Below are 72,089 nucleotides of genomic sequence, written 5' to 3' on the forward strand. Positions count from 1 at the left end.
CTGTTTCCCATACCACTGCAATATGTTGGATAACATATGGATAGGACTTGGGCCCCCAAACCCCAATCATAAGGAGCTTGGGTAGGGAGGCCCCTCCGTATTTACCTGGCAATAGTTGTTTCTCCCAGTTATAATGCTTGTCTATCCAATGCACTGCATATTAAACCTGTGTGGCCATGTAGTATAAATCCAGGCTTGGAACATTAATTCGTCCTGCCTCCCATTTTTGTTGAAGAGTATCAAATTGTACTCGCTTCCTCTTGTTTCCCACAATAATTCAACTAGTAAATGTTCTAGTTGTGCGATATACTGGTGTTGGATTCTGTACAATGAATTCTGCAGGGCATATAAACACCTTGGCAGAATCACTATTTTTATTAGTTCCTATTCTTCCCATCAGGGAAAACAAAAGCTCCTTCCAGAATTTAATGGATTTACTGATACCTTACATTGCTGTCACTGTATTATTTTCCAGGTACGTGCTGGGCACATGTATTAATCAGATCCCTAGGTACCTGACGCCCCGCACCCATGTTAGCCCTACATTGGGTAACTTTTTGGGGAGTTTCACGGCTAGTCTCCCCATGGGGAACAAGTTTGACTTTCTAGGGTTGAGACAAAGACTGGATATTACTCCAAAATGTTTAAGTTCTGAAAGAAGATATGGTTCCGCCTCCTCCGGCTGACTTAAATACATGAGTGTATCATCTGTGTACATTGGGACTACAAGGTCGGTGTCCCCCAGTTGGATTCCCCATCGTCCCAGCTTTTCCCTCAGTGTAACAGCCAAGGGCTCCATTGAAATGGCAAATATAAGAGGGGCAGCCCTGCCGGGCGCCTTTCTTTAACACAGATTGTTCTGATACTTGTCTGCTTAGCCTCACTCTTTCAGTTGGGTTGGTGCAGATAATTCTAAACCATTGTATAAACCCCTGTCCCAGTCCCACCTTCTAAGGGTCAACCATATATACCCCCAATTCGATAGAGTTTAACGCCTGTTTAAGGTCTAGCAGTACCAATGCACAGCTCACAGCCTCTAGCCTTGCAGACAGCCACACGTGCTAATCTTCGTGAATTATGTGTAGTATTCCGCAAAGGTATGATCCCAGCTTGGTCAGGGTGGATAAGTTGAAGCATGTATGGCAGTAATCAGGGTGCCATAATTCCACTTATTTTTTTGCCATCCAGGTTTAGGACGGATATCGGTCTATAGGAGTTTGGTAGTGGGGGATTTTTATCTGGTTTAAGGATCTAACCGCCCGATTCATGAACCTAAATTGCGCTCGCAAGGGGCCGGATTCTGAGAATCCGGCCCTTTGCGAGAGCGATTTTTGCATTTGGGATTCAGCATCCCAAATGTAAAAATTGCTAATTGCGATGTCGCAAATGTGCGAGGAATTACATTTAAGGAATCTCTATTAGAGATTCCTTAAATGCAATTCAACATCCAATTTAAATTTGAGAATTCGCAATTTCTTGCCGCAATTTACCGCGAGGACAGACTTCGTGGTAAATTGCGATTCCTACTGATTCCTTATTTGCGATTAGCAAATTGCTAATCGCAAATAAGGAATACTCCCCATTCATTCCTATGGGCCTTTTGGCCCATAGGAATGAATGGCGAGTTATTCCTTATTTGCGATTAGCAATTTGCTAATCGCAAATAAGGAATCAGTAGGAATCGCATTTTATTATGCGATTCCTACATGATTACCGTTTTGCGAGTCCTTAATAGCGAATCGCTATGATTCGCTATTAGGGGCTCGCAAAACGGCCCGTTGATGAATCAGCTGATAGTCACCACCGCCTCCTGCATACTTTTGGTGGGTATCTTTTTGTGAGGGCCTCATTAAATACTTCCAATAAGCAGTCGGCCATCAGTGGCTATACCACTGGTAGAATTCCCCCGGCAGTCCATTGCTTCCAGGGCATTTCTCTGTTTTTAGTTTCTTAATGACTGTTAGTCTTTCTTCTTTAGTGATCAGCGCCCAAGGGCTTCTGCGTCTCTTCACTCTAATGTTGTAATATATGCATAGCCTCTCTGACGATTGTAATTTGTCTTGCAAGAAGTGCACACATCCGATCTCCTTCCATATGCAGTCTCTGTCTACATGCTGTGTATGTATATTTTTCTAGCCTGTGCTATAAATCTGATAATTCCTCTCAGGTTTGTGGCTTTGTGTGTATAGTGTCCTCTAGCTTCTTCAGCATCCTTTCTTGTGTTTTTATGTCCCTTTCCAGTTGTTGTCTCACTCCATTTGTGCATATCCCCCTGATGACCACCTGCATAGGCTCCCACTCCATTGATATGTTAGCCATTGATCCCCAATGTTCCTGAAAATAATGGCTTTTAGCCTGTGATATCACTGACATATAGTCAGCCCAGAGCTGCCATAGCAGGATTGCCAGACGGCCCTCCCCATTTGTCAGAGTAAATATTAGTGGCGAGTGATCAGACAAGTATCGGGCAGATAAGACACTCTCTCTGTTGCAGCTGACAATTCTGGTGTAAGGCTACAGTGATCTATGCGACTAAATGTGTCAGATGCTGTGGTGTGACAAGGGAATATTCTCTTAAGCGGGTTCCAGGCACTCCATTTCTCTTGTAACTGCATTTCCTGAATTATTGTTGTCAGTGATGCTGCCATTCGCGGTTTTGTGTTACTCCTAAGGGGCTCCCTATCTAATGTTGCATCAAAGCCACAGTTAAAATCCCCTGTGTGAATGATCCCTTCACTCATATATGGTGTCACTGCCTTCATAATGAAATTAAATGAAATGAAATGAATGAAACTTATATAGCGCACGACTTACCCTGGGGCATCTCAGCGCTTGCTTAGGGAACCCGTCCTGGTATTCCCCTGTGAGATAACCCTGGCAGGGTATCCACAAGGTGAAAGCCAGGCATCCCACCGCGAGGGGCCGTTGTGGAGATTAAGCAAGCTATTGCCCAGAGTCGCAGAGTGTGAACCCGTGAGTTGAGAAGGCACCGGAGCGAGAATTAACGAGTCCATGGAATTTTGAGCCCAAGACCCGCCGAGGCGGGGAATTGAACCCTGGTCCCGGGCCGAACTCAAGCTCCAGGTCTGCCGCCTCTAACCCCTGAGCCACACTTCTCCATAATGGACAGGAAGACATCGGGACAATCTGAGTTCTGGGCATAGTTCCCATGTAGTATAACATGTTTCTCCGCTGGATCCAGGACATGGTGCAGGTACTGGAAGAGAATCCCAGGTGCCACCCATATGAGCGCCCCCCATACAGCATACAGCTGTTCCTTACATCTCCTGAACACACTAATGATCGTACCCCCCCAATATATTTGTCTCTTGTACGCAGGCTTTTGCCACTTTATATCATTTCAGGAAAGCATGTATTCAGTGTCATTTTTCGAGGCCCGCCATACCCCGGACATTCCAGTTAAGAATCAATAATTGTGCAGCCATTTTTAACAATCTTCAACGTCACTCTACCACTGCCCTCCTAAAGAATGCCTATTTCCTCCTTCCAGATTCTCTGGTTTTGTTGGACACGACAATGTGACATTGCCCCAACTTGATCAACTAATAATAATAATAATATTAAAAAAGCTTATAAAGCGCCTGGTTACACTGGGAAAACATTGTGTCCCTGCACTGTGCAGACAGAGGATCGGGCCTCAGTTTAAACAGATATCGCAAAGGGGCCGCAGAGCATTCTCACTCTATTTCGGGAAGAGATAGGTTTTAAGTTGCTGTCAGAATCTCATCTCCGATAGTTCCATGCGGAGCTCAATCGGTAGGGGATTCAATTGTTTACTGGCCAAGTATTAAAAGGAGCGAACACCCATACGGGCACAATAGATTTGAGGTACCTAGAAGAGCATGCTCCCAAGGGACCTTAGATTGCGCCTGGGCTGGTACTTGGTCAGTAATTTTTGAAGATAGATCGGCCCCTTATCTTGCGAAATCCAGTGGACATCGTTTTAAACACGATAAGCTCTCGAATAGGGAGCCAATGAAGTTTAGTAGAGGATTTCGTGGATAGGTTCAGTGCCAGCCTAGCAGCCGCGTTCTGTACGCACTGCAGTCGGTGGAGACCTTTTTTACTTAGGCCTATGTACAGTGAGTTACCATAGTCTAAGTGAGCCTGTTACAAGGGCTTGGATCAAAGTTTTCCTGCTAGTAGCAGGGAGTAAATCCAAGGCTTTTTAAAATGCCATAGCAGTTACCTGCAACCCCTCTAGTCTGGTGTTCAAAGGACAGATTTACGTCCAATTTAACCCCTAGGTTTTTCACCTGCTCCGGGGGGCGAGGGGTCGGCCCTAGTTCTGGTGGCCACCATGCGGAGGACCAAATTGACGGTGCTTTTCCCACCACAAGAAGCTTGGTTTTCTTAGCATTAAGGCACAAGCAGTTTTTGTTCATCCAGCCAGCTAGTTTACCTAGACAGGCCGAGAAATTAGCTGCAGCTTCTTCTGGGGGCTGGGACAGTGTCACCACCAGTTGGGTATCATCCGTATAGGACACTTTCTCCACCACATAGGTCTCAACTATTTTGGCGAGGGGCTCCATATATAGATTGAATAGGGTTGGGCTCAAAATAGAGCCCTGTGGAACCCCTTGCCTTAATGAACGTACATCCGATTTGTAGGGTGGGCAATGAACTTGAAATGTTCTGTCTGCGAGAAACGAGCACATCCACTCATGGGCCGGTCCCTCAATCCCTGCTTCCCTGAGGTGGGAGAGCAGTAGGGGATGTTAGACGGTGTTGAATGCCGCGCTAAGATCTAATAGCAATAGCGCGGCCATTCTCCCCTCCCTCCCCATTGCCCACGCTGCCATAAGTCTCTAGGCACCGTCTCTTCTCTAACAACCTCATTTCTCAAAAAAGCTAGCAAACCATCTCGTAACACCTCTCCCACCCAACTTAGGATCGGATTACTTAACTGCAGATCTCTTCCCAAGCATGCTAATGATCTATGCTTGCTCATAACGGACTCACATTGGGACGCTTTATGCCTCACAGAGACATGGCTCAATGAAGACAACATGGCATCCATTTCGCTAGCAATCCCGCCAGGCTTTAAAATGAGCTTTTCCAATAGAAAGGAGGGCCGAAGAGGAGGTGGAGTGGCTTTCATCTACAACGAGAAATACACTTTGTTGTCCTCCACTCCTACCACACTCCCAAGCATTGAGGGGCTACGTTTTTGCCTCCAAATTTCCCCCCAACTGTCTCTTACAGGTCTAGTTATGTACAGACCCCCGGACTGTCCGACATCAGCCCTGTGTGAGCTTATGGACTTTATAGTCCTAAACTCTCTAGACCACTCTTACTTTATCGTAGCCGGCGATTTTAATCTCCACGCCGACAATCCTGACTGCCCACAGGCCTCCCATCTTATCTCTACCCTGCAATCGGCCAATCTGACTCAAGCTATTGCAGGCCCCACGCATCGGGCGGGGCATATGCTCGATCTTTTCTTTTCCAACATACTGAACACAACAGCTTCCTCTCCGCTACCACTGCTCTGGACGGACCACTACTTAATTACCATGGCCATCTCAATCCCCCCCCAATCTCAGAGCACAGGAAAACGATCCTATGTGCGGAGAAAATGGGACAATCTAACAGCGGACAGACTGTGTCCAGCATTTCGTGCAAACCCCATACCCCTCACCTCAGATGCAAACTCCGATGCTGCTTTTCTGAACTTGTGGATAAGTAAAACAGTGGACTCTATAGCGCCGGCCAGTATTGCCACGTCACGCAGAGAATCTCCCTCTGCACCGTGGTTCACCCCTGAACTCAAGGCCGAAAAAAGTAAATGTAAAAAACTGGAACGCCTTTGGCGAGCTAACTATTGCGACTCAGCCAAATCCAGCTATAAAAAAGCCCTTCATGCTCTACACCTATCCATCAAAAAAGCCAAGAAAAACTTTTTTGAGGCCTCCATCCTACAGGCGGAACAATCAAGCAAAGAAGTATTCAAGATTGTTCAATCCTTCTTCAAGCCCAGAGCTATCGAGACGGATATCATCCCTTCGGTAAGACTCTGCGAATCCATTTCAGACTTTTTTGATACCAAAATTCTAAAAGTCTATGATACTTTTACGGACCCTGAGCCGACATTAATGGATGAGTTGAGACTCTCTGAGTGCCCCACTATCCCTTTAAATCAATTTCAGCCTATTACCCTCTCTGAGGCAGTAAAAGAAATACAAAAATGTAAATCGGGAGGCCCGGACGATCCCTGTCCACCTAAACTGTGGAAACTAATGTCGGAAGCAATTGCAGCTCCCCTCCTACACATATGGAACACGTCCATTGCTACGGGCACGTTTCCGGACTGTTGGAAACAGGCCACACTTCTCCCACTGAAAAAAAAACCCCAAGGCGCACCGGATGATCTGAACAACCTCCGACCCATCTCTCTCCTTGCAGCCCCCGGCAAGATGCTTGAAAAAATAATCCAGCGGCAGCTTAATAAATTTATTGAAGACAGCGGCGCCCTACATGAAACTCAGTCGGGCTTTCGGGCCGGTTTCAGCACCGAGACGGCCCTCATTGAGGTTGCCGAGTCTATCAGGTGGTCCTTAGATTCAGGGGCATCAGCAATGCTGGTGCTCCTGGATCTATCAGCTGCTTTTGATACTGTAGATCACAGCAGACTGCTGACCCGACTTAAGGACATAGGCATTGGAGACAAAGCTCTCAACTGGCTACTCTCCTACCTCACTAATCGCTCCCAGAAAGTGGCCCTGGGCCCCTTCTCTTCTGGACCAAAAAATCTCTGGTGTGGCGTCCCACAGGGGTCGGCACTGAGCCCCCTGCTGTTCAATGTCTATTTGGCCCCGCTCTTCACTTTGATTGCCAAATGGGGGGTCAAGGCAATATCCTATGCGGACGACACGCAATTAGTCTTCCCATACACAGATTCGTCCAAGGAAGCTTTTAGCAAAATCAGGGGCTGTCTGCAAGACGTGGCCAAATGGATGAACACTAACAAACTCAAGATGAACGCAAGCAAAACAGAGGTGCTATTCTTTGGAAACCCCAAACATCCCCCTCCGGATCTGTGGTGGCCAACGGAAATGGGCCCTGCCCCATCTTCCAGCTCCCATGCAAAAAATCTAGGAGTAAAATGGGATGAGAACTTGTCTTTCTTGCCGCGGGCTGCCTGCATAAACTCAAACATTTGCGGAAATTTCTGCCTCTGCTACCAGTCGAGTGCCGGAAAACGGTTGTTCACGCAACAATCACTTCTCGACTCGATTATTCTAATGGCCTCTATCTTGGTCTACCTAAATATGCGGTGCAACGCTTACAAATCGTGCAGAACGCGGCTGCGAGATTAATAAAACGGGTCCCTTTTAGGCAGCACATCTCTCCGCATCTGCACGAGCTGCATTGGCTACCAGTGGCAAGTAGAATTAAGTTCAAAGTGTTGACCCTGGCTTTCAGAGCGCTAAAAGGCACGTGTCCAAATTATCTGAAACTTCGACTTCCCCGCTACCACCAAAAACGTGAGCTGCGCTCAAACTCCCTACTTAAGCTAACTGTACCGCGCGTGAGGAAAGCTAGACTTGGAGGCAGGTCCTTTTCGGCCGGTACGGCGAAACTTTGGAATACCCTGCCCCCTGCCATCCAATCCGCCACGTCATAAGCAAGCTTTAGGAAACTCCTAAAAACCTGGCTTTTTATGCAATAATCCTGTTCTCCCTCCTGACTACTCACTCTTACTGTGGGACTCGCTAGCGCCGGGACACCTCCCCAGAGGTAGCTGTTCGCGCTCAACAAGTTTCTGTATTATTATTATTATTATTATCTACTCTCCCGCGCAACAGTCTAGTGGAAAAGAGAGGAGCCAATTCTGTTGAGTGGTGCGCCCTAAAACCTGATTGCGAGGGGTGAAGAACTTGGTCCTCTTCTATGTATTTCCTCATCTGTGTATTCATGATTTTCTCCACTACTTTAGCACATTTGAACATTTAGCATATACTGTCCCATTGCCCCCCCTAACAATTATTTGCAGTTAGAGTCCATAATATTGGTTTTCGAGATCTGGTCCCTTCACATCAACTAACTTAGGTTCCTTTGTCTGAGCTCCTGTAGTTGGTTGCTGTGCCAGTGGACTGGATTTGGGTGGGGTGTGAGATAGCTCCTCAAGCTCAACAGGTGAAGTCCAGCTTCTTTTGGGAGAAGTGCTTCCCCTCGGCCACCCAATTTCATTCTAATATTGTTTCTCATATATATGTTTCCCTTACCTCTCCATCCTTTCCCTTATCCCCACCCCAGTGTACACATGCTCATTAACCTCCCTTATGTTTATCTAGTTTGCCCTCTTGGTTCTGCTCATTCATGTCCACTACAGCCTTGAGTATCTCTCGTTAATTCCTGTGATATCCCTTCTAACTCAGGTATTGTCTCTGTATCAGAGACTTGGAGTGTCCCATCCAGGAGAACCTTGATCCGCCCCGGGCTGACGAAGCTTCATAGTTGTTGATGTGTCGATTTCCTGTGTTCCTATGTCTGTTCTCTGGTTGCTGGAATTCTGGTGGATCCATGGATGAAGCCAGATACTGCCCTCTACCTCATCTAGTGTGTAACCATTTGCTCACTTTTTTGGCAGAGAAGAACAGAGTACGACCCTCATTCTCCACTCATAACTTTGCTGGAAAGATGAGGCTGTATTTTAGGTTCAGCTCTCAGAGTCTCCGCTTGATTATTATGAAAGTTGTCCTCTGTTCCTGAACTCTTCGTATGTAATCCAGCTATATGGAGATGGGATGTCCTTCCTAGAGCAACTGGCCTCTAATGCGGGCAGCTTGCAGGATGATATCTGTCATGGTCCTTGTAATTAAAGACTCTGTTGATGATGGCTTGGAGAGGTGCGCCCAGCCTGAGTGGTGGCAGCAGCGCCCTATCTGTTCTTTCCACATTAAAATACTTAGAAAGTCCCTTTGGGGCTACTTCTTTATTGATCCAGTCTTTCAAGAAACTTCAGTTGAGGGGCTCTCTGCCTTTTCTAGGAAATCAATGAATCGAAAGCTGTTCCATCTTGCTCGTCCTTCAGAGTCCTCTGCCGTCTCATCCAGCTGTAGTACTTTCTTTTTTATACTGACCACTGTGGCATTAAGATTACGCATTTCCTTCTGTAGTAAATCCATATTGTTTTCGATTGTGGTTACTCTGTCCGACACTTTCAGCAGGTCACAGTGCAGGAGATTTACTTTTATGGCAACTGCGTCAATTCTGAGAACCATGCTGTCTCTTGTTGATCGCTTGTATTACATCCGCCAGTGTGGGGAGAGCGTCATTGCCCTGGTCGTGTGAGCCATCCTCTTAGTGTCCTCCTTTCTGGTTTCTGGGCCTTGTGGTATTGGTTGTGCACAGTCAATATTTTATTTGTTTGTGGTTTGGGTGCTTTCTCTTTCACCATTATTGCAGTGGATGTCTCTTCCTGCGCCTAACTGTCTGGGGAGGCCTCTTCTCTCTGGCCTTGCTAATGGGATATCTTAGAGTCTGTATGTCTCTATAATATGAGCACCGGTCAAGATGCCCGGCTCTCCTCTGATTTCTTTGATCACCTTAATTTGCCTCCCTGTCTTGGCATATTCACTGCCCCTTGCTGGTAGTGCTGACTTTAAAGCTTCCAGTGCACCTTTCCTGGGCATCTCCCTTTCACATTATTACACATTCAACAATCCCAGTGTCCCTATGATGTTTTAGAGGGGTCATCTCTCAGGACCTTTATAATTGTATTTTCCCCCCATCTGTGTGATCCTTGAGTTTTCTGCTTCTCTGATCGCCACACTCCCTGTCGGGGCTCTCTCCTCCTCTGGGTGTTTCTGGGCCCAGGTCTTCCGCCTGGTGTCTGATTTACTTATGAACCACACTGCAATCCGATTCAGCCTCACGCTGTTGCGCGGCCTCGCAGCCGACCGGAGTAGTAATAGGCCCGAGGGCCAGCAGTTCTCCACTACTGTGGGCAGGCCGGGCTCTGCTCTTACCTACCTTCACGGTCCGATGCGGGTCTTCCCACAGCTTCTCGATGTCACTGGACCTTCCGTCTCTTACTCAGTTTTTCTGATCTCTGACCAGGGTCTCAGCAGGCTCCTGTCTGCTTCGTTTGTTGCGCTTTACCACCGGCTCTTCTCCGGTCTCACCGATCTCAGTGCAGTCGCCTATTCTTCAACTGCAGGAATCGCTATTCCTTATGCATGTAGGTTTCGCAAAATAAAATGCCATTCCTACACGTTACTTAAATGTGACAGCATTCACAAATTGTGATTACCAAATAGGTAATCGCAAATTGCGCATACAATCTCAAGGGTGAATGGGGGCCAAAATGCCACCCTAATGCAACCCCAACAAAGGTAAGTATGCACATGTGGTGCACTTCGCGAGTACTACCTGACTACAATGCTCGCGGAGTTCCTGCACTTCTGCCTTCTGTGTGGAATGATGTGGACCTCCTCTGGATCACTTCTTCTTGAAGAGGATTTCCTTCCCCGCATTGTTGAACATCCTTCTGACCTTATTGTTTCAAAAGGAAAACCAGCAACTCTAAACTGCAAGGCAGAAGGAAGGCCTACTCCCACGATTGAGTGGTATAAAGTTGGGGAACGTGTAGAGACTGACACAGATGATCCCCGATCACATCGAATGTTACTGCCCAATGGATCTTTGTTTTTCTTGCGCATTGTACATGGGCAGAAGAGCAGACCTGATGAAGGAGTTTATGTGTTGCCAGAAATTACCTCTGGGAAGCAGTGAGCCACAAGGCTTCACTAGAAGTTGCATGTAAGTACTGGAGTCTCTAATAATTGAGAACTTATTGCTGTTGTTTTATCTCCGCAATGCTTTAATGTTAACCTATTCAGTTTATGGTTGAAACATTAATTGAAAGAATGCTATCCTTTCCAAACATTTTACTATGCAGCACTTACATTATCATTGTTAAGTGATGAGCATATTGAGCGTATGGCTTCTTGAGGTAATTTGGATGATAAGGCGATGGTTGTTTTGTGCAATTGCATCACAAAATGTTCAAAATAATTGTACTTTATAATTTACAGTGGATGTAATATGTTTTGCTCTTTCCCACCTTCATCTTCTGAATTCTCAAGTGAATTCTACAGTGACATGGATGGCAAGAATCATTATTTGTAACACCTCTCGGATGCTCGCTCCCCATCTGACATTAATGGACACTAATGAGGCTCCCTTATTTTCACCCCGACCTTGTGATTGAATTTGGCACTGGAATTTATGACTATTTGACCCCACCTGGGTTTGGGTCAGCTTAATCGTTTTGGGCTCCCATGAGGTACCTGTTTTCCCCTGCCGGTCTGCCAGGACTGACCTGCTTCCTATCCCCATGTTTCTACTCCCCTCCCCATTTTCATCCTTCCTTCATTGGGGACTTCTCCCTATATGTTTGTCTATGCAACTGTAACTAAATGTAACTATGCAAAACTGTGATTCTTGTTATCCCCGACCTCGGAGACCTGAGCAACATGGCTGATGCCCAGTGGTGCTGCTAGACAGCTATAGAGGAGATTGGCCCGGGTTTTCCCCCTCGGTCATCACCTACCCATCCCGTCATTGGGCACAGTTCTCCTTGTCTCCCCGCTCTGTGTCCTTCCTCCGACAAACTACTTTAAAATTGTTTTTTAGCCTGCGATTTTATTATGCTCTTGTAACAGTTGTAATTTGTATCTTGTAACTCAATTTTCCTCATATAAAGCGCTCTGATACCTCCGGGTCTAGCCAGCCCTATACAAACCTCTTCAAACAAACAATCAAAAAAACACATGCACGCCTTAAGGGCATGTGTGTGCATCACATTGCACTTTGAAAATTGCATTTTTGTACATTCTTCATAGAAAGCACAACTTACCATCAACTTTAAGATGATGGTAATTTGCAATTCCAATTTACGAAAATGCAATTTGCTAATGCATAATTCATCACAATTAGGCACTCCCTAACTGCATTTGCAAAATAGGTAATCGCTAAAAATTTCGATTACCTATTTTGCGAATGCCTTTTGGCTTGTACATTCCAAATAACATGAACCGGTTGCGAATGGGCCAATTATGCGAATTTGCCCATTTGCAAACAGTAATATGCTTGATGCATGTGCCCCTAGATCTTTATTGATAAAGTATGTTTTTTTGTGATTTTGTGTCAATACGTTTAGTCATTTTTGAAAATGTAAGGTTTAAAGTTTTAAGATATATTTGCAGAAACTCTGAAACTCCAAAATACAAGTTGTATGATTAAATGAGGTTCCAGCACACTGATTGACCGCCTGTAACATAACACAAAATAATGCATCAGCCATTACAGGACTCAGGGACTTAATACCTTGTCCTGAGAATGTTTTTCAAAAAGGATATCAGGGGATGGCCCCTACAACTTGCAGCGGCATTCCAAGAGGGAGTCCACCTGGCCACATTTTCCTTTTTATTGTTTAGCTGTCCCTTGTAAGTGTACCACATGAGAAGGCGGACCACATTTTTTGTTAACTTGCTCGTGAAGTAGTCCAGGGTCTGGGAGGTAGTGCAATGTTTTTTTTTTTGCAGAGATGGACAAGGGCTAACTCATTGTAACTTTGGCCACAGGGATCACACCCTCAGGGACGGATGCTGAAATGTTTTGGGGATCCCATCCCCTGGGACAGAGTGATAATTTCAGGCACAGCAATCTGCCCACAGGGGAAGCTGTGTTTTGCTTAGGGGAGGGTTGTAAACTATGCTCCTCTGGAGTATATTCTCATTTGTGGCTTGCCAACATTAAGTTGGTGGGTGTGAGTTAGAGCAAGAAAATTGAGTGCTTGACTACTCCTGGGGAAGTTTATCAATGCAGGTGTTTGCGGCAGGTAGTCGCTATCGCTCGTGTTGAGAAAACTGTGACATGCATTTAGAAAGCTGCCTCTCAAATAGAAAATCTGCTTCTGTGGCACAAAGAAGCAGCACCCTCTGGAATGCCACATGGTCACATTTGTGCTGATTTTACAGCGTGGGTCAAGCTCCTGGCAGTAAAACCATCACGAAGAGGACACAACAGAATACCATGGAGTGATACTCCATGAGTTTCACAACCCCAAGTTTTACTTCCGCCTGGTGGGAGACAAGATGAAAGGGTGCTCCCACTGATGGGATCAGAAAGAAATATAGACAGCTCCTGTGTGGCCGCAGAAGATAGAGGTTGCATGTGGAGAGCCATGGGGCTGCAGGAGCCTTAGAGCCAGGGGAGCAACCTAGTGGACCACTAACAATGTGGTAAGCTGTGAGTGTCCTGCGGGGGACTGGGGATCCCACACAAAATATTTGAGAAAGTGCCATGGGGCCTTGAAAGGGGCAGGAGACATTCATTTATTAATCTTTGCTCATTGCTAGGCTTGAACCATCATTCTAATTGTGGGCTTATAAAGACACTTTGTTCGACTTTGTGGTGCTCCAATCTTGGCAAGGGAACTAGCAACATGTTTCAGAGTGTTGTGGGGTCCTGAATGGAGTTGAGCAGCACCCGAGAAATGATTGAATAAATTAACTGTACATTTTCTGGGGCCTATAAAATGTGTCCCCTGGAAAAATGTAAGATGTTTTAAAGCAATAACAGAGCTGGTGCATTTGCTGTTTAGCAGATTATTCCAGCAATCTTTGTGGATGGTTTTACAGCTGAATTATATGGCATGAGGAGTGCAAAAGAAAGACTCTCACACACGTGTATTTATGTTTTGAACAAAACTGCTGCATTTAAATGGTTATTGACATACATTGCTGTGCATGTTATTAACAAAGAGTGAATGAATTAATGAAATGAAAATTGCACTTGTATAGCGCTATCTACCCGGAGGCCTCGTAGCGCTTATGACTGAAAGCTTACTTAACGCAGGCTCGGGCAGATCAGCAGAGTTTAGCATACAAGTGGGTTTTCAGGGCTTTCCTGAAGGCAAAATGATTAGTGGTTTCTCGCAGGGGTAAAGGAAGGGTGTTCCAAAGCTTAGCCGCAGTGTTTGAGAAAGAGCGGCCTCGTCAGCGGGCTTTCCTAATTCTGATCGAGGTAGCCAATTGAAGAGTACGGGATCGGAGGGTGCGGGATGGGGCATAGGGAGTGACCAAGGGCTGTAATATTGCAGGGCCCAGGCGATAGAAAGCTTTGTGTAGAATACACATGGCCTTGAATTGAACTCTAGCTGCTATGGGGAGCCAGTGAAGCTCCCTTAGGGCATTCCTTGCTGACTGCCCGCGAGGAAGATTGTAGAGCAGCCGGGCCGCACTGTTTTGGGTGACTTGGAGCTTCTGAGTGACAAAGGATGGGGCTCCCATATAGAGAGCGTTCCCATAGTCCAGGCGAGATAGTATGAGGGCCTGGACCAGGATCCTCCTTGCCTGAAATGGAAGCAGAGGGAGCACCTTCCGCAGCATCCTCATCAATCCAAAACAGGTAGCAGCTGTTTTTGTGGCTTGGGCCAAGAAGTTCAAGGCTGTATCAAACTAGATACCCAAGCTTTTTATTTGGGGCTTGGGGACGGGAGGTGGGCCCAGACATGGTGGCCAGATGGATGCAAAGACAGAGGGAGAAGGATTACCCAATAGAATGACATCTGTCTTCTCCCCATTAAGTTTTAAACAGGAAGATTGCATCCATCTGGCAACAGCCTCCAGACAGGGGCCTAAGGTGTTTGACGATCCCTCCGAGTGGTCTAACGAGACCACCAGTTGGGTATCGTCTGCGTAGGTGACAATACGCACACCGAAGGGATGGACTATCCTGTCTAGGGGTTTCATGTAGGTGTTAAACAGGGTGGGGCTCAGGGATGAACCCTGAGGAACCCCACACCTGAGTGGATGTTTAGGTGACACCACCTCACCCTCAAAGACCTGGAAAAAGTGGTCAGCCAGGAAGGAAGTCAGCCATTCCAGGGCCGCGCCAGACACGCCCATGTCCGCCAGACGTTGTAATAGCGTGACATGGTTTACCGTGTCGAACGCGGCGCTGATGTCTAATAAGATGATGGCGACTTTTCCTCCCCGGTCTAACACTGCTCTTGCCTCCTCTGTTACCGCTAGGAGGGCGGTTTCAGTCCCATGTAAAGGGCGAAACCCTGTCTGAGAGGCACGCAGAAGGCTATTTGATTCCAAATAGTTCATCAAGGTGTTATATACGTGCCTCTCCAGCAGTTTGCTTAGCCAGGGGAGCAAGGAGAAAGGACGGTAATTCGCCAGGTTGGACTGGTCAAGATTGGGCTTCTTCAACAAGGCCCTCACCATCGCACATTTCCATGATGGAGGTACGACTTTAGAGGAGATGGAAGTGTTGAGCACGTCCAATATGACCGGGCGAATCACGTCCATAGCCTTGCTGAGGGTCTGAGGGGGTGCAGGGTCATTGGGGGAGCCAGAGGTAGTTTTAGAAATAAGTTTGTCTAGGACTGGAGTATCCAAGAGTGGGATTGTATCAAGCCTACAGGGAACAGAAGCCTCAGAGGCTGTGGAAACAAGGGGTTCCGGATCGTTATTGACAATCCCAAAAGAGGAGTATATAGTCTGGATTTTACCAGAAAAGAAAGCAGCTAGATCATTGCAGCGGTTTTGGGCACCGTCCGCAGAGGGGCATTCTGCAGGGGGGGAAATGATTGACTTAACAATTTTAAAAATGTCCCTAGGGGCATTGGCGGCTGTGTTAATTTTGCTACCGTAAAAAGAAGCTTGTGCCGCCTTTAACTCCTGTTTATAGAGTCTAATGGCCGCTCTGTATTTGTCCTTCCTAAGTTTGGAGTAGTCCTGTCTCCAGGCTCTTTCGTATTTACGACAGGCTAATTTCATGGTCTTGAAAGTGGGCGTGAACCATGGGGATGCTTTAGGTCTTTTCGTGGGGTTACAGCCCTGTACAGGGAGTACCCTGTCAAGTGTGGAGGTAATCCAATCATCAAAGTTGTTAGCTGCTGTGTAGGCATTCAGTGTCTTCCTAGGTTTATCTCTAACCAGGGCATCTTCCCAATCAAGGAGGGGAAGAGAGGACCATTTCCTACCTCGATGTTTAACGAGGCCGTGGGTGAGGGGAGGGGGATTTGTACGCCAGGTAAAAGGAATCAAGAAATGATCCGTCCAAGGTAATGGAATAGGGGGCTCAACTATGAGGATATCAATATTGCTATAAATATGGTCAAGCAAGTGGCCTCTGTTGTGGGTTGCATGGAACCCCTTTTGATGTAAATCCAGCGCTTGAAGGTTAGTGCAAAGGGTGTTAGCTGCAGTATCGTGGGGATCATCTAGATGCAAGTTGAGATCCCCCAGCAGGGTGAAATTGGATGAGGATAACACGATACTTGCAGTAAGATCCGTAATTTTTGTGATGAAATTATTAAGAACGCCAGGAGGACGGTAGGCCAGGATGCCCGAGAAGGTGGTAGTAGGGGAGAGTTCTAGCGAGAAGGGTAGACTTTCGCAGGTTGCTGAAGTGGTGGGGGTGGTTCGGCATTTGTAGCTGTCACGATAAACAATAGCCACTCCCCCCCTCTCCCAGTCTGGCGGTCCAATCTTTTTAACGTAAATCCCTGTGGAATCGCCCAGACAATAGCTGGATCATTGTCTATGTGAAGCCAGGTTTCCATTAGGAAGAGAGCGTGGGGGTTGAGCTCTTCAATCAATGCGCGTAGTTCGGTTACAGACAGACCTACAATTTAGTAGAAACATTTTCCATTCATGAATAGGAGGTAAAGGGCGGGACTGAAGGGGAGGTGGGCTCCAGTTGCAGGATTTACAGACATAGTCAGTGTTGAGTGGTAAGAACGTGTGATCACATGTCTGAGAAATGGAGGGACGAAGATCAAGAAGAGAAGAAAAATCATAAGACAGCGGAGGGCCTACCATGGTAAAAAGAAACAGAACCTAGACACCAGTCAGCAGGAAACGTCTGGAAGCGGACTGGCGCAGACTGGCTTCTCTTTGGCCCCTCTTCGGTGCGTCTACGGCGCTACCGCTGCGCGTCACCGCTGCGCGGGCAAGTGTGGGGCTAAATAGGTTAGGCGGGGTGGGAGACTAGCGCGTCAGCCCACCGAAGATGGCCGCCTCCGATGGAGCAACCAGGTAGTGGTGCCGCTTGCCTCCCTCCACAACAAACAGCACTGGTTGCTGCGGTGGACCGGGGAGTGAGCGAGCCCAATACAAGTTTTAAAACAATATGTGCAGTTTTTAAAATATTCTAAAACGAGAGCTAAGCAGGAATACAAGAAAACGCTTGTAGCAGTCCTACTTGCTACCAAGCGCCAGCGCTACGAAATTCTCACAGTCAATCTCGAGCGCTCTTCTAGCCGGCCCTTAAGTAATCAGGGCGGGGTGGGAGCCTAGCGCGTCAACCCACCGAAGATGGCCGCCTCCGATGGAGCAACCAGGAAGTGGTGCCGCTTGCCTCCCTCCACAACAAACAGCACTGGTTGCTGCGGTGGACCGGGGAGTGAGCGAGCCCAATACAAGTTTTAAAACAATATGTGCAGTTTTTAAAATATTCTAAAACGAGAGCTAAGCAGGAATACAAGAAAACGCTTGTAGCAGTCCTACTTGCTACCAAGCGCCAGCGCTATGAAATTCTCACAGTCAATCTCGAGCGCTCTTCTAGCCGGCCCTTAAGTAATCAGGGCGGGGTGGGACACTAGCGCGTCAACCCACCGAAGATGGCCGCCTCCGATGGAGCAACCAGGAAGTGGTGCTGCTTGCCTCCCTCCACAACAAACAGCACAGGTTGCTGCGGTGGACCGGGGAGTGAGCGACCCCAATACAAGTTTTAAAACAATATGTGCCGTTTTTAAAATATTCTAAAACGAGAGCTAAGCAGGAATACAAGAAAACGCTTGTAGCAGTCCTACTTGCTACCAAGCGCCAGCGCTACGAAATTCTCACAGTCATTTGAATAAAGTTTTGGATTCTATCTGTTTCAATATTAAGTCTTAACATGTGATTATTATTTTATTAAGGTAGGGATCAGCTTGTTATATATTGATATGGTGACTCTTTGACAAAGCCAGTAGGCCTGCCTTATTTAAAATGGCACCTATATTTATTATGTTGTTGTGTCTTGCATGGGTGGGGGAGGTTGTTATTTTGTGGATCTTGCTGTTTTTTTACATTGTTACTGAAAGTATTTACAGGTAACGAATGTACACAGATGTAGCTTAATGCATAGCATTTAGTAGTAGGGCCTAGGAGATGGAGACTGCAATGGGATTCACTCAGTTTCCTGAGTGTTAGAAAGCTGGAGGACCACTTGGTGTGGACCTGGTTTCAACATCGTTCTCCACAGGCCAGCAACTGCCACTTCCCAGCATGACTCAATCCAGAAAGAAGAGTTTCTGGGGCCACTGGTCTTGTAATGCAGGATCACTGAATTTATCAAGAAGTTAACAAGAAAGGTGTAGGGAGAAAAAGGTTGAATGTAGATGTGTGTGATAGTATGTGCCAATGTGAGTGAGCATATGCCTACTAGTGGGTGAGAGGATGTCTGTGTCTTAAAAAAAGAGTTGGGCTCACCCTTGCATAATGTGACTGATCCCTGAAATAGTGCAGCTATTCCTAGCAACATCTTGTATATTCGTGCAAAAAAATAGAAGGGTTAATAATGGTAACAGGATTGCTATTGGTGCAGAATACTGACCCATCCCTGCACTTTGTGTGGTCTTTGCTAGCATTATGCTAGTAAACCCTTGTATAATGTATGTCCATCAGTGACATTTGTGAGCATTCTTTACGACATTTTCTTTGTTCCTGGCTGAGTGATGGCTCCCCTGACCCATGCTGTGGCTATTCCTAGTGTAAACCTGAGTATGGTGCATATGATCAGCCCATCAGTGACACCGTGTGCAATCTTGGTAGTATGCTGACTAGACCTGAATAATAGTGCCCAATCCATGTTACGTTTGTTGGCACTCATTGATCCATAATGAATATTCCTGCATATTAGTGGTGCACCCTTGACATTGGGAGGGAAAGAATATATGTCTATCCTTGAAAGTAGTGGGTCAGGTGTAACATAAGTGTGTACATTCAAACCCGTAAATTTATTTTTTCTAATGTATTTATGGTGCATCAGTGACATATTTTGAGCATTGCATGCTGCCTAGCAAGGCATAATATTGGAGCACAGTTAGCATATTTATGGACCCCCTTAGGGATCTGCTGCCTTTCATAGACACATTTGTAACCCCTCAGTGACATATTGTGAGCCCTCTTGGTAACATGCTGACTATGGCTGCATAATAGTGGCCCACTACTTGCACAATCACCAGCCACAGCTGGATGTATAGGAATGGCAAATTAAACGTAGCAGGATTTCCAATACATGTGCCTCTATTAATATAGTAAATGGTTGCCTCATAAATTTTTATGAAGATATTTTTATGTCAAGTGAAAATGTACATTCGTGCTTCAGGCTTCACCAAAAGGAAGTAAATAATTTAAGAAAAAAATATGTGCCTCATATTTTAAATCCAAATAGTGAATGTGAAGAACTATGTCGATTTTAAGTGGAAGGAGGCATAAGTATGTGGTCCACAGTATACTATGGGCTCTTAACAAATGACATTCAGTTAAGGTGGACATGCATTAGAAGGCCATCCTGATGTATGCGAGCTGTGACCGGAGGCGATGCTGCTCCTATCAGCATCAAGGACTAACACAGGTTTTGAAGGAAAAGGCAGAAAAATAACCAAAATGTGGTAAAAATGTTTGTATTTATACTTTAATAAGGAAATGCAAATGTACTAGGCACTGCGTTTTGCTATATACAAACATAAGAGAACAGTGCTGAACAAATACAACATACATCAATCCTACATAGCAGAGATTGGGCACCTGAGAGTGTCCATGTGGTATGCACCCCATATTGTGACCAGGACAGCAGGGAGTGTCCATGTGGTGTGTACTCCATATTGTAATCTGGGCAGCGAGGATTGTCCTTGTAGTTTGTACCATGTTGTAATCAATATCATCACTAAAACAAAACTTAAATTTGAAAGTTGCAGATCAATTACTTTCCTTTCTTATTTAAGAAGCACAGATCAGTTTGATTTTTGCTTCTTATTGGCAGCCCTTCAATATCTAACCATCAAGTGTCAATCAGGCAATGTTGGATTTAAAAAAAAAGGAGATAACATTAGAGACCAGTGTATTAGCATGCCAATCCAAATCATGATTTTGTGTTCATTAATATAACCCTTGATCACAACTTTGATCATAACAATCTAACATAGTTTCGTGTACATTACATGAGAAAGATGACTACATGGTGTTATGTTTGCTTTTCTTTAGCCTTTTCCAAGTGCCAATGAAGGAGCAATATTTTTGACTGAGCTTGGTTCTCTGGTACAGACAGACTCAAAATCACACCAGAAGACAAAATAAAATAATCAATCAACTCATTATTTTTATTTTTAAAATCAAAGACCTAGAGTACATTATCAAGGAGATTGTAACCATAACTCAGGCACTACAGAACCTTCTGAAGGTGGACAATTTTTTACAGGCACGTTTTTGTAATATTGATTCATTTCACTGCTATGATTAACACCATTAGCCAGATCACAAAACATTTTTGAGCGAGGCAATTTCATGTCTTTTTTGCAAGTTAAGATACTTGCTTGTTCCAAACACCTTTTACCATTGTATCTTGAAACTAGGATTCTATAGCCGGTGATGTGTAAGAAGAATGTTTGTGAGTTTTTGACACGTGGAGATGTGTTCTGTTGTTTTTAGTAATCTTTTGTTTTTGTGATGCATTGTTGCAAGGTTATTTTGTTCTGTAGTTGTTGGGTTTAGTTTTGATTATTTGATCATGATGTGCTCAGATATGTTTTAGCCTCTAGTTGGACAGCTTTGTTTATATTATTGCATTATGTAGAATTTTTTACATTAGACATTTTTACAGATTTAGCTTGGTTTCCAAAAGCTGTACATAACTTGCTAGTTCCTCTGACAGTAAATCTGAAAGTAGTTTGAGAAGGAAAAATAGCTTTTTTCCAGTACCTCAACTACTTAAGACACAAGTCTTACTACAATTAAAACAAAATGGTGGATGAAGACAACAGTCCAAGTTTCAGACTTAGTATCAACACTTCAATGACAGGCCATGTCTTCAAATAATAAAATGGGTTTCCCCTCTTCCAGTCAAAGGCCAGTCCCATATGGTTTGGAGGTTCATCGATCTTGAGACTTTTTTCCTCAGGCTCAATAAAAGTACAGTTTATTTGATATTAAATGTTAATTGTCAGAGTCAGGGATTCTTCTGTTATTTTGAAGGCAGGTGGGAATTCTCTGAAAGGCAGTCTTCTTGATGCCTCCTGTGTTCCAAGCAGCTCTCTGAATTAAGAGTGATTGTACCCCCAATTAACGCTGAACCATAAGATAATCAGGGATTGTGTCACCCTGGACCAAGCCAACAAAATTCCATGACAAGAATATTTTAACTAAGCTTTGACATCCAGACATATTTTGTTCTGCGGATAAAGTAACTAAAGATAGTTTGGTATGGGTATAAATAAACTTATTGGAGCGAATGAAGGTAGCGAGGGAGGAGATTGAACTAATAAAACCTACGGTTAAAATCCATTTCCTGTTAAACACTATCCCTGCGATTGAACCCAATTTGAGGATTGTTACTAAACCATTTCGACGCCTGCTTCTAATGAGATTCCGTTTATGTGGGAAATTCACAAGGCTGGGGCAGGACGTGTTATTAAGGTCCATATACCTGTGATAGTTTTTCGATACAGGACACAATGCACTTTATTATGTTTTGTGATCATTATTGCGCTATCCGCAGTCGGTTTTTAGTCCCAATCTAAAAGGAAGAGACTTTATTCAGGTTAAACCCACTCTATTGTACTTACAAAAGTTTAATGATCCATGTGAGATTTTTAATATTGCGAGCTTTCTTGTTGCAGCAGTGAGGCTTAAAAAAATCCGGCACCCCATGCTGGTATAAGAATACTGTAAAGCCCATGTTACTACTTTTTTAATACTTGCAATTTTATCACTAATTTTTTTTATTGTAATGGTGTATTGCCCTTATTGTTTTAACCATAGTAAAGATTTTATGTATTCATGAATTTTATTTTATTCCCGCCCTAATTTGTTTAAATCACCCTATTATTGAAGAATCGGTTATGACATTCTATTGTGTAATGTATGTGTTTTTACTGTTTACTGTTTTCACTCTTCTGGGGTGTATACATACCTCCCTACAATAGTTTCTACTATTGAAGAACTTCTCTCTCTGCCACTCATACCTACATTCAGTAGAGTGTCCCTCCCACCACTAGGAATATGACTCTTTATGCCAGTTCCCCAATCCGCCTCAGGGACCCTGCACATTATTTACAGAAATGTTGGTTAAACAGATGCAGTTCATTCTGTGCTATCCACAAACAATTTCTGATTTGCATGAGCCTGATTCTCCTTTCTAAAACTCTCTACATCTGTCAAAAAACAATATACATTATTATCAATAGTTGCTGCAGCCTTTTACTTAACTAGTTTCCAGAAGTCAACTGCTCCTTGTCCTACAGAAGTTAATTTGCAGATTAGAGTAAAACTGTTCATCTCTCTACAAGGCCCGATTCACATTTAAGTATGTTTATACTTTGTAGTAAGTTTACTGCTTTCAGCATTCTACTCACAAATGTTGATACAATTACTACAGAAATTGCAAGTTATATGTCTCTACCCCAAGAGTAATGCAAGTGACTTACTCTTGGGTGACTTCCCTCCCTAAACCCTTCACTGGCCCTCCCTAACCCTTTCTTACTCCTCTCTAAGAGCATCCCCTTTCATAGTAAGTCTTCTTCTTTTCACACCCACTCCCTGTGTCCATCCTACATTTGTGATTAAAATCTATACTTACATGAGTAGACACTGCGCAGTTGGGTTATTGTACATTAGGTAGAATTACAAAATGCCCTACAAAAATGCATTTTTGTGAATCAGGTCTATTGTGCTCAGGATGGTAATTTAGAAGGTGCACATGCAGTGCCATGTTTAGTGATTTTAAGAACAGAAAAAAATGCCAGTCTATGCACATTTTCTCATTTATTCACCTAAAACCTACTGTCCCAATGGTACACTTTAAACTATGGAAGCCCTGTCCATGGCAAAGTCCACTCAAATGTTCCTTACTAATTTAGCAAGTACACCTTTGAGCATCAAATCTAACCCAAGGAAAAGATAGACGTCTCTTTTAATATGAGCCATATTTCAGATGCAGACTGCCTCCCATTATGCAATGCCTGACGTTATGTCTGTACCCATGCCTGCATTTTACCTGTTAGGCTAGATCAAACCTTTGTAACCCATAATTCCTAGTATGGATCAATGTATTTTGAGTGTAAAACAAAAATCAAAATCAATAAATATGCAATAAATATATTGCACATTATAATTGTATCTGAGGCTCATTCCTTATTCTATGATCTTAGACCTGTTTTTTTTCTTCAAAGCATCTTTGAACTCTTTGTTTTTAAGAGTGTAGATTATGGGGTTGCACAAAGGCACTACTCCATTGTAAACCAAGAAGAACATTTTGCTCTCGCTCGCTGAGTACATAGAGACTGGCCTTAAATAGACAAACATGATGGCTCCATAAAATAAAATAACCACTGTGAGGTGAGAAGCACAGGTGGAGAAGGCCTTTTGCCTCTGGGTAGTGGTCTGCATTTTCAGAATGGCTGAGATGATTTTGATGTATGAAGTGATAATTAAAATCCATGAGAATATTACCAATATGGCAGCAAGGATGAAAGTCATTGTTTCAATGGTACGAGTGCTGTTGCAGGAAAGTGTCAGCAGGGCGTCGGTGTCACAGTAGAAGTGGTTAATTTCATGAGTCTTACAGAAGGAGAATGTGGATAAAATAACAGTGTGAAATATTGGCTCCAGGAAGCCTAAAATCCATGCTCCGGTGACCATATGTAGACAAACAGATCTATTCATCATCATTGTGTACTGTAAGGGATTGCAAATGGCTACATAGCGATCAAAAGACATGATGGTGAGCAGAAGGAATTCTATTGCAATCATGGCTATGAAAAAGTACATCTGCAGCAGACATTCCTTGAGAGTAATTCGTGTTTTTGAAGGAAAGAAGCTGGCCAGCATTCTTGGGATTGTGACAGAAGTGTAAGAGATATCTATAAAAGACAGGTTTGTAAGAAAGAAGTACATGGGTGTGTGTAGTTGTGGCTTTGAGTAAATGACTGATATGACAGTAAGGTTACCAGAAACTGCTATTAGATACAAAAGCAGGCATCCAACAAATATGGGAACTCGCAAGTTGGAAAGATCAGCGAACCCCACAAAAACAAATTCTGCCAGGTAAGTTTGATTGATATCTCCCATCTGAAAATAAATAAAACATTATTGTTTAGAAAGTCTAAAACAAAAGATGGGTAACATTTTGAAGTAGATTGACTTTGGGTACTTTGCATGTGAGTGCTCAAGTAAATGATTACATTTTAAATTTAAAGTTACATTAAGTCCAAATTCTTACATTATTATTATTTTGAAGGTAGACAGAATTATGAAGTTAAGAGAGACAATTCTCCTGCTCATTAGTCATCAAACCAACCCCAAATATGGAGCATTTTTAGTTACTCTGAACTCTTAATGAAGCTTCATGTTGACTTTATTAGAATATGGACAAATAAGTGGATCAGCAGGATAAAAGACTTAAACTCACAAAAGGGGATTATGATTGTAAAATGACTAAGCTATTTTGGCACACTAGGTGACAGTTGCACCAAATCAGCTAATGCAAAGTTAGCATCATGTGAATGATCAGTCTACGGCAGTCTTATTCTCTTGCTGCACAGTCGTAGCATTTGTGTTTGCTCCTCCACTCTAACAGGTGAAGCGCTGCTGTAATTGTTCCTCACTCCATTGAAGTTCTCAAATGCTCACTTTCCCAAAAGAAGAGATTACATGCAACTTTCTCGGGTCTACCTAGCATTGTTTACTGTGCTACACAATGCACATGCCTTTGCTTCCACATCACATCCATGTGTCTGTGTTGCACTGGAAAGGATGGGCTCATCAATCAGTGTACCAGTAGGAGGGGAAAGATTATCATCGATTCGGAATGTATGTCTTATGGTGCTCAAGGCCTGCCATGTGCTTGCCTGAAATTGGTGTATATAGTGTACCACTGCCTCCCTTCTCAGTTTCAGAGCTGGGCAGTTACAAAAGAGAAACCTAGGAAATACACTGGGTGTACTCTTGTGTTTTATCCTGATCTGTACCATACATGTATATTCTGCTTGTGAATTCTTCTTCCTCCTATCTATATCTTTCCTTGTTATCTTGACAACTTACGTTGCTCTGTAGGTCTGACATAATGATTCACATTTGTAGCACCCTTAAGCACACATGCCACCAGAGAGAAAGAGCTTTGAAAGATGCAATGTAATAAATAACAAGCTCTGATGTTCAGATGAAAGTAAGCCTTTTAAGTAGATGAGAAAAGTATGCATGTAGTTTGCGTACATGTTTGTACAGCATGTACTACCTATTTACATATTTCAAAGGTTGCACTTGTATGTGCAGCAAATTGAACTGCAGTATGGTGGATGACATCATCAGTGATGTCATCAATTAATTCATTGAACATGTCATGAATAATGTAATGTGTAGGATTATAAGCAGTGCATGGTGAGGTGCAAATTAGAGTTAGCTTAGATAACTGTAACTGAGGAATTTCAAAGGGTGTGTTTTAAGTGGCCATCCCAGCAAACTATAACATCATTTTAACCTTCATTTTTTCTCAGTGAATAGCTAGTAGGTAGTTATAGGTAGGATCAAAGTTTCCATAAGAAAATAATGTTTTGTTTTGCCAAGCACTTAGACACCGCTTGATGAAAATTCATGAAATTGTTCCAAAACGTTTCCTTTTGAGTTTAGCTGGTGTTTTGAAAGTTTAGGGGTGATCCGTCAAGCAGAGGCCAAAAAACTAGGGGTTCCCAATACACGTTTTCTCCTTATAATGTCTATAGGGATTTTTGAACACGACTACAGCCTGAAACGCTGAACCAAATTACCCCAAATTTAGCAGAAAGAGAGATGTTGGTCCTGAAAGTGTGTCTTTGTAATTTGGTGTATATCCATGTTGGTATTATTTAATATTTATAACTTTAAAAAATATAAATTTCTGGGGACATGAGTACTTAAAGTTGACTTGTGGATCCTACTTAAATTTCATTGGCTGCCAACACTTTAACCAGGAGGTGTAGGCACCCATCTTGGAACTTGGATTGAAGCTGAGTCCTGCAAAAACAGTGAAAAATAAAGAAAAGGGGCCAGGGTTTAGAAGGATTTTTTTCTATTTTACTGCAAATGTGTGGATGATTTAAAAAAAAAAAAGATGCATAGGTACCAGCGCATCTTTTAAAAGCAGCCTTTGGGTGGGACAAAATTCCAGCAGCATGTTTTTTAGTTATGTGGGGATGCCCATGTGGCACTCCATGCCGGAGACTGCCACCTCCCCAGGGCAGGGAACAGTAAACTGACGTGGCGGACCCGCATGTCCTCCCTATAGCCCCCGGGACTGTCACCTCACCTGGGCCCCATGGAGCTCCACCTCACCTGGGCAGGCTCTTAGTCAAGGTAGGAAGGGAGCTGCACAGTCCTCCCTCCTAAAACACTACCTGGCCTTGGGCAGCGCAAACCTCCCCCTGGCTCCCCCCGGGCTGCCTGACTCGGTGACATTGCAGTTTGCGTATGGCTTGGCAGGTGCATTCTCTCTCCTGCAAACCGTAGCAAACGCTGCTCCTCTTTCAGCAAGTGAGAACGTTATAAATGCTCTTGCTTGCTGAAAGCAGAGCAAAACTCCTTTTGGACAGACAGAGCTACATGTTTAACAGCTCCATCTGTTCAAAAGCAATGCTAGCTTTCTCCTATTGCCTGCAGTAAGTCCCACACAGTGGGATTGCAGAGAGGTCTTTAGAGGTCACGCCCCCTTTCCACACCACTGGTTGGGGTAGAAAGTCCCCTTGGCTGCAGATGGTCTTTGTGGGCCAATAAACTCTCCTGTTACCTCCAGTAATTCCCACAAAGCATGTTTGTTGAGAGGTCTTCGGTGGCCATGCCCTCTTTCTCCACCACTCTAGAAACGCGTCTCGTGGTGCCCTGCTGGTTGGGTGATGAAGCCCCGTCAGCTCTAGAGCATCCTTTCGGGGCCAACAAGCCCTCCTTTTACCTCCAGTGAGTCACACACAGCATGTTTGCTGACAGAACCTCAGAGGCCACACACCATTTCTCCAGCACTCTTCAAACATACCTCCTGGCGCACTACTGCTTGGAAGATGAAGGACCCTTGGCTGCTGAAGGCCCTTTGGGGGCCAAGAAACTTTCCTCTAATAGGTCTCTTACAATAGGATTCCTGAGAGCTGGTCGAGGTACCAACCCTGTTCTCCAACACTCTGCAAAGTGACAACCTAGTTGAAAAAACATAAAACTTCACTTAAAAAAACAAAGGTTACAGGAACATTATAGTTAGTTTACAGAGATGTTATAGTTAGGAAATTGAATTATTTTAAAAACCCTAGCAATTCACTGAAAAAAGCAAAGGTTACAGGGACCTTATTTTTAGACTGAGATTTAACTCATACAAAATCAGTGAAATTCAGCAGTAGTATTTACCTGAGTTAACTATAACGTATGCCCAGCAATGCACTGCTCCCCGGGCGAGCTCTCCTTGGTATCGAGGTACCGACGGACAGAGCAGGGCCTACTTCCAGAGCAGCCAGCCAGGTAGAGGTGAGGCAGGACTATCCTAAAGTTGAGGATACCTGGGTATGACCTGACAGAGAAAATGAAAAGCAGGAATACCGGTTTTGTATAAAACTTTACTTTATTTATAATTATTTTCTCACATAATTGCAGCAGCATTAGCACGTAGTAAATCTGGTCCTGTAGAAAGCCGCTGATACTCTGGTATAGATCAATAGGCTGAAACATGTTGACCATCAAGTGACAGTGGTTCTTTATCCATACCACTGTGCTGTCTCATTTTAACCCTGTCAAGTTGAACACATTAATAAAGTTATGTAGTGATTCTACTTAGACAGTTTTAATCTCACCTACCCACTCCTTCACACAGCGCTGCATACCTTACTACACCCATCATCTCACATATGGGATTATCATCCTGTCCCTTACCTGACAAAACATCTCTGAGCTCCTTCTTTAAACACCGAAGTAGTAGCTCTCAGTGGTGACTAGGTTTTCCACACTGGTAAGGAGGACCCATATGATGAAGCATGTCACCCTTGGGTGAGTGAGGGTTCTTATCCTAAGGGATGTCTCCCCCAGCCACTTCACACTTGTAGTATTATGTTTGAGAGAGACACTACACATTTGCTTACATACACATGTCTGAGACTATAGGTGCTCTATTTCGGTATTTAGTTTGCATGAGGGAACGTACACCTATAGGTCTATAATCTATCCCTCCAGACCCCTAATCTACGGTAGTGTTACATAACGAGTCTGAATCAAACACAAATATTGTTCTGAGGAGCCTGCATCAAACACACATGTTATTCTGAAGGGCCTGCATCAAACACGTAATTCTGAAACTCGAGATAAAGTTGTATACTTCTATAGGCAGCGTCAGAAGGAGAGTTAATGAAACAATGCCTGCCCTCTGGACTGGGAACACATCCTCAACCTGGACAGTCTTTAAACACCCATACCTCCTCCAAGGCAAAAATGTACACATTATTAAACTCCTTGCCATAGAGCAATAAGTTTTGCAGTAGTTTTGAATGAAAAAGAATGAAATATTCCAATACCCCAATAGTTAAATGCCAGTTTCCAGTATCCAGTACGTAAAGCACTATTGCCAGGACAATTTTCACAGTGTCACAATAGTTAGAGACCATAAATGGCCAGCTTTTAAATTGTCTGTTTACCAAGTCCAGTTGACACAAAGTCCCCACATGCAAGATACCTCAGCCAGGCCAGTATCTCAAGGGACCTGCCATTTCACAAGTTGGACGGCCTAATGATATGACTGATCACCTGGTCTGTTTGATGGTTATCCACCATGAGATGTTCTGGATCTTGTCGACCAGTTTTTGAATAAGCTCCACATTCTGTGTTCTGGGTCTATTGCACATGTGTTTCTCCTTTTTCTTTTTCCTTGGAAACTGTTTAACGGAGTCTGTAGCACTCACTGACACAGTGTAATTAACGTCAGTTAGGCCAGAATAATTGGCTTTTAGACCTTCTGGGTTCTTTGTGTTGTTCAATTGATTCAGAGTGTAAAAGTGTTTCATGGGTGAAAGAATCAGCACTGAATGAAGTTGAATGGAAGAATTGTTTTATGAGTGACAAAGCAAGAGCATCAGTCATGGATTTCACCGTTAATGGTTGGCTCTTTTGAAAGGTGTTCCTGATGTTGCAAAAGCTTGTTGAAATGTCACGGAAGAGTTAAAAATAGTGAAGGGCAAACTTTTTCGTGGAGATAGGTTGATACCCCCATTGATGATGCGTGAAAAGATAATAAACCTTGCACATGAAGGACACCTTGGGCAAAGTCTCACAAAGGCCAGGGTCAGAGATCTTATTGGTGGCCCGAGGTGGACCACCAAGTTCAAGAAACTGTCAGACATTGTACTATTTGTGCCGGGAATGATAAATCAAACAAGGTAAGGACCACTCCCCTTTCTCCTGTAGCTATACCAGAACGTCCCTGGTCAAAACTGGCAGTGTATATAGTTGTCACTTTTGATAATTTGGCTCCTTCTGAGAGATTTGTTGTTGTTCTAGTAGATTATACATCTAAATTGGTATCTGCCTCTTGCATAAGTTCTGTCATAACAAAAAATATAATTGAATTTCATAAGAATGCTTTTACTTTTGAGGGAATTCCTGATATCCTTGTGTCTGATAATGGGGTGTAATTCACCCCACAAGAGATGACTGATTTTTTTAAAGACTTATCCATCACTCATCAGAAAACTGCTCATTATGCCCCTCAGGCAAACGGTTTAGTAGAGAGCATGAAGAGGTTGATTAGGGCTTCTGCTCAAACTGCTTTAAAATTAAGAGATCTACTTAAGCCTATTCTCAGAGAAAAGTTATGGGCACATAGGAACACGCCCAATAGTGTGTCTGGTTGTTCTCCATTTAAAAAATTGAAGGGCAGAACAGCTGGTTCAAAGTTGAATCCTTTATGGTTAAGTGTAAAAGATAGAGGTTGTATTGTCAATAATTGGAGAGTGTGGAATTGTCAAAATAATTACAAGCGAAGGTTTGACACTAAAATGGGAGCAAAGAAAGTATTATGGAAAGTAGGTGATTCTGTTTTTGTTAAGAAGGCAGTGTGGTCACCCAAAGGTGAATCCAGATGGGGTCCCTGCAGACATGTTTAAATCCAACCCCTCAATATGGTCAATCGCCCTTACAAATGTTTTTAACAAAGCCAGCATTGATAAAAGTAGACTGCCTACGACCTGGTCACGGTCTATAATAGTCCCCATTTTCAAGAAGGGTCAGAGGGGGGATGCAAGATGTTATAGGCCGATATCATTGTTGGATTCGTCTTTTAAAATATTAGGGAAGGTGATTCTAAATAAGATTGTATCATGGGAAACAAATAATGACATCTTGTGCGATGCACAGTATGGTTTCAGATCTGGCAGGGGCACTGAGGACCAGTGCCTAAATTTACAACTAATAGCCAGTAAATACACTGTGGCTGCAGAGGGGTCAATCTATCTAGCGTTCATGGACTTGTCCACAGCTTTTGACCTAGTGAATAGGTCAAAGCTGTGGACTATGCTCCTGGATATGGGCCTAGACCAGGCATTGGTGTACTTCATGGCCGATCTGCATAGGGACCTGAAAGCGGTTATACGCATGTCACAAGATGGGAAGTGCACGGCTGACTTTAAATCCGGGAGGGGAGTACGACAGGGGTGTATTTTGGCCCCAATATTATTTTCTTTATACATTAATGCATTAAGTGTAAATTTGGCGGCGGCATCTGCAGACGTCCCATGTATGGGGGGTACTAAATTACCAGTATTACTATATGCTGATGATACAGTTCTGCTGTCAAGGACTCCCGTAGGTTTGCAACGCCTCTTAAACTCCTTTGGGAATTTTATGCAAAACCTGGAACTCGTAATTAATGTGGAGAAATCGCATGTGATGTTTGTGGGGAAAGGGAAGAATAATACCAAGACGCTCTTGTGCAATGGTTCAGTAATATCAAAAGTAAAAATTTTCACATATCTGGGTGTAGTGTTTGATGACCTGGGCAGCTGGGCCCCCCAAGTGGCAAATAAAAGAGTAGCAGTAAAAAAGTCATCGGCTGCAATACTTGGCTTCGCAAAAAGATTGGGTGGGAAACCTCCTGAGGCCATTTTGGCGATTTACAGAGCTAAAACTATGGCCATAGCCAGGTATGGGGCAGCAATTTGGGGTTATAAAGACCTAACTTTGATCCAGAGAGAGGAAAACAAATTCTTGCGAGCCCTCCTAGGCCTTCCCCAATCCACTTCCTCATTTGCGGTCCATGTAGAGCTGGGTATGGGCTATATTGCGGACATGTTAAACATGGCACCGCTTTTATTATGGATCAGAACTTGGCTTAACCCCAAACTAACACTGAACCATAAAATTATTAAGGACTGTTTGGGGCGGGACAGAGTGGCTGATATCAAGTGGCTGGCATACATTAAAACATCTACCGCACTCCTGGGTCGCCCGGAATTATACTTACATCCGGAAAATCTGAATGAAGATGACATAAACTGGGTAAAACAGAATTTCATTAGGTGCCGTGAAATGGAGCGAGAGTCGATTGAAATTTCTAAATCGACAGTAAGATCACATTTTTTGTTGCTCAGTTCAATGTCAATGCAACCATATTTGACTATTGTCACACGTCCCTATCACCGTTGGTTGCTAACCAAATTTAGATTCAACCAGGCACATTTTCTGTTGGGTAAATATGAAAATTGGTGCACGCCAATGGAAAATGCTCCATGTGAATGCGATAATTTTTCCGACCAGGATTTGTTACATTTTATCTTTTTTTGCCCCTTCTTCTCGGAAGGTAGGGTAAAGTACATCAAGCCTCTTCTGAGGGAAATGGGGTTCTTACAGGTGAAACCTGCATTGCTGTTCCTACAATTAATGGAAAATCATCGAGTGATGTTCTGTGTAGCCAATTTTTTGATTGCTTCTATTCGTGCTAGACGGAAGAGATCTCATATGAGCCTAGATGGAGTTAATGTAAATGTATGTCCATACCTGGTAGTATGAATTAACTTCCAAGCTCTGCTCCATCTTTCATATACTCTTAAAAACGGGTTCATGAATTATTTAAATATAACGATGAAATTCCTGTGCACTGGGTCATTTTATATGCACTGTTAATGAATTTTAAAATGTACAGTATTTTTAAAGTTTTGTATGATGTTTTATGTACTTGTATAGCATACTTTTTATGATTTTTATTTAATCGAATAAAGTGATCTTTGACTTGACTTGACTTGAATCTAAATATTTTGGGCCCAGGCATAATATTAAAGTCATGAATAATGTAGTCATGCTTGCTGGTCGAGAGGTTTGGAGTATGTCTCGTTTGTCAAAATGTACGGGGGAGGATGAAAGTGTAAAGTCGAAATGTTCCAATGATGTTGTTAAGTCGAAATGTTTCGGCAAATTGTCGCAAGGTTTTCCTTCTCACAGTTCCAGAGTTAAAAGACCTCCATTGTATTTGCAGGATTATTATCTTAACCCTTTCAATGCTCATGACGAGCTCAGCTCGTCATGATGCACAGTTGAGCTGGGCTGATGACGAGCTGAGCTCGTCATGAAATTATGGAAATGATGAAAATTCAGCATAGGAGGGGAAAACACCTAGCAGCCAAGGTGTTAAGGAATATTTTCCATTTCTATGATTACAGAATTATTTTAATTTTATTGATATCTTTTTTATTTTTTCTGATCCATTTTATTTATGTATTATGAAAAAGGAGATGTGTTGTATCTTCGCCTTTAAATCTAACATTCCCTGTTAGGAATGTTATATGGTCATCACTGAGAATGTTATGTGGCAAGCTATGACCAGTTGAAGTTGCCATTTTATTGTTTCCACATGCCTCTCTGATGGGTGTGAAGAAAGCTATTATCATTCACAATAGCTGGATCTTCGTTTCATTAAGTTTGTTTTCTCACACTTTGTTTCACTACTGTCTTTTTCTCGGTCTTTCCCATGATTTAATAAACTTTACTCTTCTAGCTCTCTCTCGTCTCTTCTGATCCCTGTTCTTCGGTCACTCTTTCTGTGTTCTGTCTCCTATCACATCTTTTATTGCCCATTCTCTTGTCACTCAGTTTCTGTATCATTATTTTCTTCCTACATCTTGTCACATTTCTTGCTTTCACTTATCATTAAGCATTCTCTGTCCTCTTAGCATCTGTTTTTTCCTCCTCTCTTCTCCCTGTACTTTCACACACCTCCTTCTCCTACTATCACACTTCTTCTACTCTTACTTTCACACCTCTCCTTCTCCTATTGTCTCACCTTTTCTCCAGTCTTTACACACACTCTTCTCCAATGTGCAGTATGTCACTTGTCACCTGTGGTATTGTGTCGTGTCCTTTCTCTGTCCGTTGTGCCTGCTTTGCTCACTCACTACAGATGTGGGAGAGGCCCTGAGCTGGAGCTCCTGAGGTCTGGGAGAGAAACACTGACCATGTGCAGGTATTTAATGTGTATAATACATGTGTTTTGGGTACAGGCTGGAGGAGGAACACTTCTGTACAGTTCTTTACAGGGCTTGGAGGGCAGTCCTTCCAACCCTGAAAGCAGCCACCACAGCCTCCACTCAACAGGAAAGTCCCCCAGTATGGCAGTGGCACTGGGCCCTACAGCTGCTGAACCTGCTAACTCCTTTGGCTCATCATCGTGTCCTTATGACTAGAATGCTGGTGGCATGTGGGTAACAGTACAACCGCTGCAGACATCCTAAACTTGAAGAACTCCATATCACACTTCCATGGCTGCCAAGTGGTGCACTGTTGTGTGCCATCTTCAGAGAATTGTTGTTGTAACTAAAAGCAGGTTGCATCCTGGGACTATTGTCCCTACTTCTTCCATCATAAATATGGGTTATAAAATCCCAAGATGCACATTTTACAGCTGCCAGCTGCACCCTTGTGATGTTTAGCCCCATTCAGTCAGACTTCACTTTATATCTTCAGCACACAGCATGATAGGTTCTGAAGCCCATGATACTGAAATATAAATAAAACTACAAATCCCAAAATGCACAGTGTTGTTCTCTAGTAAAAGCACTACTGGTAAATCTCCTAAACATAACAATGAACCCGATGGCAGACAGAAGGATTCCCAAAAAGCTCGAGGTGCCCTGAGCATATGGAACATTCAAATGTATGTTCCTGTGCAATTGTGTAGGAGATGTGTGATGGTATTCACCTAACTTGTTTTGTAATATAAAAATATAACACTGCAGACATGCACCACATTAATAAGAACTTTAAAAAACTTTTAAAACTCACCAGTTTAAGAATCTGAAGGTAGAGCCTGGCATTCAAACTCCTCCATCTTCCCCCAATTTATTTAGTCAGGCACTGAGTCATCACCAATAGTTTTGCTTCACAATTTGGAAACTTTAAGGGGGGGGGGTTGAAATGCTCCATAGAAAAGTGCAGTCTGCTACCACACCAAGAGATGGTGCATTGCCTTAAAATCGTCCATAACTGTATATCTAACATAAAGAAGTGCAATTTGCCTGAAAAATAGGCTAGAATGACGTGACAGAACTTGGGACAGGGATTTGCAACCTCTTTGAGGAAGATTGTAAGATGTTTGCCATAGAAAAAGAATCAAACTGTAATAAATACCTATACCTATTAGTAGTAAAATGTCCCCATCAAGAGCACTATCCATGGGTCTAGCGAGTGGTGGGCTGGTTGTGTGGTTATCAATTAGCACAAGTCTCTGCATGCTGTGGTGAATCAATACTTGCCTGTATGTGGTGGTCTTCAAACAGAAATCAAAACGCACATGATCTACCAGGATAAGGGCTTGATCTAGAGTTCGGCTGATGGGTTACTCCATCACAAGCCCAATGGATATCCCAACCATCACAAACCCGATGGATATCCCAACCGCTGTACTACAAGTGCCAGAGGATGCAATGCCCTTCAAATACGGTGGATGGATAACCAATCACATTTGTGATGGACATCCGCCAAACTCAAAATCATGCCCTAAATTTCAGTACAACGACCATTGACACTGCAGGGGAAAGTTTACTAAAAAGTCATGTGATGCCATGCAGCAACCAGAGTTGCTGAGTTGCTTGAAAATGGAGAGAATGGACCCTGCCATATTGACTCAAATATAGCCCTGTTGCTTTCTTTCCCCTGCGTGGGTGCACTTTAAGATACCCTTCCAATAGAAATGACAAAGCTTCGACGTAGTTTCAAAAGGTTCCAACTTTATATGTGTGAATTTTTTCTGCGACCCAAATGCAGAGAAAGCGGTCAAATATCTGCTTTCCGGTGCAATGTTTTGACAAAAGAAACCATTAGATATGTCTAATGTCGTTTTGTATTTTTTCCTAACTATGTTATTCATTAGGGCTGCACTATGCGAGTTTTGTACTTCAAAAGTTTTGCAACATGTATTAAGGTGTCTGTAGTCCAAAACTAGACGATATGAATTGTCTGGCTTGGAGACAGGAAACAAAGGATTGTTCATTTGAGAGGTGCATGTTTCAATCACCCCCTGGTATTCAAGTTGATCTAAGATCTCCCTGACTTGTTTTTTAGCTTCTTGCTTAATGGGATACTGCCGTTGGGCAGTTGGTTCACATTTTAACTGGATTTTGTAAGGAGGAGAGTCCTCATCCCATCCTACATGATTTTTATATAATGCAGGAGCCTGGGCTACTGCCCATTTCCTTGCATAAGTATATTTTTTGTGAATCGGAATGTGATTCGAGAAGGCAGGAATAATCAGACGTGTCACAAATTTTACATTTTAACAGATCACATCCTGATTGGAAAAAGTGGTTAATCTGGCCTACTGACACAAACAGCTGTCAAGATAGATTCCTGAATAAAACACAGGGGTTAAAAATGACCAGATTAGACCCTAGATACTCCCAGAGACAACATCCAGGGATTGTAACAACATACAGTGTAGGGAAACTCTGCCTTGAATGGATAACATCATCCACACGGGCTGAAATTAAGCAACACTTGTCTTTACTAAAAGATGGTGCTGATTTGTGCGATTTCATTCTTGGACCACGCAAACAGCGTCAGAAGCGTTTCATAGCGACCAGTATCTATGCTGCGTACAACGAGGCTTGGAAAGTCAAACAAATTGAAACAGCTGAAAAAATACGAGAAATTGATCGTATTAATTAGGAAAAATCACTTTCTGTAGTAGACAATGGGTTAATGACTCTGTCTTCCAGAATATATTCGTTGGACAATATTGTATCCTCTGCCTTTGATGTGATAGATAGAGACTTGCAAATGTTACAACATGGCCAATCTCAATTACGTTCTATTATAGAATTAGGCTGGACGCTGCAAAATCTTCGTTCAGGCTATGTGCCTTGGCGTTTAATCAACACAACGTCATTATTTTCCATTTTTAACCTTACTGATAAACAGATCAGTTTGGCACAGAAAGGAGCAGACTATACAATCCTGAGCATCGAAACACTCGAGAGATTACCATTGACAATGTCAGAGAGTCCTGTCATTAAATGGATAATACACGGAATTATCACAATTCCGATAACAACTTTCCGATTTAAAAAGTGCCTTGAGTACATACCTGCTGGCCAGTATGAACAATTGGGTAAAGGATATGTAAAATCTGAATGGAAATTACCATACACACATTCTTGCTATAGTGACAGCGACAAAAATGTATTTCTTAGTGGTGAAAATTGTAAACATTCACTAAGCGGTATACTTTTGTGTCAGGGTATTAATACGGTACGGTAAATATTTTACTGTATCATTTTTGCAATATAATTATAAGTACAAGAATAGCTCAATTAAATGAAAGGCAGAGTCCGGGGTGTCTGAGTCTGAAAGGGCTTTAATTCAGAAATGACTCGAGTCAATGGAGATCTATTCCATCAATTCAAGGGTTCGGGCATGCAAGGGAAGATGTCAGGAAAGATGTCAACGATTTATTCACAGTACATGGCATATATAGTAAAAAGACACAATAGCATTGCATACAGTAGGCGTGACTAGTGAAATGTATATGATAAGAACACATGTGCGTAGCGAAAGGCGTGAACATGGGTGTGCACAGAGGCGTGAACTAGAAACGTCACAGAAAAGTGTCATAAGTGGGTGGATGCTTAGTGAATTCTTGCAGAGTCAGCTGAAACCTATGGCCTGGATGCGCGCGCAGCTAATATGACGTGTGATTGACGTGCGTCTGGAGGAAGCTAAGAGTCTGACTTTTAACACTAGTGGAGGGGACATAAGTCTGGCATGTCAGATCGACCTGTTCCTGAAACATATCTGATATCTTGTGTTTGGAGGATGTTTATACTGGAGGAAAAGGTCTTTCGGGCAGAGGCTATGCTACACTGAATGTATGTGTGTCTAGGTGCAGATGCGCGGAGCCAGGGCCTACTATGGTAACGGGAGCAATGAATTACATGGGGAGGACAGGAAGGCTTGGCCCTTTACTCTGCAGTCGGGGAACTGTTTACTTATTTTACTAGACAGGAATGTGTTTTCGAGGAGGCTGAGCTGGCTACGCTGATAACTTGAAGGCAAAATACTGTTTCTGGCAGGCAGAGCAGGCCGAGCCGGGCACCGCTCGCTTGGCAGGAAGTAAGGCAGAGGTCAGGGATGCATCTCATCTCCACGTTGCAGCTTTCGGAGACAGAGACGGAAAAGTGGTTCAATGGCAGGAATCAGGGCCTAACTCGGCAGAGCCAGGAAAACGTGAAAGTGCACCATGTAAAGACGGTGGCACGGCATACTTAGGAACTGAATTATCAATCCATTCATGGTGGATCTGAAAGAGGACATGTTAACGTTGGACGCAAATGTATTTGCGTCTTTAAATTCGGTTGCGGAGGGAAGGTACATGCACTTTAACTCGTACATGGAGACAATGGGGTACTCGTTAGGGGACATACCTGACCATAAAAATTCCAATTACCTGATTCCCTCCTTGTCCCCTACGGACCCATTAGGATATATCTATTTTCATGAGACCATCTATGTGTTCGTATAACATCATTTGTTCTTCTTTCTTTAATCGGGAATGGGAACGTGCACTTGAGCGGGGAATACAAGATGTGGCGCACAAGCCGCAAATCGCTGGCCAACATTGAAGACATAGACAGCAACTGAATACAATGGCTAATATAATCCCTAGGAATGACAATAGCTTCCATCCCCAGGCTGTTACTACACCCCAGAGCCAACCGGACCAAGTCCAGGAGCCTGGGTTCTGGTGTATCTGATGGGCAATTTCGTGAAGTCTGGTGATGGCCTTATAGACCGAAGGCGCGTTATTAGGAATAAACATGCAACAACTGGATCCGATGACTCTACAAGCCCCGCCCCTATCGGCCAGGATGACGTCAAGGACAAGGCGCTTCTGAAGAACAACAAGTCTCATAGCAGACTGCTCCTCTGTTAAGTTGCCCAAAGCTGAAGTAGTCTCATTCACTACTGCTTCGAGAGTTCTGGTTAATTTGGGTATCAATTTACTATTGGACACTGTGCCTAGATAGGGAAAGAATCCTTTATTGAAATCTGTATATTGTTCCCATGCGGTTTCAGTATAATCAACTAATGGAAGGTCTCTTTTGGGTCTAACATGAATGAGACGGGAATTTCTGTGGTAATCAGGAGGAGCTAGAAAAACAGGAGGCAGTAGGAATGCAATGTAACAGGCACCATCCCAGTCTAGAGGTAAACGTATATAGGCTGTATGGCCACAAATGAAATAGGAATGGCGGGTAGCTTTGAATGTAGACTTGCCTTTATCACTGAATTCGATCACAGTAGTACATTCACTATGACCTAAGTGTACTGAACCATTCTTTCTGACACATAATTCACCTTTTACTGGCAATACCGACATAGTTGGCAAGTCTGGACTAGTTTCTGACTGAACATTTAGAATCATGAGGTCGAGTGTAAAATTGCCTAATCCATACACTTCGTTTTCTAGGTCGGTCCCTGTCCTTTGGGGAAGACCCTCCTTGTCTGGGAAACATGCTTTATTCAGTACTGTGTTCAGATTTCCCCATACCCAATTACCCTGGAAAACTATGAAATCAGCATCTACAGAATTAATTAAACTAAACCATGCACCACAGGAACCATTGTGTGTGAACGGATACGGAAAGAGGTGCAGAACTCCCTGGTATTTCTGATAGGGAGGGAGTTGGCCACATATCCAACAATTGGTAGCATTGCTGGTCTGATGGGAATGGTGTAACATACTGATGAATGAATTGTTGCGCAGAGCAAGTCGATAAGATAGCTCGTGTGGAGGTAGCTCACTAAACGTGTGTTCTGCAGTGTCATTAGAAAAAGAATGTGCAATCGGAAAATACATGTACAACATCAAGCTGATGCCAATTAACCTAAGACTCAAAAAAAACATAATAATCAGGGTGCAAATGCACCTACTACGGAGATTTTTACAGTAACGATTTCTTTTCATGATCTCCTGTCTATCTCTCTCTCTATTTGGATCTAGCTTGTACATTTGTCAGAAACTGCCTAACCGCTTCACCCAGGAGGGGACTTAAACAATTAAACTGTCTGACTTACTAGACCTCAGTTTTTGTCTGTACTCCTCTTGGGGAGTTTTCTCTCAAAAAGGGAGTTTAGTGTCTGTCTTTGGTACGTGAGAGTTCTGGGAGTCAGGGCTTGGCGAAAGTCCATGAAATTTTTTCACGTGACTGGAGTGTACCCAGCCCTTCCTCCCCTCTAACTTTACTGCAGTCCGGGTTGTTAACAAAACAATCTTCGGCTCCTTCCAGCGGGGCTCCAAAGGGCTCATCCTATCGAAGTTCCGAACAACAACAGTGTCTCCCGGGACCAGTGCATGCGGCTTCACCTCGGAGTTGTCTGGGAAGGCTGCAGCAACCTGTGAACGACAAGATTGTAGTGCAGACATCAAGGAAGCAAGGTAATCTGTCAGCATAGTACTTTCGACATCGGCAGAGGCGTCCCCCACATATTAGGAGAGGAGGTCTACCGACGACCACCTCATACGGAGATAGCCCTGTCCTAGAATGGGCTACCATTCTCATATAAAACAGTGCAACTGGTAATGCTACTATCCAATCTACGCCTTTCTCTTTACACACTTTAGCAAGGCGAGTTTTCAGAGTCTGATTGTGGCGCTCCACGAGACCTGCTGCCTCTGGATGCCGGACACAGTGAAATTTCCACTGGTACCCCAAGACAAGTGAGATCTGCTTCATCAGTTCAGACGAGAATGGCTGACCGTTGTCTGAATACACGACACGGGGCAAGCCGTATCGAGGGAAAAACTCACGAACCAGCTGCCTGGCAGTGGTCGGGGCAGTGTAATCTGGAACGGGATATGCTTCTGTCCATCGGGATAGGGCACATACGACTACGAGGACATACTTGAATCCTCAGCACCTGTCCATCTGGATATAATCCATCTGGAGGACTTCAAAAGGATAGTCAGGAGGATGAAATCCACCTTGCTCTACGGGAATCCCTTTTCCTGGATTGAACTGACAACAGATCATGCAGGTACGCACTTTCTGTTTTGCTGCTGCTCATAAATGTTTGTTGAACCAGAGATTCTGTAAACTGTCTAACATGGCTTTTTCACCTAAATGTGCTGGGCTATGTGCAGTGTTGATGATAACTTGAACCATAGAGTCGGGGAGGAACCATGTGGTTTTTCCCCTCGTCATCCAACCTTGATCTGTCTGGACCCCTCCTTGTTCAGCCCATTTCTTGATTTCGTCTGGAGTAGCATGTGTCTGTATGTCAATGACATCTAGTGCGGGGTCCCTGACTGTCATGCTGTGTGTCAGTGCTGATACATCAGTCTTTGTCATGTCAGTCGTCTGTGTATGAGTCTGTGCTGTATATTTCGCTGTCTGATCTGCAAAGTCGTTACCCTGGGAAATCTTGTCTGTTACTTTCGTATATGCCTTGCACTTCATGATGGCTATGGCTGTAGGCAAATGTATTGCCTCCAACAGTGCTTGAATGAGGGGACCGTGCTGGATTTTGGCTCCGTGAGAGGTCAGGAAACCTCTCTCTTGCCAGAGGACACCGAAGTCGTGAACGACTCCGAATGCATAACGTGAATCTGTGTATATGTTTACTTTCTTGTTCTTGGCTCGTATACAGGCTTGGGTCAGAGCAATGAGCTCTGCTGCTTGGGCTGACAGGATGTCAATGCGATGTGTTTCTATGACTTCAGTTTCAGTGGTCACTGCATATGCGGCCACTAGCTCTCCTGTACTTGTTCTCATGCATGAACCATCCACATAGAGTGTCAGGTCTGGGTCGGGTAATGCGACATCTGTCAAGTCTTGTCTGGGTTTCGTAACTGTGTCGACTACATCTATACAGTCATGTGGAGTAGGATCTGTTGTGCTCGAAGGTAAAAGTGTAGCAGGATTCAGTGTATTACAACGTCTGATTTCTATGTGTGGCTGGAATAACGTCAGTTCATAACCTGTCAGTCGTGCTATAGTCAAGTGTTGGGTCTGTGTTCTGTTTAGGAGAACTTCCACAGAGTGTGGAACCTGTACTGTCATTTGGTGTCCCAATACAATGGAATCACTTTGTCTGATTGCTAGAGCTGTCGCTGCAACTGATTTCAAGCATGCAGGCAAGGCCTGGGCTACTGGGTCTAATGTGCTCGAAAAATAAGCACACGGTCTGTGTTTGTCTGCTTGAAGCTGAATGAGAACCGACAACGCTGTGCCATCGCGTTCTGTGACAAAAAGTGTAAAAGGTTTGCTGTAACATGGTGTCGCTAAAACAGGTGCTTGACATAAGGCTTTCTTTAATTTGTCAAAAGCTTGTGTATGTTCCTGAGTCCAAGGGAGGACAGTCGAAGTCGCTGCCTCCTGCGTTGTCAACTGTATGAGTGGTTTAGCCAGAAATGCATATTGTGGGATCCATTGTCTGCAATAGGAAGTGAGTCCAATAAAGGCTCGTACTTCTTTCTATGTCTTGGGTTGTGGAAGATGTGCAATTAACTGTATACGATCTGGTGTCAGCTGTCTCCGCTCTTTGGACAGCAAGTGCCCAAGGTACACAACTTGCTGGGCACAGAATTGCAGCTTCGAAGGAGACACCTTGTGTCCCTTGTCCGCCAAGAAAAACAAAACTGTCAGTGATGCTTGTTCACATTCTGGTTCACTTCGGGCGGTGATCAGTAGATCATCGACGTACTGTAATAGGGCAGTATTGGGAGGCATGTGAATATCGTCAAGTTGTCGTTTCAGTGCTTGGCTGTAGATGCTGGGGCTTTCTGTGAATCCTTGAGGTGCGCGTGCAAATTTGAAGCTTCGGCCATTTAAACAGAATCCGAAAAGATACTGGCTTTCCGGATCAATGGGGACACTAAAGAAGGCGTTCCTCAGATCAATTACAGTAAAGAACGTCGCCTCTGAATCAATAGCTGTCAATAAGGAAGAGATATCCGGGACCACAGGATACTGGGGTACCACGCATTTATTCAATTCGCGTAAATCAATAATCAGTCGATAGACTGGAGGTGCATTTGGATCAGTACGTTTAAGAATCGGAATGATAGGAGAATTACAAACATTGGAGTCGGTTTCTACAACCACTCCTTGTGCAATGAGCTCGTCAATGATTTTCAGTAAAGCCACTACAGCATCTGGTGGTAACTTGTATTGTCGGATACGTGGTAGTATAACTCCTGGCTTGAGTGTAACGCGGTACAGTGTAATGTGCCTACAACCTACATCAGTGGGGCCTTTCGCCCATAAATGTGCAGGAACATTCTGTAACCTGGGATCAAAATCTCTCAACACATAATGGCCCTTGAAATCACGAAGGAACAGCCTAACTCCTTCCGGAGAACAACAAATTACAGCTCCTAGAGCTTTCAGGGTTTTTATACCAAGCAAGTTTTCTGGACATGATTTCGTGAGCAATAAATCAGTAGTTCGGGACAATGGACCAACTGCAAGGGGCACTGGTTTCGATACTTCATTAACAATAGGCTTTCCTGAAAATCCAAGGGAAACATTCTGTGAGCCGGAGAGGGGTGCCCCTGGAACCTCTTCATGACTGATGGTTGTTCTGCTTGCCCCTGTGTCAATCAAAAACTTTCTATCTTTCCCTAATACCTGGCTATGTACATAAGGACCCTCTTGATCTACAGGAACCTCAATAAGGGGCAAGCCAACCTCCCTCTCTAGGCTGTTTCATGTGTATTGCTGATAATCGGGGTAATCATATTGGGCATACTGGTACATCTGCTGTGTGACATGCTGAGACGCGGCAATGGGTTGGGGCTGTGGTACCGCTACGGCCTGCTGTGGAACATGCATAGGTTGTACATTTTGTGGGACATGCTGCTGGACCTGATCCTGTCTGGGCGGACGTGGTCTCTCTTTGGTTTTACCGGTGGCGATATTGTGTTTCAGAACTGTACATTCGTTTACATAGTGACCTGGCTGTTTACAATAGTTGCATGTCCCTTTAACGGGAGCCGCTGAATTATTTGAATGTGTCGCGCCCTTTTTCTGACCATCTGCTGGAACTGACTGAGCAACTAACATTTTCATTTTCATGTCTTTCATACGTCTCTGTTCGTGATCATGTTCCTCTCTAATTCTGTTCTGGTGATATTGTAACATTTGTAACATTTGGGAAGGCGAATTGGCTTGCCATGTGCTCTCAACTTTCAGTACACGGTTCTTAACCTGGGGCAATGAATTTTCGACTAATTTAGATACAAAAAGGTGTGGATATGACTCGCTACTTGATTTCAGGCCACTATTAATAGTAAAACATTTCTCAAATCGGGAATAAAAATCACTAGTGTCTTCATCGGGTTTCTGTTTGCAGGCTGAGATCGCATCCCAGTCCTCCTTTTTAGTTGCTAACAATCTTGGCAAAACCTGTACTAACAATCCTGGTAATGCTTTAGTTTTATCCCCAAGACCTAAACCTGGGGTTCGACCAGTTTCTTCGGTTTCTAATTCAGCCCAAATAATCTTTTTGTCTCCCACCTCCCATTCCTTTTCTTTGAGTTCCTCGTAAATACCGGCAGGCAACAATACTTTCAATATTTTCATAATGTCGGGATAGGTGTAATCCCCCATGAGTAACATGTCTTTTATTTCACGGTGAAAACCTGCGGGGTCTTTATCATGACTTGGCACTATTTTTTTCATTTCTAATAATTCCATTTTAGTTATAGGCGTGTATACAAACACACGTTCAAGGGTATTATCGTCTTTCCTGACTGGATGTACTTCACGTAAAGGATTCTGTTTGTCAAAGTTATATGATTGCCTTACTGGGGGTGGAACGGAAACAAGATGTGGAGTCAAGAACGTTCTATATTTATGACGTTGTTCTAGAATCGTTTCAATCAAATCGGTACCTAGACCTCTCCATCATCTCAGGAGTAAGTCTTGCAATAAACTATATAACGGACCTGGATCAGATGCTTGGTTTTCATACTGTATAATAAGGTGTTGGGTCATATATATACCAGCTAGTCGCTGTTCTTCTGGAGTGAGACTTAAAAATGTGTGCACTACTGAATCGTCTTTGTATATGCTGTCATCCCCGGCCCACTGTACTGCGGACCGGGCTAGTTCCTGATCACGTAGGGTATTGAGTTCTTGATAACCTACTCTATCTTTCAGTGCTTTGTCAGTATTCTGGAATACATGTTCGAGGGTACATCGCTCTGGTATCGGACAAAGGTAACGTTTCTTGTTTTCGAACGTTTCTTGTTTACAAATGGGTCTATCGAAGGGCCTATCAAAAGGATACGGTCTAGGGAGTTTCTCTCTACCTACATATGCCATCATTTTTCTATTTGCCTGTTGCGAGGTTTCTGCTGGATTCTCTCGTTCATCCTCCTCCTGCGAGGAGTCCTGATCGTCTGATTCAAGTGGCTCTTCAGATTCTCGACGGGCATGTATTACTATTATTTCTTTACGGATCTTTCTAACCATAGCATGTACACATTTCTCTTTATCATGTTTACCCTCAGAAATATTCTGGCTCCATCTGGTCAATCTATTCATCTCATCTTGTGGAAAACCTGCCTGATCTTTTTCCCTTATTAAACAATTAACCAAAAAGCGCATGATCAAACCTTTGTTCTCAACTTTCTGACGTGACATGGCGTCACCAACAGAATCCGGTCTTTCTCTTGTTCTAATAAAATGATACATATTGTCTAGATGTTCTGGCATTTCTGGCAGTAAAACTAAATAATCGGTAACACGTCTTAAACGTAGGGATGCTAACAACATGGGTCCTGTTCTACCAGGCACTGGATCATATCTGCAATCAGTAAGTTGTTCTTGAAGTTTTTCGGCTGGAGCTCCTTTAGGTGTTCGTGACATTGCGAGATCTCTCATTGTTATACGTTGTAACTGTGGCGGGGTACGGAAACCTCCTCTAGCACCTCCTGAGGCGGAGGCTTGAGCATAACCTGACTGTAGGGTCGGTATTTGTGGCGGGATTGGACCCTGGGCAAAAGGATTAAGTGGATGAATACCACCAGGGAAAACTACCGGGGAAGCGACAACAGGTGCAGGAAGTGGTGGAGGATGTGGAGCAGGATGTGGTGCGGGTGGAGTTTGCTGTTGCGGACCTGGGGGTAGATGATCGTGGGGTAGGTTAACGTCAGCAGGTGCAGGTGATACTGGTACATGGGCAGGTGCATCAGTATATGCTGGAGCTACATCGTCTAAATAGGAAGAAAGGAAAATGTCTGCAGCGGTCTTATGACGTAATTTAGTCGGAACCAATGGAGGGGGCAGGTCTTTCGGTATTTCCGGGGTCGCTTCGGGCAGGCCCTCGGCCCGGACTGGATACAGTCCTGACATGATGGCATTACTCTGTCTGTCGTGTTGTTCCATTCTAACTCGTTCTCCTTCTTCTATTAGTTCTTTTTCTTTGGCTTTTTCGGAATCCTCTCTACTTTTCTCTGCTTTTCTGAGTGCTTTCTCTCTTCGTCTATGTGATTCTTTACGCCACAATTCAATGGCATCTTTCTGTGATTGTCTGGCTTTCTTTTTCCACAACGCTTCTTCTACTCTCATGATGCACTCGGCATCCCATGTCCCTGTAACGGGCCATCTCTGGTTCTCTGCTAAGTCTTTCGTGTATTCCACCCACAAGTCGAGATATAATATGGCATCTAAGCCGTGCTTGTGGTACATAAAATGACCAGGAGTGTCCCTGGGTGGGATGGGAACAGCTTCCTCAAGTATTCCTTTTCTAGTTCCTATCTGTCGTAATTTCGAGAATAAAGGCATTGCTGCCTCCAAAATGGACACGAAAACAATGAACACAATATAATATGCAAACAGTCACTCATACCACGACATTAAACACATTGAAACATTTCGAACATAAATTGACAACCCACTAATTCTATAACGAGAACAAAGTTGAACCGTTGAATACAGGAATGACTTGATATACTGCTAAACAGTACAGATACACTGCTAAAACAGTGCAGACCGGGTCTGTGTACCCAAACCCGTCTTGACTGGATACAAATCAATGCACCCGTCTTGATGCGTCCCCAGCAACGGTACTCACCGGGAAGCACGGAACGGAAGGCCTCGGAAACTCGACTAGACTGGACTGACGTCACCGCTTCTGCTGCGCACTACGCATGCGCCTCGGCACTACAGGTGGGCCTCTCGACACCTCGGACGCTGCTCTCTCGGCTGGGCTCTGGTCGGGATCCTCCGCACTCCTCACCGCCTCGTCTGGATGTCGATCGCAGTCTCCGTCTCCTCCATGGGCCTGAGGGAGATACAGGAAATTCTGCAGAAGCGCTTGGGGTCCGTCACGGCCGTGGCAGGGGGCTAGGCCTGCGACGCATCACCGGCGCGTGGGGTAGGGGAGGGTTCCCTGTTCGGGCGCCAATTATGTGGTAAATATTTTACCGTATCATTTTTGCCATATAATTATAAGTACAAGAATAGCTCAATTAAATGAAAGGCAGAGTCCGGGGTGTCTGAGTCTGAAAGGGATTTAATTCAGAAATGACTCGAGTCAATGGAGATCTATTCCATCAATACAAGGGTTCGGGCATGCAAGGGAAGATGTCAGGAAAGATGTCAACGATTTATTCACAGTACATGGCATATATAGTAAAAAGACACAATAGCATTGCATACAGTAGGCGTGACTAGTGAAATGTATATGATAAGAACACATGTGCGTAGCGAAAGGCGTGAACATGGGTGTGCACAGAGGCGTGAACTAGAAACGTCACAGAAAAGTGTCATAAGTGGGTGGATGCTTAGTGAATTCTTGCAGAGTCAGCTGAAACCTATGGCCTGGATGCGTGCGCAGCTAATATGACGTGTGATTGACGTGCATCTGGAGGAAGCTAAGAGTCTGACTTTTAACACTAGTGGAGGGGACATAAGCCTGGCATGTCAGATCGACCTGTTCCTGAAACATATCTGATATCTTGTGTTTGGAGGATGTTTATACTGGAGGAAAAGGTCTTTCGGGCAGAGGCTATGCTACACTGAATGTATGCTTGTCTAGGTGCAGATGCGCGGAGCCAGGGCCTACCATGGTAACGGGAGCAATGAATTACATGGGGAGGACAGGAAGGCTTGGCCCTTTACTCTGCAGTCGGGGAACTGTTTACTTATTTTACTAGACAGGAATGTGTTTTCAAGGAGGCTGAGCTGGCTACGCTGATAACTTGAAGGCAAAATACTGTTTCTGGCAGGCAGAGCAGGCCGAGCAGGCCGAGCCGGGCACCGCTCGCTTGGCAGGAAGTAAGGCAGAGGTCAGGGATGCATCTCATCTCCACGTTGCAGCTTTCGGAGACAGAGACGGAAAAGTGGTTCAATGGCAGGAATCAGGGCCTAACTCGGCAGAGCCAGGAAAACGTGAAAGTGCACCATGTAAAGACGGTGGCACGGCATACTTAGGAACTGAATTATCAATCCATTCATGGTGGATCTGAAAGAGGACATGTTAACGTTGGACGCAAATGTATTTGCGTCTTTAAATTTGGTTGCTGAGGGAAGTTACATGCACTTTAACTCGTACATGGAGACGATGGGGTACTCGTTAGGGGACATACCTGACCATAAAAATTCCAATTACCTCAGGAGCATGTGATGGAAATTTTAACAACCTTTCATGCCACCAGCTAGTCACACCTGCAACTCAGATAGAGCCCTTCTTTATGCAACTCGCAAACGGGAGTTACATTCTTAGAATGGATCACAGATGATGTGGCCTAGTGCCAGGGAAAAGTTATCTAGTAAGAGTAGCATCCATGGTCAAATGCTGTATGCAAGCATTGTTCCCGAGTGGGCCTGCAGACACAGTGACTCCCATCTGGCCTCGTCTGAATCTCTATTCTATACGAATTGATACTTTAAGCAAAATGAAATCTGTACTTTTACAGACAACAGTGCCTATAACGTCATCAAAAGAGACTTATGATCTTCTGGTTGCAAGGACAGCTACTGAAGTTCATGACCTTTTATCAACAAATTGCCCCGTACATTTCGTAGAAATGTTGAGCCAACTCCTTAACATGTCTAGTGCCACGAGCATCCCAGGCATATTTAAAACAGTCTTTTCGGGACTGCTAACACCTTTTCAGGCAATTTTGGGAATCGTTCCTAATTTTGTACACTCTGTTTTTGGCGGCATACCATTATTTTTGGGACTCGTCGCAGGGATTTTATTTTTGACTCTCCTGCTTCGTTATGGCAAGCCGAAACTCAGACATAGCTCCCATGGGAATGGAAGAAACAATCCTAGCAATGCGCTACCGGGACAGGATAACTAACGTCCTTGGATTGGCCAGGCTGAGAGATCTAAACATGACCTGTTTCCTTTCATTCAGACCTATATGGCAGAACTGTATCTTACCGGTACTAAGATGTATGCTATGCGGAGATGAATGCGTGTTGGACATGTGTCTTTCACTTCCATCAGCAGTACCAACGGACGTCGATACTTTGCTCAGTCCAATAACGGCTCGCGCATTGTGTTGTCCCCAGCGGCTACCAATCCTGATGACAGCATTCGTTGAGACTCCTGTACTACGACTAGGTGGTAACAGTGGAGCGAGTGACAAAAGCAGCATCACCCAGGTACGACCATCTGTGAGCATTGCTGCTCCTGACTATGATGACAGCAATCATTCTCAGACCTGCCAAGTTACAGCACTATCGAATTTAGTTGAACTGTCACCTGAATTTGTAGACCAATTCTTTGAGAGCCTGTCTGATACGATGTTCTCACCCGTACAGAAACAATAACTTTGGAGAAGCTTTCCGACACACAGCGTTCCCATGAACTCTGAATTCGGCCTTCAGTTTTGATCAACAAAAACTGCAAAAAGCGTTAGAACTCTATTTCCCCGTTCAAGCAATAATTCTTTTGATTTGGACATTTTTAATATTGACCCCTTTTTTGGCATGAACAATTCTTTGCTTAACGTAAAAATTATTCTTAGAGAACAGAAGCTTCACACTTCTATTTCTAAACAAATCTAGAGACATAACAAAATTACATCAGCCTCTAGCACATTTATTGCAATGCATTTATATGTGATGATTTATCTCGCCCTTCTTCTGTTTCAGAGATACTTCATGTGTAATTCTTTATGCATAATCGTTCATTGATTTCATATGCAATAATTTTTGAATGATTTCTATGCTTCAAAAAACGTACAGTACCTAAATTTCACGTATTACAATATACGTCTATTTCGAATGCATTTATGTATTTTGGGGTGGGCAATGTTACACATGCATCTAATTGCTCTAGTTTTAGTAATTTGATGGACATGAAAACGTGGAGTGGGTGTTGCGTGTTTATCTAGGCTCCTGATCGATACTGTGACCTTATGCCCCTATTCAGCTATAATTCCATTTATTCCCTATATTGGCATAACCGTTCAAGTGCGATATTCAGAAAGTCATCTCTGGCCTCACACGAACAGAGCCACATTCCAGCATAGTTCTCTGCCACTTCCTTTGCGACCAATTAGTGCAATGACAGAGCAGAAGTCACTATCTGATATTCCTAGATTAACACTCCGAGTTCTTCAACAAGATAAAAACTCAGCAAACCTGGAAATCCCCGCTTGCTGTGTTTTGATTAGTAATGGAACTCTAATGAGCAACTGATAGCTATCACTTCCTAGTGACATCTTTAATTGACGTCTTATGTCCAGCAAACTTGCGTCAAACCCGGCACCTCTCAGGTATAAATACCACCAACGTTGCCTTAAGCAATTGCTGTTGTGCACCCTGTTGTGCATCCCATTGCTGTTGTATGCTGTATGCAGTACGCTGCTGCTGCTGTCCCCTTGGTGGTGAAGCTACTGATACCATTATCGCTGCTAATGCGCGAACGATGGTGTGGTGAGCTTAGGAGCTGAACAGCCGTCCCTCTGTGAAGAGCCCAGCAGATTCCAGCTGCCGCGGACGCTGTCCCCCGCCTCCTCCTCCCGACGCGCTGAGAAGAGAGCCGCTGCCTTTCTCCTGCAGAGAAATCCAGCTCCAGCGTTTCCGGTCTGCCCTCGCGGGTGACTGGGATATTGAGTGCCCCATGAAGGAAATACCAGACTTCCATCATTCTATTCAGAGGTATGGTGTTGACTAAACCCTTAGACGAGAATTCTTGAAGCAAACCTTGGCAAAACCAACTTAACTTAAAGCTACTTACTTACTCCCCTTCCATGTGTTAGGCTTTGGTCAGGCACACTGGGGTAGGCTTAGTTAGAAGCACCAGTTGAGTATTTTAGCCTAATGTATATATGAATGTATATATGTTTTATTACTTTTAACCATTGTATGGCTAAGAAACCATATCAATGCTTTTACAGTATTATTTCGCAATACTTATCTTACTGTACGTACTTTTTATAATAACAAGTCTTGCAATTGTGGCAATACATTTCTCTTGTACGAGAAGAAAGACTGTTCAATAAATCTTAACCCTTTTTTGACAAACGCCCGTCTCTCTATTCTCTACATCTCGTGAAAGTAAACTGCACTAACCTGACTGAGTGAAATACATGTCTATTGTTTCACACGACCCTAGAGATTGACTCTTGATCTGAGGAGCAAAGTTGTCATGTTGCACGGTTGTTGGAAAGCTGAATCCCTTCTTGTCTGTGCCAGGGAAGCTGATCACTTCCCATGCAGAGAAGAAAGTTTCCAGTGACCTCTGAGCTAGTTGGTAACACACCCAATTAAGTTTAGCATAGTCAGTGGAGGCCTGGAATATCCGCAGTTCCACGTCGTTACTACTGTTTATGTTATTCCAATGCGCAGGGCCTAGTGGGAAACTAGGAACTACACTACAACAGAGAGAGACACAAGTTTGCTATTGAAGCAAGTCACTTCAAACTGCAACAGCATAGTCCATGGCTCATATGTTTTTGTTGAGTAGCATGTATGAAGAGAAATTGCCCAGAGTGGTATCCAAGGGGGAATAATGTTTGGAATGTGCAACTGCAAGTGGCCAGGTGTTTCGAGACCCGAAATGTCCAGTTCCAGAATCCCCAAGCCCAAGGTTACCTGGTGTCGATCTGCACATGGTAGGTAACACCACAGGTGGAGAGGGGCAGGGTCTGCTGGCAATGGAATAAACCTTGCCCATGCCCGCCCCACCCAGCAGCCCCACAGACTCTCTCCCTAGGTCAAACACCCCAAAACTGCTCCAGCCCTACCACAGATGTGTACCATCTCCTCAAAGCAGGTGGTAAATGTCTCTGATAAACTCCCCAATGACATGGATACCTTGCCTTAAAGAACCTGGGGGCATATTACCAACGATTAGCGATATTTATCGCTAACTAGGTTTAGCAACAATGTTTTTATCGCTAAGCATCGCCGGAAATTATCGCTGAGATAACTTGCTATTAGCAAGGTTTATCTCAAAAGCGATAAAAATCAGGCGAAATGCGTGAATATCGCTGAGAATACAGCGATATTGACGCATTAGCGACAAAATGCTCTTAGTCATGTTATCCACCTCCCATTGGATAACATGGCCAAGAACTGGTCTGCGCAGGCATTGGTTTTTGACGATACCGGGAATATTTCCATCGCTACGCCTGCTTTGCTACTAGGCGATAGCGATGTTAAATAAATATCGCTGACATGCAAAGCGGGCCCCAAACCGCTCGCTATCGCCTAAAGCTGTCGCTAACTGCTGTTAGCGACAGCTTTCTGATAGAGCGATAGAATTATCGCCGCTTAGCGGCCGAAAACGACTGCTAAACCGGCGATAATTGCCTATCGCTCTGCTTGGTAATATGCCCCCTGGTAATTATTGATTGAGCGGGTTATTCCCCATTTTGGTTGAGTTTAACTCATGACCTGCATTAACACATGGTGAGACACCAGCCGGTATCACCGAGCTGAGTTGAAGGGAACTCAAAACTGATGTCACAGTGTGATCTGACTGTGTACAATGAAATCACTTCTGTGCTGCTTCAATCAGAGACTTGGTCAAAGCAGCAAGTACATGCACATAACAGTGAATCTATTTACATTCATCTTGAATGTTAAAGAATCCCAGCTACAGGGACGACTGAGGAAGCACACTGTTCTCCAGTACATATTCTTTTCTACTGAAGGAACGTTTAGAAAGGAATGGTATAAACCTGATTGTTGCTTAAGCCTTAAAACACAACGCATCAACCCTGTAGTGCACAAGTCCCCAGATCATTGTTGTATGTTTTGTGAAGATATGTGCCAGAGAGATCACCTTGCATGACAACCTTTTCTTTGCATGTTCTGTGGGTGTCACGCCAGCAGTTGCAGGTGCCATTGTACATACTGTCACTTGTAAACAGATTGCAATGTCTCACGGCTTACACTTCAGCTACATCACGTCACTGGAATATACTACTGACACATTTTATTGGGCTATCTGATAACCAATGCCTGTTGTGTGCTGCATCTTTTTGAAGAGGTCAACAGAATTTGTGTTTAATATCCAGCATATTAACACTATCAGTGCATTTCAAAATGAGCCAAAAATGACTTTACTGGTGGCATGGAAGTCCTGCAGTTGGTGGGAGGAAATCTGCATGATGTGTACGGTTGCAGACATAATAATGAGCAACACTGACACCACCCCATGAACACTACTGTTAATACCACTTGTAAATACTCCATAAATAATGCATGTTGTAGAAGGTTAGGCTAAAATAGATTCTAAGCACTTACTGTGTGAACACCAGCATCAAAATATTGGTAAGTTGTACAACTTCCGAGGATGAGGAGGCATTTAGAAGATGAAGAGGAGAATGTACATACACTTATAACTTCACAATACTTTTAATCTTGCACACTACAGAAAAAGTTCGACAGCATCAATGGCATTCACATGATGTGTTTTCCATCCTCTATCTCCCCTCTTCTCTCACCTGCTTATATGAAGCTGGAGGCAGCATTCACTCTGCAGGAAGCTCCTCAGAGACACCGTCCCTGGAGAGACAAGGGCCAGATCAACAACTGCAAAATGTTACAGATTTTATTGCATCATTATTTTGAAACACAATTAACATGATGTGTCCTTGTCATTGATGCACAATTCTCAGGACAGAAGGCAGGTGATGTCCTGAAGTCAGTGGTTATGTTTACAATCATTAAGAAATATTTGTTCTTGGTCAGGGCTCTCCTGTATTGATTGTGTGCAAGTGAAACATGAATTATTTTGACAGGTCTTAACACTGACAGCCCCTAGTTGACCATGTGACATATCAGTGAGGCTCCCAGATGATTCCTCAGTTAGTTGACGTCCAAAGCTCCCACGGCTATTGCATATGAGAGGTCATTTACCTGCATAAACCCATGGATGTACAGAGGAGTGAGAATAATTCAAGGTGAAGCAGATATATACCCCTTTGATACACCCACTGATCCGAATCCTTTTAATGGTAGTGGATTCAGAAGGACTATCAGGCTATCTCTGTGTCCGTGTAGGTGCACAGGCACAAGGTTATAATCAGAGGTGAGGGTGTAGGTGTTCCATACTGACCAGGACCCTTGGCACTAGTTTTGTAATAGCATGTTTTTGTCCAAAGTCTCCTTGACTCTCAGTTCTAGCTGATCATCAGTACATAGCCCAAAGTGAGAGTGGCTGTGCTTCAATGCAGTAAGATTCAGTTATCACTGTTGTAACACCACTTAATAACATCATTGAAATATATAGACATAATAATAGAAATTGTCAGTGCAATATACACAAATGATTCAGTTACTTAAAGTACCAACACTGTACTTAGGTTGGAAATTTGGAATCACAATAATCTGCTCACGTTCATTGTGTTGATCATCATCACTGTGCTACTCTCAGTCCTGTGTGAAGGCCACAAGGAGTGTGCCCCTCCAGCCAATAACAGTGACCCCTATTACACCTCTGTACCACCAGGCAGGTACTATCTATAAAGGCCTCTTATTGCATGAATCAATATCTATGTTCCACCAGCACCCACTTAAACATTTCCCTTAAATTCTGCATAAACATTGCCCCCATCAGTGCTGCACTCAGTCATGCGATGTGCCTCAAGGCCTGGTCCTACCTGACCTCATCATTTGTGACAGCCTCCCACAAGGTGTCCACAATCTACCCCTGCAGATACTCTGACCTTCATCCCTCAAGAGACCCTACTATGAGTAGGTTCTACGATAAAAAAGAGTAAACATGGGTTATTAAATCTGTGTTTCAACAAACATGGGAAAATAATCTTTCCCAGTCAGCCCCTCATCTTAGCTCTCATTCTTTCATCACATTTTCAGCTTTCAACAGTTAACCCAGCCTCTCATTCTTCCATCACTACCCTTCTTCAACATATTTAGGCCTCCCTCCTAACTCTAAACTCCCTACCACTTTTCAATGGATGTCTCTCTCCTTTTCGTGTTTACCTCCCACTCTCGGGCTCGGGCTCCTGCTCATGTTCTTTGCATTGTTCAGTCATTGGTCTTACTCTCTGTAATATTTCTGTGTCTTACTTCCTTTTTTGCAAAAAAAAAAAAATCAGTTCCTTTTTGTATGTGTATTTTCCGGTCCCTTTCATTTTTTTCACATTTCTTCCTCATCTTGTATTTCTTAAGTACTACCAACTTTCTTATACCTCTTTTGATTTTACTTTTTTTACATGCATCTTTACTCATTTGTCATACCCATTCCTTTCATTCTCTCCCCTAAAGGTGTTTCCTAATATTTTACTTTCCTCTACATCTAACATTTCTTTTCCCTGTTTGTTATCTCTCCCTTTGTCTCCACGTCATTGTTCCTTTTCCTTGACTGTTCCTTTGCTTCTCTCCTTCTTCTTTTTAACTCTTTATATTCTTCTCACCATGCTTGAACCCTGACTCCTCCACCATCAATTCTGTTTACATTCTTCTCCTCACTGTGTTATTTATGACCCTCTGCCTAAGTGCATAGAATTATTTTCAAAACATGCAAAAGAATGTAATAGCCAAAGCAGCAATAGAGCACATTTCTTCCCCAGACCACAGATACAGCACCAACAGGGGCAGCTCAAGTTTCACACATTCAGAGGAAGCAGGTCATAGGTACCAGCACTGCAACCTTCATTCACACACCCACAGCAAGTACTACATAGATAAAAGCATTGCAAAGGAGAGTAGAATGTATTTATGCAGCTTATGCACAGGCAGCTCCAGTGGATGTTTTTCTTCACAATAAAGTGAACTAGCACACAGAGCTGCACTGCAAGCGTCCCTGATGCAAAACAGGCATAGCAGAGACACCGCCTGTGCAGGCTTTACAGAGAACAGGCACACCATGGGCAACTGCACTGCAAACGATCCTGGCACAAGAAAGGTGCAGGATAGACATCTGCATTTAATCGCTCTCAGCAGCAGTGAAAGCTTCCCTAGAAAAACAGGTCCAGCGTGGGCAGCAGATGTGCAGTTTTCTCTTGCAATAAACATGGAAAATATAATCAGCAGCTTTAGAATCTCCCTCAGGAAACAGATGCAGCACCTGAAACAGGAGTCCAGTAAATCTCGCTCACACGAGCGATGCAACATGGGAAACAGGAAGCAATGACAGCCACCTTCACCAGAAAGGTACAATGGGCCATATTATCAAGCCCCAGCGATAATTATCGCTAAACGCACTTAGCACTAGGATAATTATTGCCGGGTAGCGTGGATTTTTATCTCTAAGAAAGCGTGCTATTAGCAACGCTTATCTCAGAAGTGATAAAAATCTTCGCGCTAACTGCAAAATGAGAGATTATCACTGGAAAACCAATGATAATCTCTCGAAGTTTGGCGTTAGCTTGATGATAGGGGCTCACAAACTTAGCAATGATATCCACCTTCCATAGGATATCATGGCTAAGTCAGGAAAATACCAGGTGTGAAAAAAGCAGCGCTAACCGAGGTTAGCGCTGCTTTTTTATCAGTAACAGGGTTAGCAATATCCTTAATAATAGGAGAAATGTCGCTTAACAACATTTCTCCTATTATTTTTCTCTGAACGCCCCCTTTGCATCTCATTAGAGATGCAAGGGGAAGCGTGGAGAAAAAGGGCGCTAACATGCAAATTTGCGTGTTAGCACCATGTTGTTGATAGGGAGAGAATTTTATCTCCGCTTTCTTGGCTTTTAAAGCCGAAAAAGCAGAGGTAAATCCCTTGATAATATGCCCCATTATTAGTAGCAGCCGCTGTGCAAGCACCACTCACCCAAACAGGCAGAATACCACGGTAGCAGGGCAAGCCTATGTGACAAAACATTTGATGAATTATGAAGCGATAGGCGTGCACAGGTGCCAAAAGAACAGCCCAAACAGGATTTCTGATACCATGCCTAAAAGTTAAGCATAAATCTACCAGTTCCTGAATGCCCAGTGTTTTTGGTTAAAAATCTAGAATCAGCCAGGGGTTTCTCTTACGATGGCTTGAGTGGGTGGGTGGGTGTGAAAACGTTCACACCACAAAATCAAATTTGCCAGGCATGAATCAGTGTGCCATCAGTTGCATTTGGGCTATGCAGTTAAGACACATTTTTTTAATCTTGTTGATTTGAGAGTTAGAAGATATAAGTGTTTATATTTATCTTGTATGATGCATTTCTGATGTACTACCCTTTTGTACTTGGTTTCAATAAACTTGAACTTAAAAGAAGATATAGGTGTTTGAGATACAGCAGCATAGATTGGGTTACCAGCACACAGGGCACAGTTATAAAAGAGAGTATTGAATGTGGACTCTTAGCTCAGCAAGAGATAACAGTCCATGGGTTAGGGGCACAATACTATCTTTAGAAATGTTGCTATCCTAAAAATGTTGCACCTGGGAAAACCACCCCTGTGGACCCCTCATGCTACATCACTGTTGAGACACTTGCCAGGTTAAATATGCGTTTTAATGAGCATTTCTTTTTATTTTGTTCTAATGTTTCTAATTTACATTATGGTCCATGCCTGGGTTCCCTTTCACAATGTGATTTTTGGTATCTATATATTATTTTTCACCCATTGAGAGCATTTAAATGAACCATAAAAGACTTAGGGCTTTATTTATAATATTTTGATGAATGGCGGTGCAGCAAGCCTTTTTGCTGCGTTACTGCTGTGCATCAAATGAAAAGGGCAGGAATGTGCCATATCTACAAGATATGACGTATTCCTGTACTTTTCCACTGTGCTGGCACACAATGGGCTGCCATGCTCCAATGCAGGCACTGTTGCAACATGGTGCGACAAGGGTGTCTGCATTGTAGGGCTGCACAAAAATAACACATGTGTTTTCCTCTTTCTATGTTTGCTGCAAAATGCAGCACACATAGATTTTTTTTATATTTTATTGGCATTTTCGCATGGTATCAAGACACATTTACAGTTGTCATATCAACTTTCATACATACCTTTTCCCAGCTTCCATTACATCTTTTAAATCCATATCTTGAGATATTTTTTCCTTTGAGCGCTCATTATTAAACATGTGTACTTCATGCTGTTTGTGTCAGTGTAACAACAAAAACATTCCCCCAACCCCTACTATTGTCATTTTAGATCTCAAAAAAAGGTAACATACCCATCTCCCCATAGGTCATATCTATGTACACAACGCATTCCCTGTTGTCACTTCATCTGGCCTTTCATTCCATGCCTGTCTCCTACTTTCCTTCTCCATTCGATGCCACATCAGGGACGAGGGTCTTTTGCTTCTGAGGGGCCAGGCTTTCACACCTTCTTCTACCTTTTTGTCCCTTCTAACCCTTTTCATTCTGACTAGTTCTGCAGTTGCCCATTTGCTCAGGTCTTTTAGCCACCCCTCCATTGCAGAGGGATCCAAACTGAGCCATATTATCGCTATTCTCCTCTTTGCCAACACTAGCCCTAAGAGGATAAACGGCTGAGTTTTTGAAATGTGGACGTAGGGAGCAATCCCAATATTACTACTAATGTATGAATTTAAATCTCACGTTTGAGCCATTCCTTATTTCTCAGAGGTTCATCCATTGCTCCCGTCCATCTTGCCTGGGCTGGGAGGAGTTTTTTGGGAAGGTCGTCTCTTAACGCTCTGTATATATGTAAGACCAATCTACGGCCTCCAGCCAGGCTAAGAAGTGCCTGTAGGACCGATGTAGTAGGTGATTCATGTGGGAATGCGGGCTATATTTCACAGGCAACTGCTGAGATCTTCTACTATTTTAAAAATTGTCCTTCCCCTAATTCCTATGTATTCTCAGCTTCTTCCCTCATTGTGAATTGTTCATTGCTGTATAAATCTCCCAAGGTGTGGCATCCTTCTTCCACCCGTTTTTTAACAGACTTTGAATCCGCTATCTTTTTGAAGGGTTTCACCACCCATAATGGCATATCTGGGGCACATGGTGCTTGTCGAACTATTTTCTGGACTGCTGTTTCCCATACCGCGCAACATGTTGAATAACATATGGATTGGACTTGGGCCCCCAAGCCCCGATTATGATGAGCTTGGGTAGGGAGCTGACAATAGTTGTTTCTCCCAATTATAATGCTTATCTATCCAATGCACTGCGTATTGAAGCCGTGTGGCCATGTAGTATAAATACAGGCATGGAACTTCCATTCCTCTCGCCTCCCATTTTCCTGCATACTTTTAGTGGGGATCGTTTTGTTATGACCTCATTACATACTTCTAATAAGCGGTAGGCCATCACTGGTAGAATTCCCCCGGCAGTCCATTGCTTTCAGGGCATTTCTCTGTTTTCAGTTTCTTAATGACTGTTAGTATTTCTTCTTTTGTGATCAGCGCCCGAGGGCTAAGGCGTCTTTTCACTCTGATTTGGGTAATTCTGTATTATTTAGAAATTCCTGGAGTATTTATTTGGGTGTGTAGAGATTATTCATGCATACCGACTCTAGGTGTAGTGCCAGTTCTCCTTAGATTGCCCTTTTTGTGCAGAAGGTGTTCCCATTTTTATTATGGAGTTGTAATATAGGCATACCCTCGCTGTTGGCTCTAATTGGTCTTGCATGAAGTGCACCTGTCCGATCTCCCTCCATATGTAGTCGCTGTCTATATGCTGTGTATGTAAATTTTTTATAGCTTCTGCCATGGTTCTAATAATCCCTCTCTGGCTTTGTTCCATTTAGGCATGTGTTTTGGGTTTGTGTGTATAGTGTCCTCTAGCTTCTTCAGCAGCCTTTCTTGTGTTTTGATGTCCCTTTTCCAGTTGATGTCTCACTTCATTTGTGGTCCTCGTTTCCACCTCCCTGATGACCACCTTCATAGACTCCCACTCCATTGATCTGTTAGTCGTCGATCCCCAATTTTCCTCAAGATAATGGCTTTTAGCCTCCGATACCACCAACACATAGGGTGGATCTGTGAGAGCTTCAGCCCCGAGGTTCCAAGCAGGACGGCCCTACCCATTTGTGTTCGGACAAGTATCCAGATAGATAAGACACACCCTCCGTTGCAGCTGACAATTCGGGTGTAAGGCAAAAGTGATCAATGCAACTAAATGTGTTAGATGCTGTGGTGTGACATGAGAATATTCTCTTAAGCAGATTCCTGGCTCTCCATTCGTCTCATAACTGCATGTTCTAAACTATTGTTGTCAGTGATGCTGCCGGTTGCGGTTTTGTGTTACTCCACTTATGGTTTTGTTGCCTTCATATTGGACAGGAAGACAATCTGAGTTCGGGGCATAGACATTTATTATGCATAGTTTCCTTCCCTCCCATTTTCCGTGTAGTATAACATATCTCCCCTCTGGATCAAAGACATTGTGTAGTTGCTGGAAGGGGATCCCAGGTGCTACCCATATGAGCGCTCCCTGTGTGAAACCCGAATATGAGGTAGCCAACAGCTGTTCCCTCCATCTCCTGTGCACACTAGTGATTGAGACCCCAAATATATCTGTATCTTGTAGGCAGGCTATTGCTGCTTTATATAATTTCAGAAAGGCATGTATTCAGCATCTTTTATCGAGGCCCGCCATACCCCGGACTTTCCAGTAAATGTTCTTCATTACTTGTGCAGCCATTTTCAACCTTCTTCCACCTCGCTCTACACCCACCCTCCTTGAGAATGCCTATTTCCTCCCTCCAGATGGTCTGGGTTTGAATTTAAGATCAAATTGTTGGACACGACAATGTGAACTTTCCCCAACCTGATAAAACATGATCAACTGAACTCTCCCTTTACCTCCTCCTCTCCCTTGGCAGTGGTGTGATTCTTACTTTCATTGTTAGAAATAAAACAAAATTCAGCACATACCGCCCCATTGCCTGCCCCCAACAATTATTTGCAGTTAGAGTCCATAACATTGGTTTTTGAGTTCTGGTCCCTTCACAATTAACTAACTTAGGTTCCTTTGTCTGAGTTCCTGTAGTTGGTTGCTGTGCCAGTGGAATGGTTTCGGCCAGGGAGAGAGATAGGTCCTCAAGCTCCCCAGGTGAAGTTCAGCTTCTTTTGGGGGAAGTGTTTCCCCTTGGCTGCCGAATTCCATTCTAAGATTGTTTCTCATATATATTTTTCCCTTATCTCTCTATCCTTACATTTATAATCCCCACCCCAGTGTACACATGCTCGTTAATCACTTATCTGTGTGTGTCTCTTTTGCCCACCTGATTCTGCTCATTCATGTGCACTCCCTGAACCTCTATCATCTGTTGTTAGTTCCTGTGATATCACTTCTGACTCAGGTATGGTCTCTGTATCAGAGTCTTGCACTGTCACTTCCAGTAGAACTTTTACCCGCTATGGGCTGCTGAATCTTCCTAGTTGTTATTGTGTCATATTCCTGCAATCCTATGTCTGTTCCCTGGTTGCTAGAATTCTGGTGGATCCCATGGATGGAGCCAGACAATTCCTTCCACTTCCTCTAGTGTGTAAACAGTGGCTCGCTTTTTTGGCCGAGAAGAAGAACAGAGTACGACCCTCATTCTCCACTCATAACTTTGCTGGAAACATGAGGCTGTATTATAGGTTCAGGACTCGGAGTCTCCGTTTGACCATTATGAAAGTTTTCCTTTGTTCCTTAACTCTTTGTATGTAATCCGGATATATGGAGATGGGAAGTCCTTCGTAGAGCAACTGGCCTCTAATGCGGGCATCTTGCAGGATGATGTTGTGGTTCCTGTAATTAAAGAATATGGTGATGATGGCTCTAGGAGGCACACCCGGACTGAGCGGGGGGATCAGTGCCCTATGTGTTCGTTCCACATAAAAAAAACGTTGAAATTCCCTTTGAGCCTATTTCCTTAGTGATCCCGTCGTCAGTTGAAGGGCTCTCTGCCTTTTCTGGAAAACCAATGAATCAAAGGCGGTTTCATCTCGATCGTCCTTCAGAGTCCTCTGTCATCTCTTCCAGCTGTAGTACTTTCTTTTTGAGGTTGACCACAGTGGCATTAAGATTACGCATTTCCTTCTGTAGTGTATCCACCTTGTTTTCGATGGTGGTTACACTGTTCTACACTTTCTGAAGATCTCAGCGCAAGAGATTTACGTTTATGGCAACTGCATCAATTCTGTGAATCATGTCATCTCTTGTCTACTGGATTGCCCTTGTCGTGTGAGCCATCCCCTCCGTTATCCCCCTCTTTTCTGGTTTCTGGGCCTTGTGGTATTGGTTGTGCTCAGTCGATATTTTATTTGTTTGTGGTTCGGGTGCTTTCTCTTTCACAATTATTGCAGTGAATGTCTCTTCCTGTGCCTAAGTGTCTGGCGAGGCCTCTTCTCTCTGGGCCCATTAATGCGATATCTTAGAGTCTGTGTGTCTCTATAATATGAGCACTCGCCAAGATGCCCAGCTCTCCTCTGATTTCCCTGATCACCTTAATTTGCCTCCTGGTCTTGGTCTATTCACTGCCCCTTGCTTGTTGTGACTTTAAGGCTTTCAGGGCACCTTTCCTGCGCATCTCCCTTTCACAATTCTGCACATTCACCAGTCCCAGTGTCCTGAGAGGTCTTCTCTCAGGCACTTTATAATTGTATTTTACCCCGATCTATGTGTGCCTAGCATTTTCTGCTCATCTGATCGCCACACTCCCCGTCGGGGCTCTCTCTTCCTCTATGTGTGTCTGGGCTCAGGTCCCTCCATACGGTGTCCGATTTACTTATAGGCCGCACTGTGACCCAATTCGGCCTCACGCTGCTGCGCAGCCACGCAGCGGACTGGAACAAGAGTAGGCCCGATGGCCAGCAGTTCTTCAGGCTGGGGTTTGCTCTCTCCTACCTTCCAGGTCCGATGCAGGTCTCCCCACGGCTTCTCGATGTAAACGGACATTCCATCTTTGACTCTGTTTCCCTGTTCTCTGGCCGGGGTCTCAGCGGGCTGCTGTCTGTTTCGTTTGTTGCACTTCACCACTGGCTCTCATCGTTTACAAGATGGCGCTGCCCGTCTTCAGTGGAGCTCTTCTTCCGTCTCGCCAATCTCAGTACAGTTGGCTATTCTTCACCTTATTTTACACCAGGGGAGGTCAGCCACTGTAGCCCAACGTATTCTGGTCGGCTTTTCGGAGCAGGATGCTGCAGGATATTGACAGTTATTTGGGCTGCCAAAGGTAGCTCTGACAAAAGCGTGTATGCGGCCACCTTGTCAGTCCACGCCTCCATGCAGCACACATAGATAATAGGAAAAAAAGTAGAAATAAAGGTATTAAACCTTGTTGCGCCATTCTGATGCATTCCCAGGTTTACAAAAGTTTGTAATTCTGGGAATGTGTCAGGTTCCATAGATGTTACATGGGTACACCCACCGCATACTCCTGCCGGGCTGGACGGTAGACCCCATCGCGATTTGTATGAAGTAGCCTTGGCGAGTATCTCCCCGGAACCCACCCCCTATCTATTAGGAATCTGTGGATCTGATTCTGGAATTGGGAATAGATTTTCATTGTTGTTAGTTGATGCCCTTGCATTGTATGTGGCGTGCTGCGCACCCTTTGGATGTAGTTTCTCTGAAAGACTGACTGATCCAGACCCGCCTTGCCTTCTCAGCCTGCATTTTGTTTCAGATTAATTCCTTTTTGCAGCAACCACACTTTCTGCTTTGACGCTCTGGCTTGGAGACCGGTGATTTCCCGGTCCACACATTGCTTACGAACGGATTTCTGACTGTGAGAAGTCCTTTCTCTAATACATTGGATATGCTCTTCCTGCCCTATTGCACTACTTGGGACCAGCTCTACAACATGCCGTCACAGTATCTCCAGTGAGACCTGGTCTACTTTTGCCTCTGATGACATGCGCCCTGATGAAGGAATTCCCCATATTGGCACTTTTCCGAAACGCGCGTCGGCGCTTTTCAATGTTTGCCTGATTACTTGTGATTGTTGATTGAGTGGAGTATGAATGCTTATAGTCTGGGAATCGGTCTGTATTTGAGAGAATGAGTGAGTGACTTGTGTGCCAATTTTTAGTGTTTGTTGTGTCCCTTGGGCTGATGATATACCATTTATTTAGGAAATAATTAATGTTTTATTGAATTAATTAAAACGTGTTATATATTTTTCTACGATAATAAACAAATGATTTAAGAAATTGAGAAATCTGAGCTGTTCTGTGGGCGTTTCTGATTTACTGTTGGAACCCTTTGGGTCCACTTAAAGACTGGGAACTTCCCTTTTTCATGTTGTTCTTGATACACCCACCGCAACACACATTGAATGCCCCTTTCACGCAGAGTAATGCGTGAAAGGGGGCCATAATAGGGGCAGGCACACTGCGCTGCCAGTGCTTCAAAAAAAGTGACGCAACGGCTGCGCAATAAGCCCCTTAGTTTGGAGAATTCAGAGTGATCTTGGTAGAGAGGTAAGTCAGGGGAATCTGCACCATGGAAAATAAGATGTGGATGGGTCCGTGGCAGCGTGTCTCACTTCCTGAGTTCAGGGCAGATCACACCAAGAGCCACTGCTGGATTTGCATTAGTGGTGCCCAAAAGAGCAATCTTTGTTGTCGCCCTGCCTAACTGCCCATGACCTCCTTCCCCATGGATTCCTAGGCTACCCCCCTCCATCTGTGCATCTCATCTCTCCTTAACCCCATTGTATTGTGTCAGACCACGTTTTATGTCACACACATAGAAGACAGAGACATTGAATCCTACACATGTTTAAATCAAGCTCAGGAGGTTTTACATAAGACAATGTGAGCTGCAAAGTGTAGGAATGGTATCATCCATACTGATAGGCAATGAATGTTAAGACTGCCTTGCCTGGAAAAACACAAACACTTAATTTAAAAATATATGTGGTTTGAGTTGTCTAGGTTAAGAATAATTGTTCACTACTGAAATTAACCCCTTTTAACGTTTGTGAAACAAAAGTTTTTTTTTTAAAAAGGTTCAAGCTTGTGCCTTACAGTTTGCATTCAGCTCTTTGATGATGGTTCACAGCTCACTGTGCTATTTTACAAGGACTGAAGCTTACAAACAGCAAGGACCAAATATATTCGCTGTGCTAAAAGCAGTAGCCCACTGAGCTATCACCATAACATTCTAATCTGTGATCTGCTTGTTACACATTTGCAGCAGACTCATTAACCTTCTCTGCAAAACCATAATTGGAGAGAAAACAGCTCCCTCCAGCAAGTACATTTTACACCATTTCTATTCCCCTTATTTTTCTGTTCTGAGCAGTTCGGGGCACACAAAGATTTCTGCAGGTTGCTTTTGTCTCCCCTGTGGTCTAACCTGCTTTCCAGTGTCTTCTCCAGTGCTGGGATCTGCGGCCCTGTACAATGCAAATTGGAAGTGCAGCAGGAGAAAAGTGAAACTTGTTTCAGTGTACAAGAGGCCCCCGCTTCCAAGTCAGAGGCACTCTTTAGGGATTATTTTTGGTTCCATACTCCTCTTTCACAGATGATAGACCTCTACCTGCTTCTGTCTATGCAGCTTTTTCAAGCAGCATTGTTTTACATGATATACATTCTCTGCAGCAGGACTGCTGGAGCTGTGCCCCCCCACCTCTAACCTCTGACCTCTTCACCTGCACTGTGGTGGCTGCGGGGGCATCCGTTACATCCCTGCTTATACACCAGTGAACTAACTTGAGAATTACAAACATCAGTGCACCTGAAGTACACAAACGTGTCCATTTGCAAATTAAGCAGGTTTGAAAATATTCACAAGAGACAAAAACATGACAGCCGCTGACTAATCCTGGTGCTAGGACCCGCACCCTGGCACTCTTCGAACCCAGAGATCCCTTGCCATGGAAACCATCGCTCTCATCCGAAAGTAATTCTCATGACATCACACGTGACGTCACAGATGCCATTCACAGTGTCAATGATGAAATTATTGATGAGTGTCTATATCAACTTATCTTTGCCATAATTAATGCCATGGCAATGAATATGGCACAATTCCTTTGTTTGATAATATATTGTTACTTCCAGATGTTTTGTTGGCAAGTCCCTAATATTTTGAGGGCCTGGGCAAGCTTTGGTGGGTGAGTTATAGATTTAAAAGGCAAGGGTGCAAATTATAGCTGTGTGCTTAAGCATTCTTTGTCAATGTCATAGGGATTCAGGGGAATATTTACAAGATAGTGGTGGAGGGCAAGTTAATCCCCAAATTGCTAAAGTCAGGCTCCATCACTTTAGAAAGGCAGGGATGTGCTGTATTTGCAATAATACAGCACTTCCCTGCGTTTCTACCTTTGTTGACAATACATTCAGTTGCCTAGCATCTGCCACGACGTTCTGGTGCTCCAACTCTTCGCAGGGGCAGTACTGACGAATGTCCCAATCACCCCTCCACCGGTACCCTCGCTTCAAAGAGCAAGGCCACCAGCAGAAGGGAAAGGGGAATTGGACAGAGAAGAGAATACCTTAACTTCGACTGGCACCTCTTTCTTCTAGTGACTGCTATCTTTCTTGCCGTCTACTCTGAAGGTGCCTAATACACAGAGGGGAGAGAAGCAGAGAATATACCACAAACCTTTCTTCACTATGCAGACTGTTCTTAAAGGTAAATAAAACTTGTCCTACCAGTTTTAGCCCAGGTATTTGCCTCTCTTCTATAATGTGAACTGTTATCTGGCTGAGCTTCCTGCTGTGAAGACATACGCATAAATTAGTTTCTCTACCCCAGGTAATTCTTCCCACTCACTCTCACTCTCTTGGACTGAACTAGTACCTGTGAAGCCTTATGCCAGACTTAGTCTCGGGGATTCTGTGAAGGGTTGTAATTCTCGACAGCTGTACAATTAATAGTTCAACAGTCTTATCCGTAGCATGCAAAAAGGAAACAGGTAGGTAGAAAAGGGGAAGTAAAAGATAAGGAAAAACGCAAGGGGAATGTCGGGGGGAAATACGAATGCAGGACAATTAAGTTCTTGTACTTGAAGGCTTGGCATGGAAATATATCACCTTACTTGCCGAATTCTGTCACCTCTTCTGCTGAATGCTCTAATTCGTCGAGTGTTCTTGGAAGCAAGGACTTCTCAGGAAACTGCTGTGACGTCTCGTGGACTTCTTACTACCGCTCTAAGGATAGCGGTCGGAACTTAGAACCTCTGTCAGGAATGCAAGTGCCTCTCTGAGCTGTGAGAGCGCACTGCGAGAATTTATTATTCAATTAGTCTCTGCGATACTCTACTTCTATTATCTCTCAAATTTCTTGCTATTCCTCTCTACAATTCTCCCGTCATGAATTATTGACGCGGAGCAGCGACAAGGAAAAGCTTTTCGAACGGAATCTTCGTTGAAGTGCGCAGTTTGTAGCGCGCGACTTCCTGAAGCCCACTAGAGGGCGCACCTCTCAAATACTCTAAACGGAACATTGGCCGGCCATCTTAGGTAGGTGAACTATGTACAATCTTAGCAGTTTTCTGTTTAATAACCCTGATTACCTCCGGAGTTTCTTAGCTTACCAGAGGAGCAAGGGAACCAAACATTAGCCCGTGTAGAACGGGGCAGAAGCAGGGAGTTAGTTAACTGTCTTGAGGAAACTACAGTAGCTACTCGGTGAATCCTGACAGCATCATTTCCAATACCATAGCGCATTGGTGGTTGCGTTGAAGGAATTATTGTTTATGTGCAGGAAGGTGTTCCTTCCTGCACATAATAAATCCAGAATGGTGAATTGCAACTCCTATGTGTGCTGCATTGTGCAGCGCACAGAGAAGCTGTGAATCGTCAATTTTGTAATGATTTTTAATATGCAGGAAGCACAACTTCCTGCAAATAAACAATCATTCATGGCAATTTGCTGTTTCCATGTGTGGTTCACAATGCAGCTGGCATAGAAATAGCAAAAACAAGAAAAAGTAAAGCATTTGTCCTCATTTTGCCATGTTAATACCAGGTTTTCCCTGGTCTTAAATGTGGCTCTGCCTCCAATTTATGCACCCTTTGTAAATAGGGTGCAGATTCAAAATAAATGGGTGTTGTGGCGGAACGCCCACCACAAAACCCTTTGCCCACCTCTTTCATGCAAACTCTAGCGTGAAAGGGGGCCTCATTTACAAGGAGGCGTTAAGCCCCTTTAAGTGGGTTAACACCACCTTGTAAATAAGTTGAAGCTCCTATTGCCACAGGAACATCGCAAAAAGTGACGTTCCTATGGCCAGTATATGTACCTATTTCAGGTTCATATTCTTTTCACCAATATTTTTGACAATTTTATTTTCAATATAAGTATTAGATCACAATATTTGTGTCAACTATTTGTTTGACATATTTGTGTCATTTCATATTATGTCACTTATGCATCTCTGCAGAATGCTGTACTGTCCCTGGAATATGTGTGGTCCTTTCTGGCAATATATTTCTAGTACTTTGCATGATAGTGGTCCCCTGGTGAAATATGAGAGCCTTTCTGATGGCAGTCTGTTTGTGTGTGACTTAGTGGTGGGTGTTCAGTCTCATGTTGTGGCTATTGCTATTGTAAGCTGGACATCCTGCATAATGTCTCTCCATCACTGACATATTTGTGTGTATTCCATGTGGTATACTGGCCAGGCCCGATTGACTGTGACCCATCCTTGATATATTTGTTGAAAATCACAGCTCTATGCTGAATATTCTTGCTTAATAGTGGCCTGACCATGACATTGGAAGCCATTACAGGTAAAGGGGGTATCCCGTTACAAGTTTGTGGACCTGGGTAGCATTCAATATGGAAGAACAATGGTCCTCAAACCAATTTTTTTTCCATAGTATCTGAATTAATCCCCAAATCCCCAAATTTTGCGATACAACCAAATTCGCGCTGCACAATGGGCAGAATACTTTGAAACAATATTTTCTTGAAAGGATGTGCAGAGATACAAACTTCATATGTGACAAATTTTATTTACACAAATGAATTAGAAATACTATACATTCGGTGGTTGCTCCAAAAATGGGGGGGGGAACGTGCAAGGAAAGTGGTGCTGGAAATTAAGTGAGTGAGGGAGTAATTCCCAAGATGAAGGATAGAAAAGAGGTTGAAGATTTTACCGGATTGATCATAGGTATCAATCTTACTGTCCTGTCACAAAAGCTATTTTACATGGTCTATTTACAATGGTAGATACAATCACAGATTGTATTCATCTGTGGCACATGGCAATAATAAAAGAAGGGGTCCAGGTACATAAAAAGTTGTCGACGTTTCGACTCGACTTGTGGCATGTAGGATGTTTAAGCCTTGCCTGCGAGTCTTCCTCAGGACAAGATGGGAGGGAACGGTAGTTGTAGGGGGCAACCAACCCCTGGTGCAGTGTACTTAATCCGCTCCCAATCGTGTGCGGATAATGCCTAGTATCAGCGCTCGTAGGTACAGCAGCGGAGGCCCATCCAGGGTCAGTCCGCTGCTTCTTTCCTGCCTTTGGAGGCAGGAAAGAAGGAGCAGACTGAGCAGTGAAGACACCGGACCCGGGAAAGAATTATATCCAATTGATTTGCCCCAGCGGACATGAAGGACTGAGTTGATTTTAAGTGTGAGGAGGCATCAATATGTGGTCAACGATCTACTATGGCTCCTTGCTATTCAGTGAAGGAGGACAGGCTTTAGAGAGCCACCCTGATATAGGAAAGTTGTTGTGACCAGAGGTAACATCTATATAATCATCAACATCAGGGGTTTAATAATTTAGAAGCAAAAGGAATATTAATGACTAAATTGAGGTCAAAGATTTCTGGAAAAACACTGAATGTAAATTACAGGTGACACATGTTTTAGTGTAAAAGATTGTTAAGGAAGTAGAGCTATCATATGCACTGCTTTTTACTACATCAGTGATATGTAGAAACATAGGGTAATAGAATAGAAGGAATAAACAGACGTCAACGACTACATAGAAGAGATTGGGCAGGATGGAGTGTCCATGTGGTGTGGACGCAATATCCCAGTCATTAAAAATCTACTTTCACTTTAAAAACTGTGGATGAACCATCTTTATTTCTCATTTAAGATGTATAGAACAGTTTGATTGTGGCTTCTTTTAGACAGCCTTTCAATAATTATCCATCAAATGTCAATCAGGCAATGTCCAATTACAATAAGACATAAACTATAGACCTGTTCATTTGAAAGTTTGATTGCATGTTTTCAGCAAAAAAGACTTTGATCTCATGCTTTGTCAAACCAACATTATTTTGTTCCCTATACATTAGATGAGATATGTGCCTTTATGGTACTACGTTTCCTGTGGTTTAGCTGTTTCACATGCAAAGTAGGAACTCTGGGCCCGATTCACAGAACTAACTTAAGACAAAATCCTAAACTTACTACTTTTGGTATTCAAATAAGTTAGGATTTTGTCTTAAGTTTGTCTTAAGACAAACTTAAGACAGACTTAAGACAGACTTAGTCTTAAGTCTGTCTTAAGTGTGTCTTAAATTTGTCATAAGACAAACTTAAGACAAAATCCTAACTTCTGTGAATACCAAAAGTAGTAAGTTCAGGATTTTGTCTTAACTTAGTTCTGTGAATCGGCCCCTGTATTTTTGGCTGAGCATGGTGCTCTGGAGCAAACAGACTCAAAATCACACTACAAGACAGAAAATAACCATCCAAATCATTAAATGTAAAAATAAAGATCTATTGTACATTATCATTTGTAACCATAACTCAGCCACTACAGAGCCTCCTGAAATTTAATTGGTTTCTACTGGAAGGTTTGTGTAATGCTAATTCATTGCACTGATATGATTTACACCATGGGTATGGTCACAAAACATTTTTCACTGGTGCTATTTCAAGTCCTTGTTGGCAAGTTAAGGCACTTGCTTTCTCCAAACACCTTTCACCGTTGTAATATTGTAAACAAGATTCTATTGCTGGTGATAAGAAGGTTTTGTGAGCTTTTGGTGTGTGGAGATGTTGCAATGATGTTTTCTGTCGTGCTTTGTGTACTGCTTTGTTGTTGTGATATGTTTTTGTACTGTTATTATCTTCTGTAGTACTGTGGTTGCTGTGTTGTGTTCAGTTTTGACTATTTTTTTGTGATGTGCACTCATATGTTCTGCCTGTGCAGTTGTACTGTTTTGTTTACTTTATTGTGTTATTTTTAGTTGTTTACATTAGAAATTCCAGCAAATGGTCCTTTTTCCAATCAAAGGCTGTGCATGCTTTGCAAACTTCCTCTGACAAGCAATCATTTACCACACTCAAATAGCAATCATCCTCTGACAGGCAATCCTTTACCACACTCCGTGCTAATTTTAGCACGGACTGCCCTCCTTGAAGTCACGGACGCCATCAGGGAGGAGTTAGACGCGGGAAAAAAAGCTATGTTGGTAATGCTTGACCTGTCGGCGGCATTCAACACCGTTCCCCACATGCTTCTCCTTTCTAGACTCTGGGACTTTGGTCTGCGGGGAACGGTGTGGAGTTGGCTCAAATCCTTTCTAGCCGACCGCCGACAAACAATCTGGGCGCCTCCTTACTCTGCTGAGATGTCACCGCTAGAAGTGGGGGTTCCCCAAGGTTCCATCTTGAGCCCCCTCCTTTTCAACATCCTTATGGCTCCTCTGGCGGTGGTGGCAGAGTCATTCGGCGCTCGGATTGTTTCCTACGCCGATGACACCCAACTCCTGTTCGCGAGCGACAGGGGTGGGTTGTTTGATGGCGCCCAGGTTAGGGGCTGTCTGAGTGCGGTCTTTGAGTGGTTTGGATGTCATGGATTGAAGTGCAACTCCGACAAGTCGGAGTTGCTCTTCTTTGGCTGCACCTCCGCGCCAGACTGGAAACCCTGGTGGCCGCAGGACATGTCCCCTCCTGCCAGTGTGTCCTTGAAGGCCAAAAATCTGGGAGTCATTATCGACAGTGACCTATCTTTCGGACCACACATCTCTTGTCTAACCGGGAAATGCTTTGGCATCCTTCGGATGCTT

The 72,089-nt window shown here is 43.7% G+C and overlaps 1 protein-coding gene across 1 annotated transcript; it reads right to left on the reverse strand.

Annotated features, from left to right (window-relative positions):
- Positions 1–23,444: 23,444 nt before the first annotated feature.
- On the reverse strand, positions 23,445–24,062 carry LOC147700714 (olfactory receptor 5A2-like). The gene has a single exon (XM_086929192.1). The coding sequence runs from the start codon at positions 24,060–24,062 to the stop codon at positions 23,445–23,447; it is 618 nt and encodes a 205-aa protein (XP_086785318.1).
- Between the last annotated feature and the right edge of the window lie 48,027 nt (positions 24,063–72,089).

This window comes from Lissotriton vulgaris, chromosome 7, assembly GCF_964263255.1.
Source record: "Lissotriton vulgaris chromosome 7, aLisVul1.2, whole genome shotgun sequence".
Lineage (NCBI taxonomy): Eukaryota > Metazoa > Chordata > Amphibia > Caudata > Salamandridae > Lissotriton > Lissotriton vulgaris.

Bases quoted from the DNA above. Each gene is read 5' to 3' on its own strand.
- LOC147700714 (XM_086929192.1), bottom strand. From the start codon at position 24,062: ATGATTGCAATAGAATTCCTTCTGCTCACCATCATGTCTTTTGATCGC.